Source organism: Porites lutea, chromosome 9 (assembly GCF_958299795.1).
Source record: "Porites lutea chromosome 9, jaPorLute2.1, whole genome shotgun sequence".
NCBI lineage: Eukaryota > Metazoa > Cnidaria > Anthozoa > Scleractinia > Poritidae > Porites > Porites lutea.
The window spans coordinates 16757784-16818731 of NC_133209.1; the positions used below are offsets into that span (position 1 = coordinate 16757784).

Here is a 60948-nt window from a genome sequence, read left to right on the forward strand (position 1 = left end):
GATTTTTCATTCCTTGTAGGTTCTTGACCCTGAGAAAGCAAATTTTGTACGCAAACATGTGTCTTAGCCGCTATTTAAGCTTGTAGTTGAAAGTAAACAACATAACAGCTGATCGATCGCGCGAAGCCGGATCCAACAGTCTGAACAGTGTCTTTTTTAAATTGCCATTTTGATTTATACGGCTGCATTTTAGCCAAAACTTTAGGTGAGCAAAGGTAAATTTTCCTTTCTCTTCTTCACTAAAGCGAGCACCAGGAATGTCCTCTGGAGTAAGATCGACTTGATCGTCCGCCATGTATGTTATTTAAATTTGCCGCGATTCCATGCAACTTCCGTTTTTTTCTGGAATCGGCGTATCCAAGGTAAAAATATTCCGGGGGTAATCCCCTATAAAAGTGGGGAAGGGGGGGTGCTCGTCGAGAACACCCCTAAAAGGTACCAGTATCTTGTTTTATGGGCGTCTCCCAAATTCATTTGCACTCGTAATAGGTACCAATTCAACAACAAAAAATTATATAACTGGCAATGACAATTTTAATAGCAATAAAGATAACTTTTGAACACTTTCTTCTCAAGGAATTTTTCAAAGTATTGTCATAAATCTTTATCAGAGACAACTCTGATAAAGTTTTAGCACCTTTTAAAATACTGATACAAACAATTAAAAGATCAGCAAGATAACTATCTCGAATGCTGCACGCTGGAATGGAACTACGTAAAGTTGTTTGAGATTGCATGTTTGCGTACTACAGCATAAGCCTAGTCGAGCTGTAGAGATAGTGATTCGGAAATAAAGTTTTTAAGTGAATGTACTTAACGCCTACAACATATTACGAGGAAATTATATGCAAATACATGACTATTTGAGAGCAGAGTGAAAGAAAAGCTCCGATGAGAGTATTATATTTACATGTACATTTTTGTCTCTGGAAATGTGTAGAGAGCGGTGCTCGTACCTAAACAAAATCTGTCAATGGAGCATTTGCAGGGATAAATTTACCATTAACAAATAACTTATCTGGTTGCGCTTTGCTGAAATATACTGTACAGCCTTTGCCTCCGGCTTCCTTGAACTTTTTCATCTGACTTTTCCTTATTTCGTAAAGTTCTTTTGGTATATCGTCAAACACCGAAAATTGTTTGTCCTCTTGCCTCTTTAACTCCTTGCGGGCTTGATCCATCACCATTTCCTTGTCCGAATATCGTAAGAAACGTGCGATAATTGGGCGAGGTTTGTCATTGCTGTTGTTAGGCTTTCCCAATCGATGGACTCTTTGGAACTCGATTCTACTACGAGGGTTTTCAATACGAAGCTTGTTTTCCAGGAATTTGAACACTAAATCTCTTGTATCCTCGGTTGGGGAGTCAACTTCAGAAGCCGGCACTACTTTGTCAATCCCAAAGAATTGAACATTTTCTCTTCGTGAATAGGTTTCTAAATACAATAATGCATGCAATTCCACCTGCGCCCAGCTCCCCCTCCCCCGGGCAACTGCGGGGCATTTGCCCGCCTTTTCAGCCCCGGGGGTGGGGCATTTGCAAATTTTGCACTGCCCGGGGGCCGGGCATTTGCCAATCCCCGGGCCATTTGCGAGCTTTTGACACGCACACGGTTTTCTATCAGAATATAACTACACAGAAGGTTTAACTGGAAAAAAAGCACATTGACTCATCTGTCAAGGACAGGAATAAATTGTAGAGGGCTGTAAAGGCATGTTCTCGATTTTACATGTATGTATGCATTTCTTCATTTATTATCAAGCCAGAATTACGTAGCGAAATTGGAGCTATCGATGTGAATCAACGTTTTTTGGTTATTGAATCAAATTTCTGTTGATATTATTTGAAGAACATCCTTTCATATTTATAAAACTATTCATAACATATAACTTTACAGCGCTGTATTAATTTTGATGTCAATAATTTCATATCAATACTAAAACCGTAAGCTGGTGCATGTCGTCGCGGCGTGAAGTCTTTATTAGAATCCTAGCGCTATTACAAAGGAAGACGTCAATTGAAACAAAAAATCGCACATCAAAATGCTTAAAATGGCACTATTTGACTGTGCGAGCAATGAAAAATGTTGCAGTGTTGACGGAGGACGGGGCATTTGCCCTCTTTTTTCGTCCCCACCCCGGGGGGTTTGACAGCTCAAGAGTCCCCACCCCCGGGAATTTGTCATCCAAGGCAAAAAAAATGCTAATGCCCGGGGGTCAGCCCGAGGCGGGGCTGGGCGCAGGTGGAATTGACGGATGCATAACTGCTTGCGAACATCATTTATTTCAAACTTTGACTCCTTTGACTCTTTCTTTAGGTCTGAAATGTCGTCTTCGTTGAACTGGATACTTTCTTTCAATTCGGACGCTTTCTTTTCCACTCTGTTTGTTTTTTGCTTCAGGTCTTGTACATCTTCATCTAAACGAGATACTTTCTCCTCAATACTAGCAAGACTAGCAGAGACCTCGCTAAGATGCGCTTCTATCTTATCGATTTTTTCTAATTTATTCAGCACACGCTGCAGTTTCAGACCGACGTCCTCCGCCATCTCCAGAGCTTCAAACACTTCGTCCGTTTCACTATTTTTGCTTCTTTTCTCTTCAGGTGACTGATTAGAAGCCTTCCTTTGCCTTTCCTTTTGGAAGACATTAGAGGTGTATAAAGATGAAAAATTGCAATCACTGCCTCCTGCTCAACATTACGCGACCTATTTGTTCGCCATGCCGGTCCCAGTCCTTTCTGATTATATTTGTTCAGAGTGCAAAGAAAGTCAGCTTTACAGCATGATATTCCGGCAAGCTGTACCTAGAATGCACTAGCCTGAAAGCCATTTTGACTAGCCCCAATTTTTTTTTAATGAATTGGATTGATTACAGTTCTTCTGTAATCTGAATTCCCTAAAAACCTTTACTTGCCAGCCAGGCAAGTTAAAAATGCAGTTCACCAAACCAATCATAAAATCCAACCCAGGGCTATTGCCTGGACACTACTCTGTCTACTCTCTTTGCACGCTGTTTAATATAATTTAGCTAGAACTTGAACCTTCGAATGCCTTATTATTAACAACACTTTTACTCGGAAATACCAGACAACCTTCCCTGATTAAATAAATAAAATACCTGTACAAGTGACTGGATAAAGTTGTGTACCATGTGTTGTCATTTTTGCATAAACAATTAACAATACAGGAATGATTAATTTTGTCTTGCTTACAACTAATTATTATGTGTGTTAAATTGCCTAAAAAAATTCAATGTATAAATTAGAGGGCTGGAGAAGAAATTAATGGGTCTTAAGTCACTGTGGGAGTTTCTTTGTGGGGGGTTGGGGGGTAGAGTGGGTCTGTGGCTAATATTATTGAACATGGGTTATTACACACTTTTTGAGAAATCATGTATTCTGGAAATAAAACAAAACTAAAAAAGTAATAACTACGAGACACTTTAAACCTCTCTAACATTTTAATGATTTAAAGTGACTTAAGGCGACTTAAGACGACCTAAGGTGACTTTAGGCGACTTAAGGCAATTTTAGGCGACTTAAGGCCCCAGAGTAGGCCTATTTCAAAAACATGCACTCTCAGTTTTCCAGGGCCAATACCTCCCAAGTTTGAGCTTAAACTACGTCGCCATAAACAAAGTTTTGAAAAAATTGGCATCACAGTTGTACTAGATAAAAATGAAAAATTGTTGTGATCAGGGTTGCAATGACATCGGAGTTGTCATAGCAACGAAATGACGCTATTACCTATTTTACTTTCAGCAGTATATATCGGCACTGGGAACTGTTCTTCCAAAATCATTCACGGAAGCTTTTTCCTCCAATAGCCGCCTCGATGTTCCTGAGGTTTAAGCGAACTCTGTAAGACAATATCGAAATATTTTGGGATAAAGATTTTGTGGTTAGAAATACAGTAAAAAATGGACAATCTCCATGTTCGGCTGTTATCTGTAGAAAACGAAGCGCTTTTGACATGCAATTTCACCATACTAGTTTCAATCTTTTTAAAAACGTGTGTGAAAGATCGTTGAGATAGCTCCAGCCGACTGCTAGAAAGAAAGATTTGATTAGTATGTATCCAGGCGCTCTTGTTAGCGGTTTTTGAATATTTTAGTCTACTTTAACAAACTAGGAAATAGTTTTTAAGCCGCTCGATAGATTTTTTTTAAAATTTAAGATTCTTAAGATTAACCTTTCTTTTATATGGCCTTTTAGTTTCAATATTATTGATATATTGTAAGGCAGTAAAATAAGGGCTACAATTCGCGAATATTTTCGCTGAAACTTTGTGTTTACAAGTGTGAGCCTCTCATCATTCAGGGTATTGTCTCCAAGTTTCATATTTTCGTGCACAACAATAGCTAGCATTTTTGCATATGTCAAATGCATTGTTAGTTACTGCTGTTCACGTGAAAATGAAACTTGAAGACAATGCCTTGAATAATGAGACGCTTTCTCTTGTAATGATGAAACGTCCGATAAAAAAGTAGCGAATTGTAGCCGTTATTTTACTGCTTTACAATGTCTCAAAAATCTTGAAACTAAAAGGTCATATAAAAGGAAGGTTAATCTCAAGAATCTGAATTTTTTTCAAAAATCTATCGAGCGGTTTAAAAATTATTCGCTAATTTGATAAAGAAGACAAAAATGTTTACAAAACTGCTAACAAGAGCGCTTCGATACACACTAATCAAACCCTTTTTTCTAGCAATCAGTTGGAGCTATCTAAATGATCTTTCACACACGTTTTTAAAACGATTGAAACTACTATGAGGTGAAATTTCATGTCAAAAGCTCTTCATTTTTTACAGATAACGGCCAAAAAACAATATTGTCCATTTTTTACTGTGTTTCTAGCCATAAAAACTTCATCCCAAAATATCTCGATAACGCTCTTACAGATTTCGCTTAAACTTCACAAACGTCGAGGCCGCTATTGGAGGAAAAAGCTGCTGTGAACGATTTTGGGAGAACAGTTCCCAGTGCCGAGGAATACTGCTGCAAGTAAAATAGGTAATAGCGTCATTTCGTTGCTATGACAACTCTGATGCCGTTGTAACTCTGATCATGACAAATTTTCATCTTTATCTAATACAAGTGTGGTGGCAATTTTTGCAAAACTTTGTTTATGGCGACGTAGTTTATGCTCAAACTTGGGAGGTGTTGACCGCTCTGAAAAACCATATCGAGCCACCTTAAACTTAATATTATCATACAGCAAAGATACAAGAAACATTTCAAGTGTACGGGATGGCGCCAAGCTTTGTACCTGAGTTATTCACGATCAAAATTACACAACAACGCCTTAGAAACTGCGATTTTGAACTACCCGCTTTGATACAGTGGCCTGTGGGAGGCATTCGCTGCGCTACCAACTGACCTTTCATTTGGTCAAAGATCAGTAGTGAGCTCAGAAACGGGACAAGCCTCAAAGCATTTAAGAAACATATATGCGTTGCGGACCTTTCGAGCCATGTAGATAATAATAGTAACTGCTGTGACCAATAGAAAACGTTTTCCGTGTTTGCATAGCCTGATATAAACACGAGAGGGGATGGGAGAATTCTACTTCATCTCGGGTTTGCATAACTGTCGAGAATTCTCCCAACGCCTCGCATGTTTATATCAGGCTATGCAAACACAGGAAAAGAGTTTTCTATTGCTTTTATAAAATAACTTTCCCGAAACCCAACTTTTTCTCTTTGTATGGCACTGATTAAAAGAGAAATTCTTACCAGTAGCAAAGTCTTATCCACGAAGTCTTGCACGCCAAATCAGTTCTTGTTTTGCAAAAAGATGCTTTCCAAAATACGGACTTTTCTCGCTTAAAATGTCAGTTTAAGCGAAAAAAAATTGACGCTCTTTCTTTGTAACGATTTTCCAAGTTTAAGCCGACGAAGGAATGGGTAAATAAAGTAAACTTGTTGAGTTTTGAACTCGAAAACTTTTTAAATTCGTTCTTGCGTGATTAGCGCCCGAAAAGCAGAACATCTTGACGCCACAATAACCATGTTTACATACTGTCATGCAAACACTCCGCTCGGCCAATGAGAGCGCGCGTACTATTCTAGTTATTTTATAAATAGTTTTAGGTTTTAGGTAAGATCATTAATTTAAAAATCATGTAATAGATTAGTGTGCCAGTACTTTAAAGTGTCCCCAGTTAGGCCAACTGTTAAGCTAAATACATTGACACTAAAATAAATTCATTATTATTATTATTGTTATAACTAAATAATTTAATTATAAATAAGAGAACTTACAGTAGTCTTATTTATTATGTACTAAACAATACTTAATGCCATTCTTGACAACTAAAGCAGGGGTGTTATTTAAGACCTTTGACCAGGGATTTTCTCCGGCTATTATGAGATACAGTTATGCCCAGTAATGAAAACTTTTAACTTTGAAATTATGCAGTGAGGTGCTGCCTTTAGACAACCTTGCCAAGAAAGATAAAAGCTATGAGGTCACATTGTTTAATATGTGGGTGACAGTGAGAGTGGGGTGTCAACAAGCAGAATATATCAAAATAAAAATCAAAACCGTTCAATAGATAAGGTCCAGAATTTGGAAAATGAAAGGAGGCAAATATGCAAAGACGCTCGCTATGATTCAGTTCAAAGGAATATTCCGCATGCGAGATAGATAGAGATTTGTATGGAGAAGCTATGCCGGTGCCCATCCAGATGGGCACCAACATGGCGGACGGAAATCAAGAGAAACATCTGTTACCGACTTTTGCTACAAAAGCGTGAATTTTTATTCCTCGAGGAATCATAAGTAATACTTTTTCTAAAACATGAACTGAGATAGAAAAATTCCCCTAAATAAGTCACTTTTTTAACCTACATGACAGCTCTCTTGGCCGTCATAAATGCAGCGTCGCGCAAAAGCTGAGAAATTCAAGCGTACTCTATCACAAAACCAAGAACCTTTTCGAAGCGAAAATTTGTATGAAAATTATTTTTTAGTTGCTCTAATACATCATGAGAGTAAAATCTCAGTAAGATTGATAGTTTTGTAGTTTAAATTTTAGTGACGTCATGTGAAAACCAACCAGTCCACGGCGGGCCATAACCATAGAAATGGCTTTTGATTCCTTCTACGAGGAAACTCATTTACTACTCTTATTTGAGCCTTAGTGGATTTAGTCCTCAGTTATATTCCATGAAATCTTGCGAAATGAAAGGCAAAGAATAAAAACAATATGACAAGCAAATAGGTGATAGCTTCGGTTGTGATTAGAGAGAGGGCGATTAAGGATTCGCCTCCCTTAAGTTAACGTTTTCAGGTATATGTAGCATTTTCTAGTTCCTGCAAAAAATGTTTTCTAAAACTAGAATAAGTTTGCTTGCGATTTGTCAAGATTTCTGTCGAGTGCTCAACTTTTGAGTTCAAGTGCTCGGACGTTGAAAGTAGGCACAGGCTCCCTTTGTTTAGAGCTCCTGAGAGCTGTCGGAGAGTTGTATATTCCTGACTTTGGAACTGTTTGTGTGGCAAGGGGTTGCAAATGTTTGTTATTTATTGAATAAAAATCCAGTTAATATGCCGCGGTATTCCGGAGTTTTGAACACTGCATTCATAACACACAAGCTCACATGTACGCCTGGAATGAACTGTAATGAATGAATTAATGAATGAACTGAAAACAGCTATTTCGAGAGAGGTTGTCGGAAAAAGTGCACCCGACAATCCCGAAAGGTATTGTGGGTGGCTTTGAGAACACTGTTCTTCAAAGAAATTTGAAAGAATGGTACGGGAGGCCACGGACATATGTTTGCGAGCACTAAAGGAAAGCAACAAAAGTAGGTTCCACAGCTTCAGTCGTTACGAACAGTGTATTGATCATATCCCATATTACATTTCGGGATTGTCGCGTGCGCATTTCTTCCGACAACCTTTCTCGAAACAGCTGTATTTAATACCTCGTTACGCTGTGACCCATTGTCGTCTTCGTGGAAAAAATCTGATGCGGAGCTGGGAAGTGCCGTGTTATGTTCTGATTATTCTCTTCCTAGTGGGTAGATAATACAATGGAAAATTTCAAACTTTTCAAACTGAGTAAATCTTATCATTGCTGTTTGTCTCACATTTAGAGGTCATTTCCTGTGCTTTTTGTTTCTAACAGGAATTCACCTCTGATGAATAGTTCATCAGAATTCCCGTTGAATTTTCATGTATAGTGATTGACTGACCCGAATTAACCGGTAAAAAACGGCGAGGTCTGCAAGTCTAAACGACTTTTATCTTATAATGCAAAATATTATTTTTTTGATTCTTTTCCTTTCTAGCGGGTAGATTATGCTGTGGAGCAAATATTATTTTGCCGCTGGTATGTTAACAGGCCAAAAAGCTGACCTACTTCCCGCATTATTTCCTGGGGTTTTGTTTCTTTAAATGCACGATTTGATCTCTGGTGCGATGCAGTTTGAGAATTTTATTTGGCTTCGCGTGTGGAAGACCACCACGTTCCGGTAAATGATGAATTTGTACTGGGAGGAATCCGCTTCCCTCTTTCAGAGTGCGGGAGTGTCAAGACTTGTATGCTGGATGTTTCAAATAAATGAATTATTTTTATGCTGCCTTTTCGTGCAGTGTTTATTAAGGCTGCCATGAAAAAAGATTCTGCTACTTCTACTAATTTCCAGTATCTCTCGGCCAAGTTTATTTTGTTTTGGGTTTGACCTCAACCAATCACAAGGCACGAAACTGATATCCAGAAATGGTTATGGCCCGGACTGCCAGCAATAGCGACTGGAGCGAAGAAATGAAACGAAAAAGACAGAGCTCAAAAAACATGATTGCTGCTTGACCAAAACAGCTAGATTTGCAACAACATGAAATCAAGAAAGCGATCTAGCGTTGACCACATCTAAGCTATAAGGTGATGTTACACGGGACCCGGAACGACGATTTTTATAATTAGTGCAACACAGCGTTGCAATGTTGGAACAATGTTCAAACTATTCGAAACAATGTCGCAATAACGTTGCAACGCTTTGCTGAGCTAAAACTCGTTACGAATCGTCTCGTGTAACGTCACCTTTAAGAAAGTAATAAGAAAACGTTTAACTCCAACTATATTACGTAACACCGGTTTTTTACCATTTACATGGGCAAACCGGTCGGTTCACGGTTTGGCCAAATGGTAAGCAAAATTCAACATTTGTAAATTTCGTCCCAGAATCGCGTTTTCCATTTGTAGAAATCAGTCCCATCAGTTTCGAAAAACGGCCGCGAAAGCCTGAATCTGATATCAAAAATGGCTTTGAATGATCGAAGAAATGGAACACAAATTTCTGTTTGGAGATTCTTTTATATGTCTCGTTTCTCCCTGAAGTCTTCCGCTGGAAAGACTCAAAAAGTCGTGTTCCATCTACTTTCCAACCAGATTTTCCGGAAACTTTAATGGTAAACAACCACTAGCACACCGCGTATAGCCCGTGGCTATCCTACCGTGTGGCACGAAATTTTTGCGAGACTAAATTAGTTGACCGCCAAAGTAACCTCGAATTGCATTTGGGTTGCCATACCTGTTCATTGAGTTATTTTACATTGGTATGCCTGTGGTGCGGACAGACGGTCGCTCGGTCGGTGTACGGTCATGGGATTACTAAATTTACCCGGATGGGTACATTACTTCATTTTCTTACCCATGGTGTTCCGCTGGCACGCTTCGCGTGCGAGAAACTTTTTGTGAATGGTAAACAACCACTAGCACACCGCGTATAGCCCGTGGCTAGGTGTGGCACGAAATTTGCGAGACTAAATTAGTTGACCTATAACTTTATAGCCTGCGCGTGTGTAATTGATGGAACGCGGTTACTTGGCCACCCCTACGGTAACCATGACGTGCCGTTTTACACTGCATGGACCAAATAACATTTATATAGACTGATTTACGGATCTGACCTAATGAAGAGTGGGAACGGATGTCATTAGATGGGCAAATACAAACTAAGATCTACCAAATTGAGGTTTTTGAGCCCGCGAGACTGAGCAACCCAAACAAACCCTTGTTTTGACTAAAACCGCTGGACACAAAACCTCCCCTGGGTCAAGTACATTCTCACAACCGAGTTCCGGCAAACGTTTGCTCTCGCAATTCTTGTGACTCCGACGATAGTTGTCACATGATCAATTCACACAACTGTTTATAGTACGGAATTAATACCATGTTTACACTCTACCGAGCATGAGTCTTTCAAAGCTAAGCCTTTAAAGTTTTGGTTTAACAAGCACGTCTTTTAGCGATTTTCTTTATCTATAAGAGAACAAGAGAGGCTCCTTGAATATCTCTTCAAGTCACGGCTGGTTCTGCATTAGATGTCATTTGTCCATAAGTATGTTTTTCATGTTTCGAAATGACGGCTGAAATTGCGTGACAAAGGGTGGAAACTTTTTCCACGATCTCAATTTTTGCTTGAGAGCTTCGAATTCCTTCCTTTCATGTTTAACTTCTTTGGAACAGTTTACTCTAATAGGCCTGAGAGCCTCTCCTTTGACAAAACCTTTTTTAACGCCCGCTGGGTGACAGCTGTTTAAGTCTGTGCACTAAAATGCTTCAGAAGGCTTTAAATGTGTAGGTACATCAAGGATTCTTTTTTCTCGAATCGTTCTCCCTTATAGACTGTTGTGTCCAAGAATGTAGTTTATATTGCTGATACTTCAGTAGCAAACTTGATAGCAGGGTGATTAGCTTTGGCTTTCTCAATAGAAAAAGTTCTATTAGATTCCTTGTAGCCTGCAAAGCAGGGAAATTTTGCTGTGCGATCAATTTGGACTTTCGACTGACCGAGAGTTGGGGCGAGTCAAAAAATGATTCTAAGGGAGAAGTTGATCCCTTGCCTACTCTTCCTCCATACAACCTTTGGGTCGCGCTTTAACGCTTGCTCTGCAGACTATAATGTTCCTTGTACATGAGTACAACCTCAAGATACCTTTTCAATGCTTTATTTCAATCAACAGTAACACTGACCCTAATTTGACAACTACATTTAATTTCGTTACATCCAGTTTGCTGTTAATGGAACACGTTAGCTTTCCAATACCGTTGAGCTTTCAAGCACCAGTTGAGGACTAGCCCGGAAGCTTGTATAACGCCACTAGTATTTTGCAAATCTTTGTCTGCGTGAAAAAGAAAATAAAATGAGTGAATTTTTGCGTCTAGTGCGAAGCACAGACACTTATAAGAAAACGCCAAAATCCTCTGGTAAGTGCTTCATATATGGCAAATTATTACGTCATGCGAATAAAGTTTCACTGAGGTTTCTCCTACGTGACACATTACATAAAGCATTCTTTTCTGGGTACCAGGAGGGTAATATCATCGATAATCACTCATAATTTCTTCGTGACCCGAAATAAACCATTAATGACAATCGGAACCAATCGAATGTGTATTAGTAGAGACGACAATTGCGCCAACATCATGTGCTTTCCACGACAACTTCCGACAAATGCAAGAAAACTCTTTACGACGTGTGTGATACGAGTTGTCATATCGGTAAGTTACCTTTTAGTTTCTTACTTTGCGATGAATTTCTTAAGACGTATTTTCTCACCATGCCACAGCTTTCGAAGTATGTGTTAATCCGGCCGAATGAAAGGTTTCGAAAGGTGCTTCAAAGTTGAAGATCAAGGTACTTGGCGCGGACAGAATCTCCATGCTGCAATTTTGCGACCGCCTGCGAAGAGGATACAAATTAAGCTTTTTGAGCCCCATTTGGGGAAAGAAAAGCCCGTTATGGGGAATGTTGAGCCCCTTTTGGGGATAACAAAGCCTGCTGAGGGATGAAATAAGCCCTGTCAGGGAAATGTAAACGGCAGAAAATCTTTCGCCGCTGAAGGATTTAAAGTGAAAATACCTTTCGTTAGCCAAACATATACGAAAGCTGTGGCGATTTCCTTCCGACAAAGTCATACTAGAACTCGTAACCTTGTTAAATATCACCCAAGGGTCGTTTTTAGTGAATCTTTCCTTGCGATGGTTAGCACTGATGAGGAGGTGTGCTCGCCATGTGTGAGAGAATTTGATAGACATTGCAAAGTACAGGAAAAACGTCATAGAGACCGAGAACCGTCAAGATTACCGATAAAAAAGATTATGAGCTCCATGAAAAAGAGAAAAGCTAGACGCAAGCTGAAGCGCATTTTCAGGAAATCTATCCTTATCCTTATAACTTATAGTTGATAAAGTAGAATAGTTGAAAATGTTAGTCACTAAACCGCCATTTAATTATTCTTATGAATTTTGCATTTTATTGGTTTTATTTCATATGTATGAAGAAACATGCTTCTTTAAGTAACTTAAAAAATTACACAAACTTTTTGTATTTCTCATTTACAACTAGTTGCCCTGAAATAAAGTTGTGTTCAATTCATTTCATCGTTACCACCGTGATGTTAAAAATAACAAATTCATAATAGTTAGCAGTACTTCCAGAAAAATGTCTGCAATAAGTTCAACCACACCCCAAAGCAGACCAACCTCTACTCCTCCTTACTTTTCTATATCACCTTCAACACGTTTGCTAATTCTAGCCATATTTCTTTGATAGACTGTTGGAGCTTCACATTATACCCCAGCCTCCACTCCTGTACTCTATGGCGGATAAATCCTAATTGCATTCACGAAGTCTAACGCAATCCTGTATAACCATATACACATTACTCAATTACCCAGCACTAGACACATGTACGCTTTGCGGACCTATTTTTTAATACCTCGCCGTGTACGATTTTTAAAATCTCTGTTAATTTCCTTTTCTTATCACATGCCAGGATTTTCATTGATTTAAGTTGCCTCTCTTTATTTCATCATTGAAAAAGCTATGACCACCTCTTTAGAAAAGGGTAATCCCTACCGCTGCTGGAAAACGCACAAAAGAGCTAGCCGGGAAACCATGAATACCAGTATCTAATAGTCGTATGAAAACAATCACTCTGCGTGTAAGTTATCTACACCAAACTACATACTTTTGCTGTAAAACTACGTTTCGACGTCAGAGTTCAAGTGTTCAAAATGAAGACAAAAAAGATCTTACCTTCTTACTAAAAAGGCAGAATACTCCGACAAGTTTGCACTTTTTAAGAGAAGAGAATAAAAATATGTTAGTTTTACTGACAATAATAGCTCAATGGTACGTTACTGTTTAATATATTAAAACACCGCTTGCTGAGATTTTATTAATCGATAATGCCATTTTTTTTCATTTGATGCGAATCGTTAGAAATAAGCAACGGCTACATCTTTTAACAGAACCTTTATCGCGCTAACATATTAACCAAATAAAATACGCAATTTCCTGGTTGAGCGAGCACGATTCTCTCGACGTATTCCCGAGGACTCCACACAGAGGACTCACTTTATAAAGGCGTTTAAAGGAGTCTGAAACAAATTAAGTTAATTCTCCCCATCCCAGTAGCCTGTTTAAAAATGGAGACAAGGGAGGAATTCTTACCAGCGCTAGCTTTGTTGGAATACGACGAGCAGTTGAAATGGGACCGATTTCATCAGCAAGCTCGGCAATGGTTTCAACATGTAAGTGCTCCTGGACTGCCTCATTCTCAAGCATTCTCAGCCAAAGTCAAGACTACCGCTCCGAGAAACAGAAGCAGAATTAGAGATTTCATTTCGAAAACAATATTTACTGCTAAATACCTACCAGCAATGTGACCAGCATAGCTTTTCGCGCCCTTTTTATGACGCTGATGAACGTGGATGAGCGTGAGGCATATAATAAAAGCGAGGGCAAACGCACATTTGCTGATTTCTGTTTATTTTTCGTCGGGGGCGAAGTTAATAAAAAATCTTATTGACTCTGATATCAACAGCCAGGATGTTTATCATCTTTTCCCTTTTGTGAACAGCTGAGTATTTTTTTCGCCAAACTCCTTTTGTTCAAACTTATACTCTTTTTGCGCCTACGCTGGAGGATTAATATTTTACTTTGCGTTTGAGACGTTACTAAAATATTTACTACAGGTACATTTCCGCATGTCATTTTCCATGTCAAGGCAAATCGTTTTCGATGTTCCAAAACAATTCCAAAGCTCAATTTGGGACGACCTTCTAATTACAGACTTCTGCGCCAACGATTTCTCTGAAATTTACACGGCATACGTATGGTATCAATAAAACCTAATACCCTGAAATATTTTAGTATAAAACGTCAGCAAAATTTTTTACGAGATGCAATGTTGGGCTTATTTCCTAAAAAAATATTTACCGTTACTAGTAAAATTCGATTATTATTTCGTATGATTGCTGAATGATATTAGAAGTTCTTCCCAAACTTTCGTAGCCATCGCGTTCAAACCGAAAAAGGTTATGACGAACAGTTCGTCCTAGCTCAATGCGCCTTTATTAATAACGGAGCCACCTTAAGAGGGAATGTCCACTAAGATCAAGCCGAATCGAAATTTCGTGGCACATGATGAAAAATCAAAATTCCTAATATTTCGTCCGGAGATACCCTATGGTGGGCTTAGGAACGTGGTGGTATTTTTTTTCCTGTAATATTTTTTTGAACGCCACAGAAACATAAAAAAAGGTGAGGGCTCCCTCGTTGCGGGAAAAACACCTAAAATTAACTTGACGCATACCTTCAAGTAAACTTCGATTTGTTTAATTCGCATTCGCATTCGCATTCGGTTTAATCCAGGAGGGGGTTAATGTCCTTAATCGAGAAGTATAGAACGTTTAACCGTTTGCAGGTAATTACAAAGGCAGCACTTTCTCCTTAGTTATTTATAGACCCAGGTTATTGGTCCTTCCAGGCTTAGTTAAACCCGTGGCCTTCCGATAGGAAGACCGGCACTTATCCAACTGAGCTTACCGGGCAGCGGTCTAACTGTTACATCTGAGATGACAAAAGGCCAAAGAAATAGCAAATACGATCTTTTTAACTGATATTGCTTTGTAAAGAAGTTATACAGCTTTCGGAATGCCAGCCCACACAGCGGATTGTAAGCGTCAAAAACAATATCAGCTAGGAGTTTATGGGCTCATGTCTCAGGTTACCTACATGTAAGGGGTCTTTTTGGGACATTGCAATGCAGTTCCTTCATTAAGGGCAGGTGAACTTTGCGGTCAGTACACTGGCCAGACTTGTCCTCCAATGGCCTTACCCTTCTGCAACTCCCCGTGTTGCTGGCACTTAACCAATGGTGTATCAGTAGCCTCTGTAGGCACTTTACAATACGATAACGGGGACAACTGTGAAACTCCACTGAGGAACTGACTTGATATCCTTTCGAACTTGTACACTGTGCACCAATATTTAACCGTTACGCAATTTTCCTCAGTTATTTAGATCTGAAAAGAGGGGACTGTGTTTCAGCTCGCCTCTTGCTGTTCACGTTCTCTTGAAAACTAAATCTTTGGTCATTTCACTTCGCAGTTGACGGATAACGGCAAAGAAACTTACAGAAAAGCGTAAACCTGACTAAGCCCTGTATTACTGCGCTCCTGTCGACGCCTTCGTAGTTTCGCAAGGTCCCTAAAACCAAACCCTATCCAGCGGCACGTCCCCATATAGGCTATATAACATACATAGTATTACATACATACGTATGCTTTATACTGGTGGTGAATATTTTTTAAGAAATTCGCGCTTAAGTGGACCCTTCTGTTCAAAGAAAATCGCGTCTGGCAAAAAAATTTCCTGATTTTTTGACGGAAATTTCTGGTATCGGCTTTTATTCACAATAATAAGCATACCGCATTGGAAGCAGCGCACAGCAGTAAGAGCCCATGAATGTAATATATTAAAATGTATGTAGTAGCAGTTTTAGCCAAAACTGCTGAAGAGTATTTCAGAAACGACAAGGAACAAGTCATTCGACTGCAGAGCAAGATTTGGAGCAATTTATAGTGCTTCTAAAATTAACGAGTGCCTTTTAAAGAATAGCACGATTTCCAATCGGCCTTGGTTGTAAAAATCAGCAAACATTAGAATTACTTGTCCCGAAAATTGGAGTGGTAGCTCGTTCTCTCTCAAGGCAAAGTTCGTCCTAGCTCTATGCGCCTTTATTAATAAGGGAGCCACCTTAATAGCTTATGACTACATCTTTTCTTTAGAGAAAGTCTTTTTAGAAGCACTTTCCAGTTCAGTTCTTTAGTTGCAGGTTATAATGTAATTACCATTCGTGATATACAAAGGACCTTAATTAACTTAATGCCACTGTTCCCGGCCCATCCCCCTCCTCCTTTCCTCCAAAAAGTGTACACAGGTTTTAAGTCAGCACGTATATTTTACTAACGTCTCAATCGCAAAGTAAAATATTAAATACTCCCGCGTAGGCGCAAAAAGAGCATAAGTTTGAAGAAAAGGAGTTTGGCGAAAAAGTTACTCAGCTGCTCACAAAGGGGAAAAAGTGATCGATAAACATCCCGGTTGTTGATGTAAGAGTCAATAAGATATTTATTTACTTATTGCCACCTTTCCCGGCAAAGCCCCCTCCCCCTTTCCCGCAAAAAGTATACACACTTTTGATTGAACTCGTGCGGAAATGCACTTGAGGTAAATGTTTTAGCAACGTTTCAAACGCAAAGTAAATTATTAACCCCTTCCGCGTAGGCGCAAAAAGGGCATAAGTTTGAACAAAAAGAGTTTGGCGAAAAAAAAAATACTCATCTGCTCACAAAAGGGAAAAATGGGATAAACATCCCGGCTGTTGATATAAGGATCAATAAGGTATTTATCAACTTCCACCTGACCAAAACTAAACAGAAATCAGCAAATGTGTGTTTGCCCTCGCCTTTGTCACATGCCTCACGTTCATCAGCGTCATGGGTCAATAAAAAGGGCGCGAAAAGCTATGCTGGTCACATTGCTAGTAGATATTGTTAGCAGTGAATATTGGCTTCGAAATGAAATCTCTAATTCTCCTTCTGTTTCTCGGAGCGGTAGTCTTGACTCTGGCTGAGAATCCATTTCAGGAAGAGGCAGCCCAGGAGTACTTAGATGAAGAGAAAGGTGAAAACATTGCCGAGCGTGCTGAGGCAGACTCTGGTACTTTTCCAAAACGGCTGGTAAGATCTCCTCCCTTGTGTTCATTTTTAACCAGGCTACTGGGATGTAGAGAATTAACTTAATTTGTTTAAGATTCCTTTTAACACTCTTAAAAAGTAGGTTCTTTGTGTGGAGTCCTCGGGAATACGTCGAGAGAATCGCGCTCGCTCAACCAAGAAATTGTGTATTTTATTTGGTTAATATGTTAGCGCGATAACCGTTCTGTTAAAAAGTGTAGCCGTCGTTTTCTTCTGATGGCTAACATCAAATGAAAAAGAATGGTATCATCGATTAATAAAATACTAGCACACGGTGTTTTAATATATTTCAGTAACGTACCTTTGAGCTATTATTGTAAAACTCACTTTGATGGTTTTATTCTTTTCTCTTAAAAAGTGCCGAAGAATCCTATATTGGTGCGTGACGGCGCCCTGCCCTCCCATCAAGGTAAGATCTTTCTTGTCTTCATTGTGAACACTTGGACTTGGATGTCGAGAAGTAGTTTTACAGAAAAATTATGTGGTTTGGTGTAGTTAAGTTACATGTAATCGTTTTTATACGACTATTAGATACATGTATTTACGGTTTCACGGCGAGTTCTTTTGTGCGTTTTCCAGCCGCAAGTGATCACTCTTTTGTCAAGATACACTCTTTTGTTTTTATAAGAATATATTTTATAAGAATATCGAGGCTGAAATTTGCGAAATTTTAAGAATATTTTAAGAATAAAGCCGAGGCTGAGATTTTGAAAAGGATAGATATAATTTTGTGTGTTGTAACATCTGTAAATACAATACAATTTTATGTTTTTAACTTAACCGTATAAAATTATTCCTTTCTCTGAACGGCGAAACTAGCCAACATACGAAAAAACCTGCACTAGCTATAGCAAAATGTTCAACGCTAATGACAGTTCGATGAACGGTACATGTAATACCGCATGTACAGTATTCAGCACAGATCTAGATACCAAACACTTGTAATTGATACCCCAATAAATTCTAAAACGGAAATGTCATAAGCTATAATTTAAGAATAATACAAGAATATTTTCAGCCTAAAATCGGCAGAAAAATAAGAATATTCAGCCTGGGCCGGAAAAACAACATTCTTATAAAAAAAAAAAGAGTGTAGTAGTCATAGTTTTGTGAATGATGATTAGCCTCAAATGATTAAGAGGGGAAACTTTAATCAGTGAAAATCCTGGCATGTGATAAGAAAAAGAAATCAACAAAGTGTTTTAAGTATCGTACAAGGCGAGGTTTAAAAAAATTCACACAGTTTATTTTCGTTTTACGCAGACAAAGTTTTGCAAATTAGTGGTGAAGTTATGCGTACCCATCAAGGCTGGCTAGTCCTTAACTTGTGATTGAAAGACCAACGGTATTGGAAAGCTGACGCCATTAACAGCAAACTGGATGTAACGAAATTAAATGTAGTTGTGAAATTAGTGTCGGTGTTACTGTTGATTGAAATAAAGCATTGAAAAGGTATCTTGTGGTGGCACTCATGTACAAGGAACATAGTCTGCAGAGCAGCCTTTTTTTTTTTTTTTTTTTTTTTTTTTCCCAAAGCGCGACCCAAAGGTATATGGAGGAAGGGCAGGCAAAGGGTCAACCTCTATCTTGGAATCATTTTTTGACTCGCCCCAAATCTCGGTCAGTTGAAAGTCCAAGTTGATCGCACAGCAAAATTCGCCTGCTTTGCAGGCTACAAGGAATATAATAAAACTTTTCATTGAGAGAAAGCCAATGCTAATCACCCTACTAGCAAGTTTATTACTGAAGTATCAGAAGTAGAAACTACATTCTTGGACACAACAGTCTTTAAAGGAGAACGATTCGAGAAAAAAGCATCCTCGATGTGCTCACATATTTTAAGCCCACTGAAACATTTCAGTGCACACACTTAAACACCTGTCACCTAACGGGCGTCAAAAAAGGTTTTGTCAAAGGAGAGGCTCTCATATGTCTAAGAACAAACTCTTGCAAATAAGTTATACCTGAAAGGAAGGAAGCTCTCATTGAGCAAACTCTTGAGAACGCAGAAAAGGATTCCAACCTTTGTGACGCAATTTCAACCGTCATTTCCGAACTTGAAAAACATACTTATGGACAAACGGCATCTGATACAGACCCAGCCGTGACTTGGAGAGATATTCAAGGGGCCTCCGACCCTTGTTCTCTTATAGAAAAGAAAAATCGCCAAAAGACATACTTTTGGTAGGCTTTTGGTAACAAGGTTTGGAGGAGTTTATATTATATTGTTCCAAAAAAAGGCAGGGTACTTTCCAAAGCCGGAATGGAAAAATCGACTATCGCCTTGGTTTCATGATTAGCAGGCAGCAGAAATAACTTTTCCCGAAAATTGGAATTGCAGGCTCGTTCTACCTCAGAGCAATTTGTGCAGGGGCGTAGCTGGGGGGGGGTCCTGGGGTACCCCTGGCCCCCCCTTGGCAGGCCTTCTTTTGAGCAAACAACCTACAATATTCAGTTGGCGAAAACGCCATGACAATATAATATCTTGGCCTTAAAAGCCATTGTTGAAAAGCCCACTTTTTTAAAATTTGTTTTTTTTGTATTTTCGTCAACGGCTCTTGTCTTTAGTTAATATGAGCCTTCATGCCGCGATAATACGACTGAGCCCGCTGGTACACGAGGGAGAGCAGCGGTATAAACCATATATAGTCGGCGATCCCCGGATGGTGATCTGGTGAGTAGTCTCTGTGACCCCCCCTGGCTACGCCCCTGTTGTGGTCGAAATTCCAAAACAGTTTGACAGCTGTTAAAATTCTAAAAGACTTTCTAGTGATGGACTTCTGCTCGAACGATTTCTCTCAAATTTATTTGGTGTTTATGTAAGTAAAATCGGATTATTTACCATGTATTGTTGAGTGTTAGTTTTAAAAAAAAGCCGGGTGGACCTCGGGGCGGAGCCTTCACGTATAAAACTTTGTTAAGTGCCCTCACACCCCGTCCCCGGGACCGCATTAGGGTCCCGTTCTGACGACCTACACGGTAAATAGAGAAACTGAGCAAATCCCGTTAAGTGGCACATGCCCTTTTAGGCGAAGTAAGGGAATGTCCTCTCTCGGACCGAACTGGGTATGTAGCGCCTGAAGAAGAAACAATTATTATTAAATTTGGTTTTTCCCTCCATTCTAAGCCCACCTGTAAGTTGAGTTACAAGTAATGTTTTTTTCGGTTTTGGTGCTGTGTTGTATATAGGGATATTTATTCTACAGTCAATGTTTGGCAAATAAAGCAATACCTACTGAAGAGGAAAGGTTCTAGCGTCAGAGCCATATGCAACACTCTTAGGAGATTTGATTTTAATGAAAAAGTGTATGGCTTAGTTATTCTTCAGTCAAATACGCAAGACTGTTTCGGGAATTGTACATGTCCTGAACAAAAATATGTCAAGTCAAAGAGTTTTCGTTAAATTTCTTTGAACAGGTGCAAAAGGGACCGTTAATTCCTTCCGTTAAATCTTCTGTTTGCAGTATGGTTTTCAGGTATTTTGGGACCCAGGGACCCGTTCAATTATTGTTAATTAACGGGCCCAGAAAGCTGTTCAGGGCTGTTGATTACATTCAAGATCGAGGTTTCAATAGTCTGGCAGACAACAGGGGCATTTAAACAAAGAAAAATAAGGCGCCTCCTAAATATCCCGTATAAAGGGCACGTTTCTTCTTGAAATTTAGGTAAGACGCCTCGTAGCTAAGAACAGCCCGCTAACATCTGCTCTTCGATAAGACGCGTCTTTGCTGAGTCGCGTAAAATCTATCATTTATACAGGATAGTTTGCGTTTTATTTAGGACGCTTCTAATGGAAGACGCGTACTTAAGTTATTTTTCTTGGTATATACACTATAAAATTTGAGTGGTTAAAATAACCAATGAAATTGTTGCAAAGTTCATCAGAGAGATTCCTTTTGTTTAGACCAATTTAGATTTTTTTGAAATAACTGGATTCTTTAGATGTGAAATAACTAATTAAAAAGCAGTTAAAATAAATATCAACAGGTTATTTTTACCTTCTTGTTTGATTGTTTTTAGTTCAATATTTACGTTGTTTTAACTATTAATATACGTACGGTAGTTTCAACCAGTTTCTTGTAAGTTAGAATGACCAATATTTTTGTTTAAAATAACGTAATTTATTAAGTTAGAGACCATTTTAAATTAGTTATTTCAACTATTTATTAAGATACTACTCGGGGTGCATCTGATTGAACCCATTTTTTTTTAGTTACTTTTTGTTAATATAACTAAAATAGAATAGGTTACACGAAATTGTTAATTTCACCTTAACTAATGACTAGATTTAACCCCCGTAAGAGGGTTAAAATAACAATTAAATAGACCACATTGACAAACAGATTCTGTTGCATCTTGATTAAACATGCACGTAGTCGAATGTATACATTCAGCAAAAAAAATGGCGTCCTCGAATGCAAAATATAGGACTAAACCTTATTTTTCCAGGTATGGGAACTTAACTCTTATTTTTTTTTGCAACTGCCAATATTCATATATTTAACTGTAAATGTATAAATGATATTATTAAAAACTGAATCATTGGATAATGCAATTCTAGCATTTTGAATGGCTTAGCCGTTATGGTATATGAGCTATTATACCATGCTCTCCATATATGGTCGGTGTACGCGTCAGTTTAAGATTGGAAGCTAGCTGAGATTTTTTTTCGCGAAGGATAGAACGGCGCCCGAAGCAAATCGTTTTAATTCATTTCTTAGAATACTAGAAATGCAATTCCATCGAAAGAAAAAAGACAAAAACAAACAAAAAGCCACAAGAGCTTGTTTGAAAGTTTGTCGAAAAACACATGAAAACACATGGAACTGAAGTACCTTGACCAGCTACGAAAGAAGACAAGTCAGGGTGTTGTTCCTTCATGATCGCGAAGCCATTCGTCGATCGAGTCACTCGCCGATAGATAACCGCGACTTGTTTATCCGACATCAAGAATATAAATCACAAGTAACCAGCTACAAATACAGGCTATGCAGCCATTCACTAGAGCAATCAAGGCGGCAGTATAGCTTCTTTTCTCGTTCAGCAAAACCAGCTTGTGGCTTCAAACAACTTAATAACAAGCGTACGAGGTAATAGTTTTTCTTCGTTGTTCTTACTTTTATAACTGCACCGAAAATCCCAATTCACAGTAATTTCGACGGCTGTCACTTAAAATTCTTCTCCTTCTCATTATCTGCCAGGTTTTTTTAGCTGTTATGTGTGTAAAATCCTAGAATCCCGATGAGTTTTTAAAAAACTAATGTTCATCAATGTTTTGATCAGTTTCATTCATGCAGTCCAGGCGAGTCCGTTCGCGCGTTGACAGTTTTGATAGACGTGTGACATGTGAATAGTGGAAGTCCCTTGTCTTTTCGGTTTGTTCTTGTCGGGGAGATTCAACGAGATTTTGTGGGCGTTTTTAATAAAACAATTATTCCACTCGCGCTTGTTGGATATGAGATGATTATAGCCAACTCGGCGCTACGCGCCTCGTTGGCTATCTATTATCTCATATCCAACGCGCCCTCGTGGAATAATTGTTAATGAGATCGTGCTGTAACAGTTCTGAGTGCACATTTCACGGAAATTATCTACAGCATTGAAGAATTAAAAAAAGTAGTCTTTTCTGTTAAAGCAAAAGTGGCAAAGTTAAATAGAACGAATTGCAGGATATAAGCATTTAGCCACTTATAAGGGAACTCCCCTGGGAACGTTACCAAATTGTCCAACATTTTAGGATCAGCTCAACTGTAAAAGAATAATTCTGATCATGCAAATTATCAATTCCTTACATCAAATTTCCTAAAATATAGCCTCTTCAAGGGATTCAGATGATGGGGAGCAGCACATTCCAGAAAGTAAGGAAAAACCGACGGGAAGTTCCTAGCCTGTGGGCAAGCTCTCAGGAGGCTAAGAACATGCTTTCCCCTATTTCTTTTTTTTTTTCCTCACTCTGCTCATCACTTCTTGCCCCTCATCATGATCTTAATGCTTGGAGCAGGCTTGCAAAAATTATACATTTTAAACTAAGGGTAGTTATTTTGTTTGCCATTCTATTTCAACTTGCTTACCACTGCTTCCAACATTTATCGGCAGTGCATGTCTGCTCCTTTGCATCAAAATGTACTCAAAAAATAAATACACGTTCTTGCTATGACCACCATGGCCTTTAGGATAGTCGGCATTGAAAAGACATAACAACTAGGACGTAAGGTGAAAACTGCACTTAAAATATGGATGGTTTTGAAACGACAGACAACCATTCCTTCCGATGCCAACACCAATGATTGAACATCATCAATTGTTGCCTCCGCCGTTGAAATGAGACGTGGCGCTGTTGTTGCACGTATTTCGTTTTCTGCATTCACATCTGAATCATTCTGCGAAAAGAAAAAATGACTTAATGAAATTTTAAATCCTGGTCATTCCTTAAGAGCGGATGTCAATAAATATCGGCCAGAGGTCTACAAAAGTGAAAAATCGAAAATTCCCAAAAAAATTGACAAAGTAGCACGAGGTAAGCTATTAACATATTAAGTGTAAGTTTTACTTCGATCCGATAATTATTCTCCACGTACGGGGTGGGGGGGGGGGGGGGGGGGATTATTGGTTTCGCGGCTAACGGACCGGGTTTTCCAGGCCCGAGACCATGTGTGACAAAAAAATCGTTTTAAAATTCAAATCCATTGTAATGCGAACAATAAATCACTTATTCAGAAGAGTACATAATTGCAAACATTTTAAGTGGTGATTTACTCAGTTTGAACGAAAGTGTAATATTTTGGAGATTTTTCATTATTTTCAATATTTTGAACGTTTTCGTTCAATGAAAAAATGGCAAATTTCAAAGCCCAAAATCGTCGACTGGTACCTCCATTTCAGTGACGAGTCTTATACCAAGTTAAAGAGCGTTATCTCTTCTTTCAAAATCTGTTTTCAAAACTATGGGCAACTGAAAAGAAAATTTTTGAGGCCAAAAAATACAAGTAGTATTTTTCTGAAATTTGAGCTTTCCAGACTCGGCGGGCCGATGCTGAAACGTCCCAAAGCACAAACTCAGCCAAAACGCTAAAAAATCTTCAATGTTTGCTCAAGTTTGGGCTTATATAAGATAATGTCACAGTTTTTCAATGATCATGAAATTCAGAATCCGGGTAGTTAGTCAATCAATTGTGGCCCTGGAAAAATTTGAAGGAAAAGAAACTACGAATTTTTAAGAAAATGCTTTTTTCGTGAGAAGGACTCTTAAACGCTTACAAACGTCAACAACTAGCTTAAACTATAATTTGTGTATGCTTGCATTGCTCGAAATCGCGCGCATTTACAAGGCCCTAAAGCTTTTTGCTGACTTGCAAGGACCCATCTGTTATAAAGATCCCCAAAATAAAGGGATAAATCTCATAGTTTATTAGATATAATATAATATAATCGTGTAAAGTTGGCTTTTCATTTTCGCATAAATTATGACCTAAATTTGGAAACCGCTGAATTTCTCGAATTGGGTCTTTGCGATTTTGGTGAAAAAATGCCGGCAACAGCAGATTTTAGACGCAGACCTCAAAGGGGCGTGGCATTATAACCACGTGACATTTACTCTGATCGCCAAAAATTGTATGTTATATTGTAGATTGATCTATATGATATCCATTCTATGTGTTAGACTTACGATAAAAGTAAAGGTGGGAATACCAGAGAGCTTCAAAGTAGGATGGTACCCCCCCAAACAACTGGGTCGAGTCACCTTAAGTTGCAATAAATAACTGGCTCTTTGTAGCCTACAAACAACATGCTATTTTTCGTTACAAGTAATTAATAAAATAAATTTCGGCAAACAAACAGTTAAGTTGAAAAATGATTTTACAAAAGTCTTAAAAGCAGGTCTCTTTTTCGTTTTTAACTTGCAATATCGGTCAATTTACGCAACTTTTGGTTCAGGTTTTGTTTGCTACTGCTTTACAAATGGAATAATAATTACTCACAGACAATACTGTGTAAAGAATTGTTGAATTAAAAAAACAAAACTTGTCAATTTAAGACAAAAAAAGTAGTTTAAAAACGAACTAAAACATTCAAAACGCTTTGATTACGTGGCTGATGACGTCATGTCCCTCTTTTAGTCATGAAAAAATTATCAGGTAGAACATTACTTTCCTGCAAATTTTCTCTGCCGTGTGATGAAAGGTTGACTCTCTACGGCCCTCGGCCTAGTCTCCAGACTTTTTTGCTCATGTTCATTACCCCCTTAAATTTTAAATGCCGGACGTCAACAATTTTCGTCTCGGAATTTTGTTTCCGTCGATCAAAACTCAATATGTTTTCCCAGAGGGAGATTCTTAGGAAACAAAATTCACCTTTTTTTAAATTTTCTCCGATTAGGTTTTACTGCCTCGGAGAGTAAAGGAAGAAAAGTAATCAGCTCGGCCTCACAGTGGGAACTCTTTAACCTTGAGGTCGACACTATCTTAAAAATGCTTCCGTTTCTGATGTAGAAGTTTTGACCAGCCTCGCACATCATGAATTTACGGAAATCATGTCCAAGTACCTTTACGAGTCCATTGGAACGCAGGAGTTTGTAAGGCGACATATGCATACTAACACAAAGTCCATGCATTGTTGTTCCAAGCACATTACATATTTCCTTAACGAAAGCAGCCACCATCCTTGGACTTGGTCGAGAGAGCCTTGTTGCTGTAGCAGTTGACGAAACCCGGGGAAGGATCCTACTGGTAATGTTTTATTGTGTTATCTTCGAGTAGCCACAAACAACTCTCGTTTTATTAACACACTTTTTTTCTGTCTATATTGTATTGAGTATACTTCAATCATTGCAGCCTTCTCGTATCAAGCGTTCGTTCCCCTTGAACAGCAGTCGGGAAAACGCTAGTTTCGTCAAGCTAGCTGATGCGCAGAACGGGGACCGTGAAGACTCGAGGTACAAAATTTTCATTTCAGCGGAAGACAGTAGCCTTTGTTCAGTGGTACAAAAAATGATAATGCAACACTAAATTTTACTGTTATCTATGTAGGGTGAAAAAAGGTTACTCTTCAATGTCTCTGTATCAGTAAATTGGCAGGTGTTAAAGTAGACTGACAGAACTGACCAGCGTTGTGCCTTCCACATGCAGTGCTTTAATTTGTATTTGGTTTTATTCTAATGTCACTCCCTACTGGTTTAAACAGAGAACAACAAAGAACAACAACTGCAACTGCATGCGTAAAAAAATGTATGTCGGCATGTTTTGCTTTTTTGTATGTGAACAGAATTAAGCTTAATTTCAGTGTGTTACAATGATTTTTGCTGTTCATATATTGAGATTAGAAAAGGTGTTTTAAAGTGAAGGTTATTTTTTGTACCAACATCTAGAATTGAACAGCACTAAAGAAAAACTGGATAGAGAAATTCCAGTGATTACCGTAGTAGCTGTCACAGGAACTACAGAACAAAGCGCTGTAGATCCAGTGACTGCAATTGTCGATTTGCGCAAAAAGTTTAGAACAAAGGTAATTATTAGGCTAATGAAAACCAGTTCACCATCACCATTACCATTACTATTACTATCACATAATCATTATCATCATCATTATCATCATCATCATCATCATCATCATCATCATCATCATCATCATCATCATCATCATCATCGTTATCTTTATTGTAATCCTTATAGGTTTATTATGTCGGCATGGTCACTTTTCATCACTTTTTCGTTTTTCTAGATAGAGCCAATACACCTTGTTTTTCTCATCTAAACTAGCAATGGCATCTACTAAATCTAATCTACTAAATATCCCACTTATGTTTTTACAGTTACAACTAGGATCTTAACTTCAGCATTCACGCGGATGCGGCCTGGGGAGGATATTTCTGTAGTAGCTGCGCAAAAAGCAGTCCTATGCCGACAGCCAAAGAAATAGGATTTGTTCCGGAAATGTACCTGAGTTCCTACGTCCACGAACAGTAATCAGCTCTCCACCATCGTGATACAATTACTGTAGATCCGCACAAACTTATCCTGGCGGTGCAATCTGTTATAGAGACAGAAGGATGAACTCATTTCTGTCAATCACCACTAAAGTGCTCTACTACCATGGAAAAATGATTCTCGGTGACGTTGGTATCGAAGGATCCAGGGGCAGCTGCTGTAGGGGTCATGATGGCAACGGGGTAACCATTCACGACTGTTTTTCTGATATTGGTTCAAAAGCAAAGAAGATATCCTCAGTACAAATCACAGGTAGCCCAAGTTCACTATGAGAGCCCTGATCAACATTATCCTACTTAGCTAGTTTTTCATTCATACAGCAACAATTATAAGACGTTTTATGAGAATTACTTCTTTTTTTTACCAGATTTTCAATTTTGATGATTTTATTCCTCTACCCGCCTCAACCCGCCGGAAGTACAAGGAAACCCATGCTGACCCACCATGGTAGGGGGTGGGGAGGTAATTGGATACCCATCAAATTTCCTTTTTGGAACCCCGGATCGGCAGTCCAGAAGATTTACACTTTTGGAAATGTGCGAAACAATAGCGTGACGTCACAACATTCGGGAATTTAGAACTAGAATAGGGTTTATGGGCAATGACACAGCTGTAGGAACATAGCCTCTCTGGCTTAGGCTAAGGGCTAGTCACATCAATTTACATACTCTTTTAAAAAATCTTTTCTTCACATTTGTTTCTTTTTTCAATTCTTTTGTTTTTCTTGTTTTTTGTTTTGTTTTTGTTTTTGTTTTTAATTTATTTCCACTTTTTATACCATTAAGAGAACTACTGAAATCTTGGTTGGCATTTAAGAACCATGACATTAACGCTTGGTCAGGGTCAGATGATTGAGCGGTTCCAGGTTCCAGAAATCGCGCCCAAATCCCTCAGCCTTTCAGTGAATAGAAGCCCTGTCCGGGATATGGTTTTCGTGTCAGCACGTTTCATGTCGGTAGAGTGTGAACATGACCCATAACAACTGTGTGAATTGATCATGTGACAACTATCCTCGCAGTCACGAGAATTGCGAGAGCAAACGTTTGCCGGAACTAATGACATCCGTTCCCACTCTATGTAAATAATATGTGGTCCATGCAGTGTAAAACGGCACTCCGATGAGTAAAACGGCACGTCATGGTTACCCTGAGGAGCGGCCAAGTAACCGCGTTCCATCAATCACGCGCGCGCAGGTTATAAAGTCATCGGTTAACTAATTTAGGCTAAGTTAGAAAGTAACGTTGAATTAACGCCGGAATTTGGACGAACTGCACAGAAAAAGTGCACTAAGGTAAGAGCAACGATTTGTTTCATCCTTACAGGCATTTTACATTAATATTTTATTCACTGATTTGCATTGACATCGACGAATTTCTAAAAGCTGCTATAAGTCGGGTTAGAGTTTAATGAAAACTATAAAATAGCCTCATATGTTCATGTAAAACGAACCAGCACACAAAAAAACTGAAACAGCACGAAAAACTGACAAATGTACTTGACACTGATTTTAAAAAAATTATAATAGAAATAACAGAGACAAATGACTCTTTAATTTACGCACCAGTCCTTGTATCAGGTTGCTCAAAGAAGGTCAATGCCAGCGACTTAAGTACCAAAAACCGTACGTAGTCTTTATAGATAAGCTTTCAAAGTAGTATTGAACTGAACTTCAATTTAACTGATCTGTTGACCGTGAAATCTTAAAGTATTTTTTTCCTATCACAAACCCTTGACAAAACCTTTTATAGCGCATGACTAAAGTTATTTTAGACTCCTGCTTGTCCAGAACAGCCAGATTCAACAAAGCGATCGACGGAGCATTGAAGACTTTATGTAAGAAAGTAATCGGAAATTATAAAAACTTACGTTTGATTTGTAAGTTTTCGACTTGTGATCACGCGTTAGTTTTATCTGAATTATTGTTTAACTTCAGATCGCTTTGAAATTATTATTATTATTCGGTATTAATGAAAAAGAAGAAGGAAAAAAAAAAAAAAAAAAAGAAGATATTTGAAGGCAATTATTCTGAAAATGTTAGAAGGAAACGGCCCGGGCTTCTTAAAGCAGTTAAAAAATTTCCAGAGTTTGTGCGATGCAGTTAATTTGTTTGGCTATTGCACAATTGCACGCCTATGTATACGTATGTAAGTAAATTATTCACGGCACTTGGCGCTGTCTTGACGTCAATGCTGGGGATTGAAATTAATTAAGGCATAAATACAAAACTGTGCAAACAGTGTGATTAGGTTTCACCGTCAATATTATAATTGTAATCGTATTTTAACATTTCAGAAAAGAGATTGAACTTATGGTTGATAAAAATCTCCCATTTGCTTACTTCTTCTTTTTTTTACGAACTGACCTGCTTTGATTTCAGCTGTTTTGTTAAATGACATATTACTTCTATTTCGAAGGCTTCGAAATTACTATTTCCTGCTCCGAAAACCACCGAAACGAGATGCCTGACATGCACTTTTAAAAAGAGATAAATAAGCTTTGTATAAACCAAGTTTTTGTGTAAGGGAAGAAAGAGAAAACCTCTGATGTATCCGTCAGATCCACGCTTTCCCTTCCGCGTGACTTTGCGCACGGTATTTCCTGTGACATCAACAATAGCGTCATCACTTGGTGCAGCTAGTAACGCAAGGAAACGTGACTCGAACGTGACGAACTGGGAACATTTTCCCAGCACTACTCGTATTATTTACCTACTTTAATACTAATCTGTTTAAGGGGAGCTTCATCGGCTTAGTTACGTTCTGGTAGCGCCTCTAAGCGTTCATAATTGAAGAAGCGGAACAGGACGAACTTTTTCTACTTCTTCTACTTCGTAAATCTCAGAATAGTGGCATCCGATTAACTGCATGAGTAAGTTCACGGGCTTATTGTCACGATACACATACACGACATTATTTACAGTCAAAAAAATGGCCGCTGAACGAAAATACTGTCAATTGTTCTGAAGTGTTCAAAATGTCAAAACGAGAGGTTTTGCTTGAAATTTGGACGATTTTTCGCGGAGATATTGCGAAGCGAATAACAGGAAATTTAACCGTGGAGTCCATACTGAAATTTACGGTGTTTTCAAGGTTATAAACCGAGAGAAATTTTAATCGGTATGTGTAAAATGTAACGGGACCTGAAAGTAAGCATCTTCAACTCCCAGAACCGATCACTGGTCGTTGTATGTGAGGAACTTGGACGAGAACTGGAACACTTTAACTGGACTCTGTTTAGTGTTTTATCGCCGACAGCCATACAAATCCTATACAGTCAATTTGCAAATCTGTTTACTTTAAAACCGAAACGGATAAAACTTGCAAGGTAAGTTAATAAATGCAGATTCATTTAGTTAAACAAAAATACTAATAGAATTGATAGGGTGTCGACGAATACGAATGCCTTTAAGAAAGTTTTTTTTTGTTTCGAGATAAATCGATTATTGGCTTTTTCAAGTTCCCATTTCGCGGTGGCTTTAGTTTACATCGACATAAAACGGTATCTATATGGCAAGAAACTTTACTCGAGCTGTGAACTTTAAACGGGTTTATCGAAACTCGCTAATGCTGACAATAATCGTGCTTGCTGAATGGGCGAACACACAGAATTGAGGAGAAGCATATTAACAAATGATAACAAGATCATGCACAAAGTTAATGATAAAAGCTTAGCAAGATAGAGATACGAACAAAAGCAAAACCTCTGGACTACATTGATAACAACTGTAAGCTCTACACAGTCGCCAAACCTTGTCAGTAATAGCTGCTATTTCCATCAAGGTGGTCTTTGTGAAGCTCGCGGCTGTCGCGGTGAAGCATTGAACTTGTATGCGAAATTCTCAAAGCTCCTTTTTTTTCAGCGTCTTCTTTATCCTTATCCAAAATTTTGACTTCCAAAGTGGCGATACAAAAAATACTTGTGCAAGGAAAAATCGTATGAAACAAGGGGGGTGATCCATTCAACCAGAATTTCTGGTAATTTCAGTCCAGAACTCAATGGATCGGTTTGGTCCAACTGGAAAAGTTTTGAAACAACTGGTCCATGATCCACCTTTTGAGGTGAACCACTTTTCGCAGTCAGACCGGTCAGAATTTTAGTTGAATGGATCACGTCCAAGTGCTGAGAACATCATTTCTTGGTGCCAGACCTCTTGTCTTCCCTCCCCTGGGTGATCGTTTTTCTGCTCAGATGCCCGAAAGTGGAAATTATAACTGGGCTTGCCTGTGGGCAGCCCAGTAATTAACACGAGCTTTAAAGAAATTGAACACCTTTCGTTGAGGTGTTTCGGTCAGATGGTACCGATTCTACAGTTGTATAAGTTTGCAACACCGGTTGGCATGATCCTTGATCACTGTATTAGGCTCATTCACTGACAGTCCGCTATCCGTATGTATTATTATTATTATCATTATCATTATTATCATTATTATTATATATATATTTTTTTTCTCAAGGAAGGATGTTTAGACGCAGAAGAAGCTCTGCTCGAGAAGATGACTGTAATACAGCAACAAAGCAAGCACGCTTGTCGAAAGCCCCGATGTACTCGCAGCAAAGAGAAGTATTTACCAGAGGAGATCACGTGGTCGACAGGCAAAAACAATGGGCATCCGTTGGTGCTTGGTTTTTGGGACCCAAAGCAGAAAACGGAGAAGTGTTTCGGGACTTGTTGACAAAGGCCATCGATTCTCATATCGGATTCCGTCACAGGTACATTACAATAATACTTTATTACAAGTAATATTTGATGGGAAACACAAAAGTGCGCGGTGATGCTTTTTCCGAGTGGATTGAACTTGTGCAGAAGTTACATACTACTTTACTCAAGTTACTCAATTTTCTTTTTTGTGGAGACCGTTTTTTGTTTCTGGCCCTAAAAATTGCGGGCATACAATACTCATATAAGATAGTTTGTTAGCCTGCCTAGCAGGTGTCAGTAGGGTGAAGGGATAAATTCTGAGGAATAGGCATTTTTTGGTAGTTTTTGTGCCTCTTTTGTAAGCTGAAATAAACTCTTCCACAGTTTTTTTTTCAACTTCTGTCATGGGCCACGCAGTACGGCTACCGTAAACTTCTGCCCTGGTCTCATAAATCTTTGTAAGGGGTTTTGGCGGGCCGGAATGGAAAAAAGCTCTTCGAAACAAGCTGTGAGAGTGCTAACCAAAATCCAGATATGTTTTGGTTTTGCTGGTTTAAAATTAGGCTTTAAAACATCATAATAAAATCAAATCATTTCAATGCATTTAAGTTGGGGCGGGCTTGTAGTGGGAGATCTGTAATCAGATATATTGTTTTGTTTACAGGAAGATTAGCCTATACATGATATATAATAACAATAATAGTACTGATTATTATAATTATGATTATGATAATTTAGTATTATTATTATTGATTATTATCATTCATTCAAACTATTTCTCCGTTCGTGATTGTTTCAAATTCCCAGGCTAATGATTTTTTATTACTAGCTACCATTGACCAAATTTGAAAGGCGTTTGAGAGATCTGATAAAATGACATCAATACTGCAAGGCGTTAAAACGTTTTTTCACACTTTTTGAGAAGAAGAAATAAGCCGAAGCCCTGCCTAAAAACATTGCAAGAACAGCAAAAATGTCACTTTACGAATGACATATAGAATATCTCCTAGTTTAAACATCCATCCCCTTAGTTTATAACCTGAATTTGGCGAGAAACTGGAAATTGAAGACGGAAACATAATACCAATCAACGTAAGAAATTTTTAGCATGTTTTTAAACTATGAAGTGTTTTGAATGAATAACAAAACAATTATTGTATCTGGCGTGTGTATGATCTGAAGAATTATGCAGATCGAGGAGAGTGTTATCAACGCCATGGCGTTTTCGACCTTGGTGGATAAAACCTCTTTGCTGTGCATGATTCGATTTTCAGATCTAGCGAAAGGTGAATCTAACAATTTCTATTTTTTTTTAAAATAACTATTTCAATCCTATTCATCCTCATCCAATAATTGTCCATTATATTTAACAGTTATTTTCCCTGTGATCCCCCTTATGTCACTGATGAGCTGCGGGAAGCAGGATCCTTCAGCTATGCCATGAAGAACCTACAATCTGAAATGGAAAAATTGCAACTGGAATTAAAAAACTCTGTTCCATTCTTTAGTTCAAGATACAAGGTACATGTATAGAATTAAGGTATATTATTACTTTGATTCATCGATCCATTTAATCATTCATTCCCTTCTTTTTCTTCATCAAATCTTAGTAATTTTAATAATAATAATAATAATAATAATGATGATAAATGATAATGATAATCCTTTTTTATTTTATCTAAATTCCATAACCTGTAAAGAGACAAAAAACAAATCAATCGAATCAATCAATCAGATCAAATTAGTGATAATAATAATAATAATAATAATAATAATAATGATGATAACAATGAAAATACTACTACTGCTACTGCTACTGCTACTGCTACTGCTACTGCTACTGCTACTGCTACTACTACTACTACTACTACTACTACTAATATTACTACTACTACTACTACTACTACTACTACTACTACTACTACTACTACTACTACTACTACTACTACTACTACTACTACTACTACTACTACTACTACTACTACTAGTACTACTACTACTACTACTAGTACTACTACTACTACTACTACTACTACTACTACTACTACTACTAGTACTACTACTACTACTACTACTACTACTACTACTACTACTACTACTACTACTACTACTACTACTACTACTACTACTACTACTACTACTACTACTACTACTACTACTACTACTACTACTACTACTACTACTACTACTACTACTACTACTACTACTACTACTACTACTACTACTACTACTACTACTACTACTACTACTACTACTACTACTACTACTACTACTACTACTACTACTACTACTACTACTACTACTACTACTACTACTACTACTACTACTACTACTACTACTACTACTACTACTACTACTACTACTACTACTACTACTACTACTACTACTACTACTACTACTACTACTACTACTACTACTACTACTACTACTACTACTACTACTACTACTACTACTACTACTACTACTACTACTACTACTACTACTACTACTACTACTACTACTACTACTACTACTACTACTACTACTACTACTACTACTACTACTACTACTACTACTACTACTACTACTACTACTACTACTACTACTACTACTACTAATAATAATAATAATAATAATAATAATAATAACTTGTGCGATACAGGTTATGTTGGCTACACCAGCGAACTGAAGAGCACAAGGGAACTACAATCGGAAACCACCTGAGACACCCGAGGCATCAGCACAATGTGTCCCCAAATGACTTTGAGCGAAATTTTAACATGAAATGTCGTGATGACTTTTTATCGTTAATTGTGATCACAAAATGATAATAGTAATAATGATAATAATAACAATAACAATAACAATAACAATAACAATAACAATAACAATAATAATAATAATAGTTATAATAATAATAATAATAATAATAATAATATAACCTGTGAAGAAGCCTTTTTAGATCAAAGGAACCGAATACCCCGCTCCCCACCCCAAAGGAAGAACTAAACTGATATCACTACTACATAACAAAAAAGGAGAAAAAAAATACTTCTTTTTGACTCAGGGTCACGTTCTTTGGGAGACAGCGATGCCAGCAAACCTTGGCTATATGTCTGCAATGTTATACAACCAAAACAACTGTGCGTCGGAGGTCTCCACTGTCACCAGTAAATACGAAATGGAAGTGGGCAAAGACCTGTGTGTCATGCTGGGGTATGACAGGAACAGATGTATGGGACATCTCACCGCTGGAGGGTCTGTAGCCAACATTGAAGCAATTTGGGCGGGAAGAAATGTGAAGTACTTTCCACTGGGACTGCAAGAGGCTTTGTTAAAAGACGAAAGACTTTCTGGTGCCAAAGGATATAAGGTAAATTTCTTTGCTTCATTTCTGCTCTAATTTATCAGGTGTATTGCAACACGTTGTACTGGATGTTAGGGATAATATGAAAGGCTGGCTTTGTTGGATTCAAAATTGCACTTATAAATATAAAATTAAAACATAATTCCATTAGGCGAATTGTACTTTGCAGGCCGCTTTTCGGCTACTGTTGTGTTATAAAACTTGGAATTTTCCCTATAACAGCACTCTCTAGCGGATAACGTGGAGGCCACATGACATCTGACGATAACACTGCTTCCCGCCAAAGTGTCTGTGCGGTTGCCTCACTTCCCGAGTATGTTGACCGCTAGCGTGAATTTATTCCCATAAAAGTTTACCTTTTTTGAGCTATATTGCATATAACATTTTTTTTCTCTTAGAATTTTGTTCCCCTCGATCAAATCTTAATATGTTTTCCCAGACCGAGATTCTGAGCCATTCTTGGGAAACAAAATTTACTTGTTTTATTTCTAAATTGTATCCGATTAGGTTTTATTCCCTCAGAGAGGAAAGGAAGAACAATTAATTAGCGCTTCCCAGTGGGAACTCCTTAACCTTGATGTCGACACTATCTTAAAAATGCCTTCTGATGTTCAAGCTTTGACCGGCCTTGCACATCATGAATTTATGGAAATAATGTCCAAGTACCTTTACGAGTCCATTGGAACACAGGAGTTTGTAAGGCGACATATGCTAACACAAAATCCATGCATTGTTGTTCCAAGCACATTACATATTTCTTTAACGAAAGCAGCTACCATCCTTGGACTTGGTCGAGAGAGCCTTGTTTCTGTAGCAGTTGACGAAAACTCGCGGATGGATCCTACTGGTAATGTTTTATTGTGTTATCTTCGAGTAGCCACAAACAACTCTCTTTTTATTCACACAGTTTTATCTACCTATATTGTATTGATGTACTTCAATCGTTGCAGCACCCTCGTACCAAGCGTCTTCATTCCCCTTGACCAGCGGTCTGGAAAAGCGCCAGTTTTGTCAAGCTAGCATGCGCAGAACGGGAGGAAGACTCGAGGTACGAGATTTTCCTTGCAGTGGAAGACAGTAGCCTTTGTTTTGGCTTAAAAAATAATAATAATAATAATAGTACAACACTTAATGTAACTGTTATCTTTGTGGTGTAAAAGTGATTACTCTTCAACGACTTTATATCAATAAATTGGCAGGTGCTAAAGTACAATAAATCAGAACTGACCAGTGCTGTGTCTTCCACTTGCAATGCTTTGATTTGTGTTTGGTTTTACTCTAATGTCACTCACTATCGGCTTAATCAGGCACAAAGAACAACAACTGCAACTGCATGCGTACAAAATGTATGTCGGCATGTTTTGCTTTCATGAGTGTGAACAGAATTAAGCTTAATTTCAGTCTGATACTATTTTTGCTGTTTATATATTAGACTAGAAAAGGTGTTTTAAACTGAAGGTTAATTTTGTTTGTCAACGTTTAGAATTGCACCGGATTCTGAGAGAAAAATTGGATAAGGAAATTCCAGTCATTAACGTGGTAGCTGTTACAGGAACAACAGAACAAAGCGCTGTGGATCCAGTGACTGCAATTGTCGATTTGCGTGAAAAGTTCAGAAGTAAGGTAATTATTAGGTTAATAAAAACCAATTCACCATCACTATCATCATCATCATCACCATCATCATCATCATCATCATCATCATCATCATCACCATCACTATCATCATCATCACCATCATCATCATCATCATCATCATCATCATCACCATCACTATCATCATCATCATCATCATCATCATCATCATTATCATCATCATCATCATCATCATCCTCATCATCTAATCATCATCATCATCATCATCATCATCATCATCATCATCATCGCTGTTATCTTTATTGTAAACACTATCAGTGAATAATTGTCGGCGAAGTCACACTTTTATCGCTTTTTCGTTTTTCTATACATAGACCCAATATACCTCGTTTCCCTTACTTAAACTAGCAATGCGATTTGTACAGGTAATCACATGATTTCGAGTGCAATTTGGAATAAATAAGCACGAGTAAATTTTTTCAAAGGCTAACAAAATTTTGTGGTCTTTGAAAAAATTTACGAGTGCTTATTTATTCCAAATTGCACGAGAAAAATCATGTGATTACTTATTAATAATATTCATGAAAAAATTGCGAGATAGCTTTAAAATCTCTTTAATAGGGAGTCAACCCGCGTAAAATACGTGCAAAAATAAATTATTCAAATGCTGCAATTATCATCACACGTGCAGTCAAAACAACATTTTGCTCGTTGTTTTCAAAGTTTGCAAGCTGCAGAAACGGGCTGAACAGTTCATGGAATTGTTCAATGTGTTTGAAATAAAGATTCTGGGTTATTACCTCGAGTTTACCGCTCATCCAGAGAATTTCTTCTTCCTCCTCTGATACTTGCCGAGCTTTGTTTGGGCGCTTACCACGGCCAGCCAAGCGAAGGTGTTTCGCTTTTTCCTCCAACACCTCTTTGGACGAACTAAATTCTCGATCACGTACAATGGACAGGGTGCAGCCTTTGTTCTTTAAGTGTGCTTTCTGGTTCATAATCTTCACCTTTTTTGTATTGTTTACTTCGGCGTCGAAATGCTCGAGCAAAGTGTTAAGCCCAGCCGGCTCATAATTTTCTAGTTCATCAGTAATTTCCTTACCTACGCACCAATTCTTCCAAAAAGAGAGCCAAAAACCAATGCTTTTTGCAGTGTTTTGGTTTTTAGAGCAGTTTTTCAGCTCCTCTACAGTTGTTTCGGTCGCAAAAGCAAATGTGCTGCAATCGCCAACCATTGCGGTTTTTGCTCGAGACTGGTCCGGAGCGGATTCAAATTTTGCGCCATTTAGATGGCGCATTTGATTGGTTGTCAGTGAGTTCCTTTGTTTATTAGCCAATCAGAATGTCACGTTTGTTACTCTTTTCTGCACTCAATTACCTTTCTTCTGCACTGTGTTACCTAAAAACTGCATTCCTCTTAGCCAATCACAATCGAGAAATTTTTTCATGTATATTATTAATGATCTACTAAACCCTCCACTTGTATGTTTTTGACAACTAGGGTCTTAACTTCAGCATTCACGCGGATGCGGCCTGGGGAGGATATTTCTGTAGTATGCTGCGAGCGCAGCCGGAGAGCAGTCCTATGCCAACAGCCAAAGAAACAGGATTTGTTCCGGAAATGTACCTGAGTTCCTACGTCCACGAACAGTTATCAGCTCTCCACCATTGTGATACAATCACTGTAGATCCCCACAAATCTGGCTTCTGTCCTTATCCAGGCGGTGCAATTTGTTACAGAGACAGAAGGATGAACTCATTTCTGTCAATCACCACTAAAGTGCTCTACTACCATGGAAAAATGATTCTCGGTGACGTCGGTATCGAGGGATCCAAACCTGGGGCAGCTGCTGCAGGGATCATGATGGCAAACAGGGTAATCATTCATGACTGTTTTTCCGATATTGGTTCAAAGCAAAAAAGAAATCCTCAGTACAAACATCACGATTGCTTTATCTCAGTACATCACGCTGTTTAGTGGAATATTCCAAGCAAATCTCTTTTTTTTCCCTGAGCTTGGGCCCTTTTTAATGTTGCAGATCTAATTGCTGTCGTAACAAAAGAGAAGAGATCCTACCCTGGAAATGAGTCTCTCCAGAAAACAGCTGGGAAGAGTTGTCCCAGAATTTTTTTTTTTTCGAAGATTAGATCAGTTCTAGCCTGCGTCGCAGACGTCATTTAACCTCGGTTAGTAACGTCTACGAAGCAGCGCCCGGTGATCATTGTTCTGGTACCCCAAAGGACTCAACGAATTACTGGAAGTGCGCTTCGAGTTTCCTTCTTTTATCAGTCTATTGGCAAAATCAACAATGGCTTTATATACAGGGTAATCATGGTGCGTACTTAATTCCTGGTACACAGGTGGGGGCCCAGAACAAGGATTTCGCTGCTCTTTTGCTGTCGAAGGGCGTAATTAGAGTTTGGTTTCGTCTGTGGCACAGGCTAGATCAGCTAGTCAGATCAGTTCTGGTAAGCAAGTCGTCCAGGTTTGATCAGTGGAGAGATGGGGTGGAAGATTGGGAACCCTTTTCTATTAATAATGCAAATGGGGCAATTTGGAAGCGGGATCAGGGTAATTGACACGCACGGGAAAGGCTAAGACATTCTTTCAACTCTCCTAGGCCTCAGGGAACGTATATTCATACAGAGCAAAAACATCAAACAAACTGAAAATCCATCGTAAGTCCATTTCTACAAGAGTACTTGCTGTTTGGCGCCCTCAAGTCCTTATAGTTGCAGATATAGATTGAAAAAGAAACTAGAAAACAAAAGAAAACAAAACCAAAGGCTTAGTTTTCCTTATAATTTCGTGTTCTTGACTTCGCAGGTGATCGGTCTTCATAGGAACGGTTACGGTCGTATCCTGGCTGAGTGCATGTTTACCTCAAAGATCCTATACTGTCAGTGGGCAACACTGGCTAAAGAAGACGACATTTTTGTTATCAAAACAACGAAGCCTTTACCCAATTTAAATAACTGGTCAGACGAAGAGCATATCAAATTTATAAGGGAACGAATCCTTGGCAAAAGCAACGAAGAACTTGCACGGGTAAATATTTCAGCTTGTTAGACTGAAATGTTAATGTTCATTGAGTCCGCCGCAATGCACCCAAGTACTAGCGATTGTTTTGCATTTTACTGGGATTCGAGTTTTCTGCCGAGAAAATCTACGAAAAAAATCTCTAAAACTATTGATGGAGTCCTACTACTAATTCCGTATCAAAATGCCTCATAAATTGCTTATTCTTTATTCTTACATGTAAAAAAAAATTCGTGACTACGGAAAAAAGGGTCATAAATATTAAAACTGTTTCAAATTTAACTGTCTTTAATTGTACTTCAAGTTGCTAGACTAAGAGTTAGGTGACTTTTAGCCGCCAATCGAATTTAAGAATTTTATGACCGAACGATGTGTGGCTAAGAATAATATGATTGGTTGATAATTAAAAAAATATGATCGATATTTTTGTTTTATCAAAGCTGATGTCTCGAGCGTTGCAGCCCTTTTTTGTAAGGACGGGCAAGCACTATAAAAGTCTCTTTTTAAATTTCTTCTTCGGTGGCAATAATTCATAAAGCTATATTTTTGTGATTCAATTCACTAACAACACAGCAACGTATACGTGGTAAGCATTTAGCTTCTCCTGTCTTTTAGGATGATGAGGCTATGCTTTACCTAAAAGAAGTGGGTCCTGACACCTTGATACCGTGTTTCTCTGTAAACCTGAAAGGAAACCAAAGTGTGGAAGTGTGCAATGCAATCAACACAGCGATATTCGAAAGCCTCAGTCATACGTCAGGGGAACATACTGCGTTTCGTATTCCAATGCTTGTTACCTCGTCAAGTCTGGTATCCCACGTCCACAGTGTTGCAGCTACAAATTTCAAGAGAAGATTAGGGGTAAGATTTCTTTGAATAAACGACCAGTTAAAATGTGTTAAACGTCTAGCAAAACCGTAGGTTATCGACTGGAAGTATTCATGTATAAGAATACAGTTGTTGCGATGCAACTAAAATTTATTAGATTTAACTATATCGCTGACTTGAAGTTTCAGTTACTTAGCAACCAATTTTTCCCTTTTAAGTAACTTTTTAACTGATTTATATATATATTACTGTCAATTAAGCAATCTCATTGTCTTTTTCTTTTTCAAAAAGGTGCCTGGCCAAACTCTACGGAATCATCCTAGAACGGGAATAATTTGCCTTTCCCTTTTCTCATTTTCGTTTCTGTATAAAGCAACAGGAGATAGGTTCCTGAAAACAAGGAATTGTACATTGTCTCGTTTTCCTTATTTCCTCTGTTTTTTCCTTCTTTTTTCTTTTTTTTGTATCCTTTATAATATAACCCACTAATATTAACCCTTCTGTAATCATGCTAATCTATGTGAGTTAAATAAAAGAAGGTCACGTGATATGTCATGAGATTATCGATTGTAAACAATGAATGAATTAGTGTTTAATGTAGTAATGAAAAGTGAACAGTTGATGCTAGTCTAAGCATTTCCAAATTCCACTTCGACCAGGAACAGCGTAGACAAAGAACCACTTTGTGGATGTGTTACCTCCAAATCATTATTATTATTATTATTATTATTATTATTATTATTGTTATTATTATTATTATTATTATTATTATTATTATTATTATTATTATTATTATTATTATTCGAAACTATTATACATTCACCACTATGTGCTACTACTATGCGCTTAATATCTGGTATTATTTAAATGGCTGGATGTCCTTTTAATTGCTAACCCGCTTGCAATCATCTATTTAATTTCCTTTTTGCTACTCTTTGATTTAGCTCAACTCAAACAGCGACGCGCCAGTCAAATACATCAAAACAACGTGTATGGATCCCTGGGCCACATCAATAGAGTTCATGAACCACATGGCTTCAATTATGAGGAACAGTATTTTGTGCGCCATTGGAAGGGTAAGAGTCCAACTGCATGAACCATGACGATTACTTATAACGGTTAAGGCTCTTCCTAAAGGGGAAATGTCAGCACGATATTGCTTTTTAAGATCCAAAAATGCTCCTGTAGAAACGTGAAGAAGATATGAAACAAATTTCATAAGGGAGATGCCGACTAACCATAATAACTTTGTGGGTGGTTTCTGCAAGCATCGCATTAAAACTTGAAAAAGCAAGACCAACTTTTTTAAGTTTCAATCCAACTCCATTCTTGCCATCCGTGGCAGCAAACGATAGGAAATAGTTTCAAGGGCTAAAGAAAATAAGTATAATAGGGAAAAAGAAAAATGAAAAATAATAGGGAATAGCGTGTCAAGATCCCTTTAAGCCATTCTACCATTCATCACAATAATTCGGAAAGGTTTCGTCATTTTCAGAGGCTACCGTTTTTAACATCGCCTTTAATTCCTGATCAGTTGAATATCGCTTTATTCACGAGAATAATAAGCATGTAGAAGTGATTATACATAAGCAAAGCAGCCTAACATGTCTAATATGTACATATAAATTATATATAATATGCCTGGTGATTTAAAACAGTTTGGCAGTTTATAAAACTGCGGTATTAATAGTCATCATAAACTGGAGAATAAAAAAATATTTTGAGATGCACGGGTCTTCTAATAACTTTAAGCAATACTGACAAGTCAAGGAGGCAGCTTGACTGCTGCAACTATGTGTCAACCTGTTTTGATTTCTATTTTAGGTTACTGATCCTACTGCCCTTCACAACTTTGTCAGCACAGGAGTTGTAAATGAACAGAACGAAGTGATCGCCTGTTATGTTGGAGATTTTAATAGAGTTCCGAAGCAGTACGAAGCAATTGTCAAGTTAAAATTCGTTTGCAACAAAGACGCCGAGAAGTACATCGCCACCCAAAAAAAGCTGTCAAAGTGGAATGATGTTGTTCAACCGATTGTCTTCCGAAGTAGACAGCAAAGACTTCATGATGTCTTCTTTAAGGATACAGGGTACTCTGGTGAATTGGAAGAGTTTGACTGTTTTATTGGCTTGCCTTCTGACAACAGCAACCACCCATTTATGTGCCCAAACATGAAGATCATCGATGTTCCTCGTTACGAGCATTTTGACAACCACGAATTCCCTGAGCACAGTTCCTACTTTATGTACGGTGACAGGAAAAACGTCTTTTTGTTTCACATCCCTACCAAGAGCCCCGACTTTTTTCAGGTAACGGTGCCCGACCAAGGAACTCACACCAACTCATTATCATTCAGTCATTTTCATTATTATTATCATTATCCTCTTCATCATCATCACATGATCATGATTATCATCATTATCACCATCATCATCATCATCATCATCATCATCATCATCATCATCATCATCATCATCATCATTATATCGTTAAGTCTCTCATTTATCAACCTTATTATTATCATCATCATCATTATAAGATTTTGTGAATAGCAGACCGGACATGCAGACAAGAAAAATTCCTTGTTTTCCCCTTTTTTTTCGTTTGCTACAGGTAGTGCAGCTTGATGGTTTTTCAGACAGTGTAGGAATTGAAGGCGAGGATGAACTTTTACTCAAGCATGGGATTGAAGTCGAAATTCCCAGCATTCCTGGTGAGCCTGTGATTCTTAACGGAGAAATTCAGGAACCCTTGGACAAAAAGGAATTCGACATATCATTCGTCGGAATTAACGGTAAAGAAGTCAAGACCAAGGCGAAATTAGGAAAAAAGATTTGGTTTGCACCATCTACAAGAACATTTTCCAATCTTATCTCAGTCACTGATAGAAAAAGTATGCTTCGTTCAGAGAATTTAGCCAGTCATCTAGTTCAGCTAAATTTAAGTTGAAACACGTACACGCATTGGCGGCGGATTACCAATTTGTTTCAAGTTTAGATTTAAAATCCAAATGTCAAAAAATGTCAGACTCAGTGGTTTCAATACGCATAGTTTTTTTTAGACTTGCACTGAATTGTTAACGACAGTGACTTCAGAAAGGGTGTCTCAGAAAATGGTCCCTTATGGTATTTAAGTAATTACAGCGCACTGCAGTTTTTCAGACTGTAAAAGAAAAACAAAAACAGAAACAAACAAGCAAATAGTTAACGTAAAAGTGCTTTTTTGCTTCGTGTTTGTTTTTTTTCGCTGTTTTTTTGTACTGTTAGTCAAGTTTTGGAATTTATGCTGTTGAAAGTACAATTTGTTTTGTTATTTTATAAATGGGCACCGGGCCCTTTTAAGAACACACACAACACATTTATTGTTATGGCAATTATCAAATATATTTAAGCCTAGTGCAGGTGGCATGAGGGCTAAGGATATGTGACAACAGTGTGACAGCTATTTAAATTATTATTTTTTTTATAACATTTCGCCCAAGCTATTTAATTTGGAGCTGGAATACCTTTGAATAAATGTGAATTCGCTATTTATCATTCTTTTATTTAAAACAAAGTATGAGAGAACTGGCATTTGCTAAAGCAAAGTTGTCTATCTCTTTTAAGAAAACCATCTAAAGCACAAAATTTAATTTTTTTATAGATTTAATTTTAAGTTTGTACTTAAAATTGTTTTTAAATAGTTTTATGGGTCTTGTAGGAAACTTGAATAAAGAGACATCGCCAAGTCAACTTTTAGTGTCCGATTAAAACGTGTCACATGATAACCTTAGAGAAAGTTGTTTCTTTTTTAGTTTCTAAAAGACGGCCTTCGGCCAAGGCTGGTGGTGGCAAATAGGCCAGAGATAGCAGTGAGTGGATAGTTGGCAGCCCTGTTTCCAAAGTGGGGAGAAGGGGGAAGGGGGGGGGGGGGGGGAGGTGGGTGTGGATTGCGTTTGAGACTTTGATAAGAGTTTCAAGTCAATAAGAAATGCAAAGTCAAGGAGTTTTGAATTGTTTTCTTTGAATTCATAAGTTACACCTAAGGGGTCGGATAGCTGAAGTTTAATTCGGTTTGATTACCCACGATGTAACTCGCGTATTCTTGTGTTTTAATGTCCTTCAAGACTTACACCTTTTATTTGACAAACCTACTGCTGCGGAGTGACCGTAAGTAGCGAGCAATCCAAAGAAGTCTATAAAAAAAAACTCGACTTGACCTTTCAGCCAAAATGCCTCTCTCTTTTAGCATGAATGCACTGAGCTCTTAGTCTTGGAAATTTAAGCATAATCGGGCGGCTTCGAAGCCCTAAACAATTATAGAGCTTTTTCACCACGTGGCCAGCAACTATGCAAATTTATTGTTACAAACGTGGAAAGGTTTTTCATATCAAAAGGTTGATCTCCCACGGGACTAGTTTGGGACACCAACGTGGCCGCCGTTTCATTTGTTTGGGGAAACCAATATGGCAGACGTGATTTCTTGTGATATCCGGAATAATCAAGGCCAGGCTTTGATTTTTCCGGAAATCACGAAAAAAGCTCAACCATTCATTATGGTTACGAAACAATTGAAACTTACGGAAAATAAGATGTGGCTCCAACTCTAATAATAAAATTGTTTTAAACCTTGATTAGAAAACTTGCTATTTGTACGTAGACTTTTAACCTTTTCTTTCATCTTTCCTGTTCACTAAAGATTAGTCTGAGTAAGCTAATACTTCGGTTTAATTTGCAGTTAGAGAAGTAAAGCAAAAACAACAACAAAACAGACGTTCTGGTAAGCTTTTCGAGCCACTTTTGGGTCTCTCTACAAGAAGGCACACCTGCAATGGCAGCCATTGCGTGTTACGAGTTGCTAAAGTCACGTGATGCACATTTCTTCTGATGGTAACACACAAACATTTTCTCTCCCAGAAAAATTAGAATAGTTGTAGCCACTGTTTTATTTTTCTTTCTTTCTTTCTTTCTTTCTTTCTTTCTTTCTTTCTTTCTTTCTTTCTTTCTTTCTTTCTTTCTTTCTTTCTTTCTTTCTTTCTTTCTTTCTTTCTTTCCTTCTTTCTTTCTTTCTTTCTTTCTTTCTTCCTTCCTTCCATAACAGTCTAAATAATTCTATTTTTGGAAACGTGAGCATGCTTTCTGCTAAAGTACAAGCGTAGGAAATTTATACCCTGAAATGAGTTTACCTGATCAATGTTTTTCATTCTTTAGACTCATTTCAAAAGGTTTTATTGAAGGTTTTGTTTTATGTAAACTGCTCAATATCAGAAATATACTTTAAACAGCTCAATAAGAATATGTAAATTGTGCAAACTGTCCAATATCATGTGGTTACTACGCAATATAAAGACAAACGATTTGTTTGAGCGGCGTTTGATCTAAAAGATAAACGTATCATGACTACGCATATCCATTAAACCCAAGTGCACGTCAACGATAATTAACTTTGTGCGACAGTGAGTACGCAACTTTTCTAAAATTCTAAATTTCGCAAAATCTTTGAATAACTTAAAAAAAGCCGTGGCGAGTTGCAAAACGTACGAGGACACGCTTACAACGTTCTTTAAATTAATGTCTATATACTAGTTTATAGTTTTGAGCAAATGGCTTTGACGTCACATTAAAAAAACAACAACAACAACAATAACAAAAAAAAACAAAAACAAAAAGATCTTATGTCTTAAATAAATGTCATTGTACTGTCGTTTTGGCAGAAGTTAACATAATAACAGAAGTTAACATTAATGGAGCAAAAGAAAGCGTTTACAAAACAAAAAAGTTAAGCTGTTTCATTGTGTTAGAACACCAATGTGGCCGCCTTTACGTCGTTCACGTCAAAAATCTCTTTAAGTAAAATTAGATGCTCGTGAACTAGCACGTGACCTGCTCAAGCGTTTACATACTTTTGACGTGAAAACACAAAATTCTTCCAAATTTGGTCATCAGTAACTGGTTATGGTGAATTATGCGTGTGCTTTTAGCCAATCAGAATTGGGGAAAAATTTTGAATGAATAATAATTCACATTATGGCTGAATGATGATGTAGTTCTTCCTAAAATGTTTGTTGCTTTCGCGTTAAAACCTAAAATTTATGACCAAAGGTTCGTCATAGCTAAATGCACCTGTATTAATGACAGAGCCACCTTAATTGCGATAAAGTTACAGAAAACGGACACCTAGACATGGTCCTTGTCTTTCTTTACTCCTTTTAGTGGACGAGAGAGTTGACTGTATCCAAACATGCATCATTTTCACATGAAAGCTTAACTAAGGATTTGAATTGGATCATATCGGAGACCCAGTAAAACGGAACGTCATGCCAGGGGAAGGGGCGAGGGTACTGGTCCATTATTTGAGTAAAGGTGAGCCGCTAGAGAACTATCATAAAAAATGTGAATAATAATGTACAAAATTTGGAAAAAACATTAAATATCTTTACATATTTGGAGAGTCTAAAAATCTTAATGCTTCGTATCGAGGCGGGCGGACACCTTGCACCTGTATGCCTTTGGATCCTTGATAGTTTTCCGGGTGTTTATAAGGGAGTACCCCCTCCCCCGAAACGTCATAGCAGCCTCAGGAGCAGCCAAAAATCCGTCTTCCGTTTAAAATTATGTATTTAAGTGGTCGCCAAAATAGGAACACAATAATCAGAGTAGCTTTGCACAAACACTTTTAATTTTTCACTGAAGCTGCTATTTAAAAAAATGATAAAAAATTTAGGAAGAACTACAGATATAATTCAGCAACAATATGAGATAATCCGATTTTACTGGTGTTGAATATATTTTTTAAGAAATTAGCCCTTAATTGGACCCTACTTTTCAAAGAAAATCGACATTATAAAATTCTCGGAAATTCCCGAAAATTTTCAAGGGCTCGTCTACAAGAATTTCACACCTTCTCGGACATTCGGGAATTCCCAGGAATTCTCGAGGATAATGTGTGTTTTGATTTGACAAGGTAATTCAAAATGCAATTCTTGAGAATTCTCAGGAATTCTCGGTAATTATAGTCTCACAGACGTTAAAAATAAAAGAACGTTTAAATGCGCCGGCAAAATCTCGCAGCGTGACTACTTACTCACAGCGTGGCTCGAGCTCATTAGGTCACCACATCGAGCTCTCTAAATTAATACCGTCAAGCGCATTTTAAATGTTTAAAAGTTGCTGCTATCACGCAATTTTAAACCTTGTAAACGAATATCACCCTCGAAAAATTTGAATTGGCATAATTTATCGTCAGATCAGAACCCCAGAACCGGATACTATGCCGATCTTGCAATTCAGTATCGAAGATGTAAAATAATCCTGAATAATGACTAATATAAAACAATAAATAATGTTTGCAAGCTAAGATCTCACCTGTTTTTTCTTGTATGCAAATCAGGCGGTCACGTGGTAAGGCCTGCCTACTGTGTAGTAACTACCATAATGACCATTATTATTTATTCAAAATATTTCCCCAATTCTGATTGGCGAAAATTAAAGCACACGCATAACTCACCATAACCAATTACTGATGACCAAATTTGGAAGAATTTTGTGTTTAACGAGGAAATGACGTCAAAAGTGCAGCACGCTACAGGTTAAGCCACCGTTACCGAGAAGACCTGGGGACGAGATTGAGCCGTTTTGGTTTAAAAAAAAATTGCGGACATTTCAATCTTTTCAAGAGTAAGAACTACAGCTGGAACTAGGCGACATAATTGCTTAAAACATGGCAAAAACAGCAAGAAGACAACTCGGAGGGTAACATCTGCTATTTGGAGAATATTTACGGAGCTGGACAAACCTAAACGTACACTATCGAAGATGAACTTAACATCGATGCAGGTAAGCATGTTTTAGCTATGTTTTTAAACTAGGAATTATTTTGAATGAATAATCAAGCAATTAATGAATTCGGGGCTCCGGCCTCGGTGGATAACACTCTCCTCGATCTGCTGAACTCTTCATATCCCAGTTAGCCTTATTCTTAATTGCTAAAAAATGACCAGTAATGTTCTTGATTTTGTACTCGATCGAATAATGAACTATGTTAAAACGCCTCCGAAACTACGATTGTTCGTTCGCTGCACTGTTCAAAGGCAAACCATTTCCCACCTTGTAAGGCGAATTGTAATATCGTGAGTGGAAATAAGTAGCGAATACTCCGATTCCAGAAAAAAAAAACCCGGAAGTTGCATGGAAGTGAGGCTTAATAGCCCTTACGGCAAATTTGAAATAACTAACATAGCGGATGATCAAGTCGATCTTACTGCAGAGGACATTCCTGGTGCTCGCTTTAATGAAGAAGAGAAAGGAAAACTGGCCGTTGCTCAACAAAAGGTTTAACTAAAATGCCGCGGTATAAATCAAAATGGTAATTTTAAAAAAGAAACTGTTGGAAAGGTATGTGCACATCATCGGGCTTCGCGCGATCGATCAGCTGTTTCAACTAAAAGAAAGACGCATGTTTTCTCAGGGTCAAGAACCTGCGTGCAAACAATGAAAAATCTAAAAATATATGACCCTGACCCAGAGAGGAGCTTCACTAAAGCGAAGTTAAGTTAGCGAGACAGAATGAAGAACGGAGGGAAAATGGAGAAACCGCGAGTGATGCAGCAAACAACGTCAAGAACTTTCAAACCATCGATGCAGCATTTGGTGATCATTTTATCGTCCTTCCCACGTTCGTTCCAACTGATGCATTAGAACACCTAAAGAATTGTGAAAAGAACGCCAGGAAATCTGGGGATGCCGTTGCCGAGTTTAATAGTTTTTAAAGGGCTCAGAATGCTGTCATTTGTTCATGACCTCCAAGTGTGTGCGAGTCCAGATTCCGAGGATGGTGTTATTTACCTTAGAGCGCTTTGATGGGCCTCCTAAAGGAAATCTGTGAAATACAAAGTCAAAATGGTATTCCAGAGAAACGGCAAACGCAAAATTTTAGCTACCGACTGTGACAAGCGGGTATGCCCGGAAAAATGGTTGTTGCTGCCACATGGTGTTGGTAATCTGGAAACTGGATGAAATATTCAGAAACAAGAAAGTTCAACCTATTGATACCCGTAGCTGTACCTCCAAACCTAGAAAAGGGGGAATACCGGGAAAGAGGACCATACAACATAAGCCAAATTAATGACAGAGCCCCGCCATTCCTCAGACATCCTGGGAAGAAAGCGTCGAGGTGTCCTTTCTATGCTGTTCGATCCAAGACCATTAAAAACGCGTATGTTAGACCTAGAATATTTAAGTTGAAAGATTAAAACAAAATATACAAAAAAGTTAATCCTGCTGTTCCATTTCCGAAAATGATCCTTGACGCGGATATTAACAAGTTACTTCACACAATAGTTGAAGAAGCTGAGTATGGTTCTGCACTTAACGTCAGTCAGTTAAGATTTTTCATTCCTTGTAGGTTCTTGACCCTGAGAAAGAAAATTTTGTACGCAAACATGTGTCTTAGCCGCTATTTAAGCTTGTAGTTGAAAGTAAACAACATAACAGCTGATCGATCGCGCGAAGCCGGATCCAACAGTCTGAACAGTGTCTTTTTTAAATTGCCATTTTGATTTATACGGCTGCATTTTAGCCAAAACTTTAGGTGAGCAAAGGTAAATTTTCCTTTCTCTTCTTCACTAAAGCGAGCACCAGGAATGTCCTCTGGAGTAAGATCGACTTGATCGTCCGCCATGTATGTTATTTAAATTTGCCGCGATTCCATGCAACTTCCGTTTTTTTCTGGAATCGGCGTATCTAAGGTAAAAATATTCCGGGGGTAATCCCCTATAAAAGTGGGGGAGGGGGTGCTCGTCGAGAACACCCCTAAAAGGTACCAGTATCTTGTTTTATGGGCGTCTCCCAAATTCATTTGCACCCGTAATAGGTACCAATTCAACAACAAAAAATTATATAACTGGCAATGACAATTTTAATAGCAATAAAGATAACTTTTGAACACTTTCTTCTCAAGGAATTTTTCAAAGTATTGTCATAAATCTTTATCAGAGACAACTCTGATAAAGTTTTAGCACCTTTTAAAATACTGATACAAACAATTAAAAGATCAGCAAGATAACTATCTCGAATGCTGCACGCTGGAATGGAACTACGTAAAGTTGTTTGAGATTGCATGTTTGCGTACTACAGCATAAGCCTAGTCGAGCTGTAGAGACAGTGATTCGGAAATAAAGTTTTAAAGTGAATGTACTTAACGCCTACAACATATTACGAGGAAATTATATGCAAATACATGACTATTTGAGAGCAGAGTGAAAGAAAAGCTCCGATGAGAGTATTATATTTACATGTACATTTTTGTCTCTGGAAATGTGTAGAGAGCGGTGCTCGTACCTAAACAAAATCTGTCAATGGAGCATTTGCAGGGATAAATTTACCATTAACAAATAACTTATCTGATTGCGCTTTGCTGAAATATACTGTACAGCCTTTGCCTCCGGCTTCCTTGAACTTTTTCATCTGACTTTTCCTTATTTCGTAAAGTTCTTTTGGTATATCGTCAAACACCGAAAATTGTTTGTCCTCTTGCCTCTTTAACTCCTTGCGGGCTTGATCCATCACCATTTCCTTGTCCGAATATCGTAAGAAACGTGCGATAATTGGGCGAGGTTTGTCATTGCTGTTGTTAGGCTTTCCCAATCGATGGACTCTTTGGAACTCGATTCTACTACGAGGATTTTCAATACGAAGCTTGTTTTCCAGGAATTTGAACACTAAATCTCTTGTATCCTCGGTTGGGGAGTCAACTTCAGAAGCCGGCACTACTTTGTCAATCCCAAAGAATTGAACATTTTCTCTTCTTGAATAGGTTTCTAAATACAATAATGCATGCAATTCCACCTGCGCCCAGCTCCCCCCCCCGGGCAACTGCGGGGCATTTGCCCGCCTTGTCAGCCCCGGGGGTAGGGCATTTGCAAATTTTGCACTGCCCGGGGGCCGGGCATTTGCCAATCCCCGGGCCATTTGCGAGCTTTTGACACGCACACGGTTTTCTATCAGAATATAACTACACAGAAGGTTTAACTGGAAAAAAAGCACATTGACTCATCTGTCAAGGACAGGAATAAATTGTAGAGGGCTGTAAAGGCATGTTCTCGATTTTACATGTATGTATGCATTTCTTCATTTATTATCAAGCCAGAATTACGTAGCGAAATTGGAGCTATCGATGTGAATCAACGTTTTTTGGTTATTGAATCAAATTTCTGTTGATATTATTTGAAGAACATCCTTTCATATTTATAAAACTATTCATAACATATAACTTTACAGCGCTGTATTAATTTTGATGTCAATAATTTCATATCAATACTAAAACCGTAAGCTGGTGCATGTCGTCGCGGCGTGAAGTCTTTATTAGAATCCTAGCGCTATTACAAAGGAAGACGTCAATTGAAACAAAAAATCGCACATCAAAATGCTTAAAATGGCACTATTTGACTGTGCGAGCAATGAAAAATGTTGCAGTGTTGACGGAGGACGGGGCATTTGCCCTCTTTTTTCGTCCCCACCCCGGGGGGTTTGACAGCTCAAGAGTCCCCACCCCCGGGAATTTGCCATCCAAGGCAAAAAAAATGCTAATGCCCGGGGGTCAGCCCGAGGCGGGGCTGGGCGCAGGTGGAATTGACGGATGCATAACTGCTTGCGAACATCATTTATTTCAAACTTTGACTCCTTTGACTCTTTCTTTAGGTCTGAAATGTCGTCTTCGTTGAACTGGATACTTTCTTTCAATTCGGACGCTTTCTTTTCCACTCTGTTTGTTTTTTGCTTCAGGTCTTGTACATCTTCATCTAAACGAGATACTTTCTCCTCAATACTAGCAAGACTAGCAGAGACCTCGCTAAGATGCGCTTCTATCTTATCGATTTTTTCTAATTTATTCAGCACACGCTGCAGTTTCAGACCGACGTCCTCCGCCATCTCCAGAGCTTCAAACACTTCGTCCGTTTCACTATTTTTGCTTCTTTTCTCTTCAGGTGACTGATTAGAAGCCTTCCTTTGCCTTTCCTTTTGGAAGACATTAGAGGTGTATAAAGATGAAAAATTGCAATCACTGCCTCCTGCTCAACATTACGCGACCTATTTGTTCGCCATGCCGGTCCCAGTCCTTTCTGATTATATTTGTTCAGAGTGCAAAGAAAGTCAGCTTTACAGCATGATATTCCGGCAAGCTGTACCTAGAATGCACTAGCCTGAAAGCCATTTTGACTAGCCCCAATTTTTTTTTAATGAATTGGATTGATTACAGTTCTTCTGTAATCTGAATTCCCTAAAAACCTTTACTTGCCAGCCAGGCAAGTTAAAAATGCAGTTCACCAAACCAATCATAAAATCCAACCCAGGGCTATTGCCTGGACACTACTCTGTCTACTCTCTTTGCACGCTGTTTAATATAATTTAGCTAGAACTTGAACCTTCGAATGCCTTATTATTAACAACACTTTTACTCGGAAATACCAGACAACCTTCCCTGATTAAATAAATTAAATACCTGTACAAGTGACTGGATAAAGTTGTGTACCATGTGTTGTCATTTTTGCATAAACAATTAACAATACAGGAATGTCTTGCTTACAACTAATTATTATGTGTGTTAAATTGCCTAAAAAAATTCAATGTATAAATTAGAGGGCTGGAGAAGAAATTAATGGGTCTTAAGTCACTGTGGGAGTTTCTTTGTGGGGGGTTGGGGGGTAGAGTGGGTCTGTGGCTAATATTATTGAACATGGGTTATTACACACTTTTTAAGAAATCATGTATTCTGGAAATAAAACAAAACTAAAAAAGTAATAACTACGAGACACTTTAAACCTCTCTAACATTTTAATGATTTAAAGTGACTTAAGGCGACTTAAGACGACCTAAGGATCTTTAGGCGACTTAAGGCAATTTTAGGCGACTTAAGGCCCCAGAGTAGGCCTATTTCAAAAACATGCACTCTCAGTTTTCCAGGGCCAATACCTCCCAAGTTTGAACTTAAACTACGTCGCCATAAACAAAGTTTTGAAAAAATTGGCATCACAGTTGTACTAGATAAAAATGAAAAATTGTTGTGATCAGGGTTGCAATGACATCGGAGTTGTCATAGCAACGAAATGACGCTATTACCTATTTTACTTTCAGCAGTATATATCGGCACTGGGAACTGTTCTTCCAAAATCATTCACGGAAGCTTTTTCCTCCAATAGCCGCCTCGATGTTCCTGAGGTTTAAGCGAACTCTGTAAGACAATATCGAAATATTTTGGGATAAAGATTTTGTGGTTAGAAATACAGTAAAAAATGGACAATCTCCATGTTCGGCTGTTATCTGTAGAAAACGAAGCGCTTTTGACATGCAATTTCACCATACTAGTTTCAATCTTTTTAAAAACGTGTGTGAAAGATCGTTGAGATAGCTCCAGCCGACTGCTAGAAAGAAAGATTTGATTAGTATGTATCCAGGCGCTCTTGTTAGCGGTTTTTGAATATTTTAGTCTACTTTAACAAACTAGGAAATAGTTTTTAAGCCGCTCGATAGATTTTTTTTAAAATTTAAGATTCTTAAGATTAACCTTTCTTTTATATGGCCTTTTAGTTTCAATATTATTGATATATTGTAAGGCAGTAAAATAAGGGCTACAATTCGCGAATATTTTCGCTGAAACTTTGTGTTTACAAGTGTGAGCCTCTCATCATTCAGGGTATTGTCTCCAAGTTTCATATTTTCGTGCACAACAATAGCTAGCATTTTTGCATATGTCAAATGCATTGTTAGTTACTGCTGTTCACGTGAAAATGAAACTTGAAGACAATGCCTTGAATAATGAGACGCTTTCTCTTGTAATGATGAAACGTCCGATAAAAAAGTAGCGAATTGTAGCCGTTATTTTACTGCTTTACAATGTCTCAAAAATCTTGAAACTAAAAGGTCATATAAAAGGAAGGTTAATCTCAAGAATCTGAATTTTTTTCAAAAATCTATCGAGCGGTTTAAAAATTATTCGCTAATTTGATAAAGAAGACAAAAATGTTTACAAAACTGCTAACAAGAGCGCTTCGATACACACTAATCAAACCCTTTTTTCTAGCAATCAGTTGGAGCTATCTAAATGATCTTTCACACACGTTTTTAAAACGATTGAAACTACTATGAGGTGAAATTTCATGTCAAAAGCTCTTCATTTTTTACAGATAACGGCCAAAAAACAATATTGTCCATTTTTTACTGTGTTTCTAGCCATAAAAACTTCATCCCAAAATATCTCGATAACGCTCTTACAGATTTCGCTTAAACTTCACAAACGTCGAGGCCGCTATTGGAGGAAAAAGCTGCTGTGAACGATTTTGGGAGAACAGTTCCCAGTGCCGAGGAATACTGCTGCAAGTAAAATAGGTAATAGCGTCATTTCGTTGCTATGACAACTCTGATGCCGTTGTAACTCTGATCATGACAAATTTTCATCTTTATCTAATACAAGTGTGGTGGCAATTTTTGCAAAACTTTGTTTATGGCGACGTAGTTTATGCTCAAACTTGGGAGGTGTTGACCGCTCTGAAAAACCATATCGAGCCACCTTAAACTTAATATTATCATACAGCAAAGATACAAGAAACATTTCAAGTGTACGGGATGGCGCCAAGCTTTGTACCTGAGTTATTCACGATCAAAATTACACAACAACGCCTTAGAAACTGCGATTTTGAACTACCCGCTTTGATACAGTGGCCTGTGGGAGGCATTCGCTGCGCTACCAACTGACCTTTCATTTGGTCAAAGATCAGTAGTGAGCTCAGAAACGGGACAAGCCTCAAAGCATTTAAGAAACATATATGCGTTGCGGACCTTTCGAGCCATGTAGATAATAATAGTAACTGCTGTGACCAATAGAAAACGTTTTCCGTGTTTGCATAGCCTGATATAAACACGAGAGGGGATGGGAGAATTCTACTTCATCTCGGGTTTGCATAACTGTCGAGAATTCTCCCAACGCCTCGCATGTTTATATCAGGCTATGCAAACACAGGAAAAGAGTTTTCTATTGCTTTTATAAAATAACTTTCCCGAAACCCAACTTTTTCTCTTTGTATGGCACTGATTAAAAGAGAAATTCTTACCAGTAGCAAAGTCTTATCCACGAAGTCTTGCACGCCAAATCAGTTCTTGTTTTGCAAAAAGATGCTTTCCAAAATACGGACTTTTCTCGCTTAAAATGTCAGTTTAAGCGAAAAAAAATTGACGCTCTTTCTTTGTAACGATTTTCCAAGTTTCAGCCGACGAAGGAATGGGTAAATAAAGTAAACTTGTTGAGTTTTGAACTCGAAAACTTTTTAAATTCGTTCTTGCGTGATTAGCGCCCGAAAAGCAGAACATCTTGACGCCACAATAACCATGTTTACATACTGTCATGCAAACACTCCGCTCGGCCAATGAGAGCGCGCGTACTATTCTAGTTATTTTATAAATAGTTTTAGGTTTTAGGTAAGATCATTAATTTAAAAATCATGTAATAGATTAGTGTGCCAGTACTTTAAAGTGTCCCCAGTTAGGCCAACTGTTAAGCTAAATACATTGACACTAAAATAAATTCATTATTATTATTATTGTTATAACTAAATAATTTAATTATAAATAAGAGAACTTACAGTAGTCTTATTTATTATGTACTAAACAATACTTAATGCCATTCTTGACAACTAAAGCAGGGGTGTTATTTAAGACCTTTGACCAGGGATTTTCTCCGGCTATTATGAGATACAGTTATGCCCAGTAATGAAAACTTTTAACTTTGAAATTATGCAGTGAGGTGCTGCCTTTAGACAACCTTGCCAAGAAAGATAAAAGCTATGAGGTCACATTGTTTAATATGTGGGTGACAGTGAGAGTGGGGTGTCAACAAGCAGAATATATCAAAATAAAAATCAAAACCGTTCAATAGATAAGGTCCAGAATTTGGAAAATGAAAGGAGGCAAATATGCAAAGACGCTCGCTATGATTCAGTTCAAAGGAATATTCCGCATGCGAGATAGATAGAGATTTGTATGGAGAAGCTATGCCGGTGCCCATCCAGATGGGCACCAACATGGCGGACGGAAATCAAGAGAAACATCTGTTACCGACTTTTGCTACAAAAGCGTGAATTTTTATTCCTCGAGGAATCATAAGTAATACTTTTTCTAAAACATGAACTGAGATAGAAAAATTCCCCTAAATAAGTCACTTTTTTAACCTACATGACAGCTCTCTTGGCCGTCATAAATGCAGCGTCGGGCAAAAGCTGAGAAATTCAAGCGTACTCTATCACAAAACCAAGAACCTTTTCGAAGCGAAAATTTGTATGAAAATTATTTTTTAGTTGCTCTAATACATCATGAGAGTAAAATCTCAGTAAGATTGATAGTTTTGTAGTTTAAATTTTAGTGACGTCATGTGAAAACCAACCAGTCCACGGCGGGCCATAACCATAGAAATGGCTTTTGATTCCTTCTACGAGGAAACTCATTTACTACTCTTATTTGAGCCTTAGTGGATTTAGTCCTCAGTTATATTCCATGAAATCTTGCGAAATGAAAGGCAAAGAATAAAAACAATATGACAAGCAAATAGGTGATAGCTTCGGTTGTGATTAGAGAGAGGGCGATTAAGGATTCGCCTCCCTTAAGTTAACGTTTTCAGGTATATGTAGCATTTTCTAGTTCCTGCAAAAAATGTTTTCTAAAACTAGAATAAGTTTGCTTGCGATTTGTCAAGATTTCTGTCGAGTGCTCAACTTTTGAGTTCAAGTGCTCGGACGTTGAAAGTAGGCACAGGCTCCCTTTGTTTAGAGCTCCTGAGAGCTGTCGGAGAGTTGTATATTCCTGACTTTGGAACTGTTTGTGTGGCAAGGGGTTGCAAATGTTTGTTATTTATTGAATAAAAATCCAGTTAATATGCCGCGGTATTCCGGAGTTTTGAACACTGCATTCATAACACACAAGCTCACATGTACGCCTGGAATGAACTGTAATGAATGAATTAATGAATGAACTGAAAACAGCTATTTCGAGAGAGGTTGTCGGAAAAAGTGCACCCGACAATCCCGAAAGGTATTGTGGGTGGCTTTGAGAACACTGTTCTTCAAAGAAATTTGAAAGAATGGTACGGGAGGCCACGGACATATGTTTGCGAGCACTAAAGGAAAGCAACAAAAGTAGGTTCCACAGCTTCAGTCGTTACGAACAGTGTATTGATCATATCCCATATTACATTTCGGGATTGTCGCGTGCGCATTTCTTCCGACAACCTTTCTCGAAACAGCTGTATTTAATACCTCGTTACGCTGTGACCCATTGTCGTCTTCGTGGAAAAAATCTGATGCGGAGCTGGGAAGTGCCGTGTTATGTTCTGATTATTCTCTTCCTAGTGGGTAGATAATACAATGGAAAATTTCAAACTTTTCAAACTGAGTAAATCTTATCATTGCTGTTTGTCTCACATTTAGAGGTCATTTCCTGTGCTTTTTGTTTCTAACAGGAATTCACCTCTGATGAATAGTTCATCAGAATTCCCGTTGAATTTTCATGTATAGTGATTGACTGACCCGAATTAACCGGTAAAAAACGGCGAGGTCTGCAAGTCTAAACGACTTTTATCTTATAATGCAAAATATTATTTTTTTGATTCTTTTCCTTTCTAGCGGGTAGATTATGCTGTGGAGCAAATATTATTTTGCCGCTGGTATGTTAACAGGCCAAAAAGCTGACCTACTTCCCGCATTATTTCCTGGGGTTTTGTTTCTTTAAATGCACGATTTGATCTCTGGTGCGATGCAGTTTGAGAATTTTATTTGGCTTCGCGTGTGGAAGACCACCACGTTCCGGTAAATGATGAATTTGTACTGGGAGGAATCCGCTTCCCTCTTTCAGAGTGCGGGAGTGTCAAGACTTGTATGCTGGATGTTTCAAATAAATGAATTATTTTTATGCTGCCTTTTCGTGCAGTGTTTATTAAGGCTGCCATGAAAAAAGATTCTGCTACTTCTACTAATTTCCAGTATCTCTCGGCCAAGTTTATTTTGTTTTGGGTTTGACCTCAACCAATCACAAGGCACGAAACTGATATCCAGAAATGGTTATGGCCCGGACTGCCAGCAATAGCGACTGGAGCGAAGAAATGAAACGAAAAAGACAGAGCTCAAAAAACATGATTGCTGCTTGACCAAAACAGCTAGATTTGCAACAACATGAAATCAAGAAAGCGATCTAGCGTTGACCACATCTAAGCTATAAGGTGATGTTACACGGGACCCGGAACGACGATTTTTATAATTAGTGCAACACAGCGTTGCAATGTTGGAACAATGTTCAAACTATTCGAAACAATGTCGCAATAACGTTGCAACGCTTTGCTGAGCTAAAACTCGTTACGAATCGTCTCGTGTAACGTCACCTTTAAGAAAGTAATAAGAAAACGTTTAACTCCAACTATATTACGTAACACCGGTTTTTTACCATTTACATGGGCAAACCGGTCGGTTCACGGTTTGGCCAAATGGTAAGCAAAATTCAACATTTGTAAATTTCGTCCCAGAATCGCGTTTTCCATTTGTAGAAATCAGTCCCATCAGTTTCGAAAAACGGCCGCGAAAGCCTGAATCTGATATCAAAAATGGCTTTGAATGATCGAAGAAATGGAACACAAATTTCTGTTTGGAGATTCTTTTATATGTCTCGTTTCTCCCTGAAGTCTTCCGCTGGAAAGACTCAAAAAGTCGTGTTCCATCTACTTTCCAACCAGATTTTCCGGAAACTTTAATGGTAAACAACCACTAGCACACCGCGTATAGCCCGTGGCTATCCTACCGTGTGGCACGAAATTTTTGCGAGACTAAATTAGTTGACCGCCAAAGTAACCTCGAATTGCATTTGGGTTGCCATACCTGTTCATTGAGTTATTTTACATTGGTATGCCTGTGGTGCGGACAGACGGTCGCTCGGTCGGTGTACGGTCATGGGATTACTAAATTTACCCGGATGGGTACATTACTTCATTTTCTTACCCATGGTGTTCCGCTGGCACGCTTCGCGTGCGAGAAACTTTTTGTGAATGGTAAACAACCACTAGCACACCGCGTATAGCCCGTGGCTAGGTGTGGCACGAAATTTGCGAGACTAAATTAGTTGACCTATAACTTTATAGCCTGCGCGTGTGTAATTGATGGAACGCGGTTACTTGGCCACCCCTACGGTAACCATGACGTGCCGTTTTACACTGCATGGACCAAATAACATTTATATAGACTGATTTACGGATCTGACCTAATGAAGAGTGGGAACGGATGTCATTAGATGGGCAAATACAAACTAAGATCTACCAAATTGAGGTTTTTGAGCCCGCGAGACTGAGCAACCCAAACAAACCCTTGTTTTGACTAAAACCGCTGGACACAAAACCTCCCCTGGGTCAAGTACATTCTCACAACCGAGTTCCGGCAAACGTTTGCTCTCGCAATTCTTGTGACTCCGACGATAGTTGTCACATGATCAATTCACACAACTGTTTATAGTACGGAATTAATACCATGTTTACACTCTACCGAGCATGAGTCTTTCAAAGCTAAGCCTTTAAAGTTTTGGTTTAACAAGCACGTCTTTTAGCGATTTTCTTTATCTATAAGAGAACAAGAGAGGCTCCTTGAATATCTCTTCAAGTCACGGCTGGTTCTGCATTAGATGTCATTTGTCCATAAGTATGTTTTTCATGTTTCGAAATGACGGCTGAAATTGCGTGACAAAGGGTGGAAACTTTTTCCACGATCTCAATTTTTGCTTGAGAGCTTCGAATTCCTTCCTTTCATGTTTAACTTCTTTGGAACAGTTTACTCTAATAGGCCTGAGAGCCTCTCCTTTGACAAAACCTTTTTTAACGCCCGCTGGGTGACAGCTGTTTAAGTCTGTGCACTAAAATGCTTCAGAAGGCTTTAAATGTGTAGGTACATCAAGGATTCTTTTTTCTCGAATCGTTCTCCCTTATAGACTGTTGTGTCCAAGAATGTAGTTTATATTGCTGATACTTCAGTAGCAAACTTGATAGCAGGGTGATTAGCTTTGGCTTTCTCAATAGAAAAAGTTCTATTAGATTCCTTGTAGCCTGCAAAGCAGGGAAATTTTGCTGTGCGATCAATTTGGACTTTCGACTGACCGAGAGTTGGGGCGAGTCAAAAAATGATTCTAAGGGAGAAGTTGATCCCTTGCCTACTCTTCCTCCATACAACCTTTGGGTCGCGCTTTAACGCTTGCTCTGCAGACTATAATGTTCCTTGTACATGAGTACAACCTCAAGATACCTTTTCAATGCTTTATTTCAATCAACAGTAACACTGACCCTAATTTGACAACTACATTTAATTTCGTTACATCCAGTTTGCTGTTAATGGAACACGTTAGCTTTCCAATACCGTTGAGCTTTCAAGCACCAGTTGAGGACTAGCCCGGAAGCTTGTATAACGCCAC

At 38.3% G+C, this 60948-nt stretch overlaps 1 protein-coding gene across 1 annotated transcript; it reads left to right on the plus strand.

Moving 5' to 3' along the window:
* Nucleotides 1–30225: 30225 nt before the first annotated feature.
* On the plus strand, nucleotides 30226–43699 carry LOC140947852 (L-tyrosine decarboxylase-like). Its single transcript, XM_073397052.1, has 12 exons — nucleotides 30226–30366; nucleotides 31497–31752; nucleotides 33055–33202; nucleotides 34728–35033; nucleotides 35535–35874; nucleotides 36511–36650; nucleotides 38125–38499; nucleotides 39451–39672; nucleotides 40279–40524; nucleotides 41436–41567; nucleotides 42316–42801; nucleotides 43106–43699. Exons 2-12 carry the CDS (start codon nucleotides 31502–31504, stop codon nucleotides 43439–43441), a joined length of 2982 nt encoding a protein of 993 aa, XP_073253153.1. The 5' UTR covers nucleotides 30226–30366; nucleotides 31497–31501; the 3' UTR covers nucleotides 43442–43699.
* The last annotated feature ends 17249 nt before the right edge of the window (nucleotides 43700–60948 follow it).

What these genes read in the sequence shown, in the direction of transcription:
- LOC140947852 (XM_073397052.1), top strand. Translation starts at nt 31,502, where the DNA reads ATGTTTAGACGCAGAAGAAGCTCTGCTCGAGAAGATGACTGTAATACA. An exon ending in CTCGCGGATGGATCCTACTG is followed by an intron (nt 35,875 to 36,510) that starts GTAATGTTTTAT and finishes GTCAACGTTTAG; the next exon opens with AATTGCACCGGATTCTGAGA. An exon ending in GGATCATGATGGCAAACAGG is followed by an intron (nt 38,500 to 39,450) that starts GTAATCATTCAT and finishes TTGACTTCGCAG; the next exon opens with GTGATCGGTCTTCATAGGAA.